Here is a 72,089-nt window from a genome sequence, read left to right as displayed (position 1 = left end):
ATACCTGTGGTGTCTGGCTGTCACTGTGTCTGTGTGTATACCTGTGGTCTCTGGCTGTGTCTGTGTGTATACCTGTGGTCTCTGGCTGTCACTGTGTCTGTGTGTATACCTGTGGTGTCTGGCTGTCACTGTGTCTGTGTGAATACCTGTGGTGTCTGGTTGTCACTGTGTGTGTGTGTATACCTGTGGTGTCTGGCTGTCACTGTGTGTGTGTGTGTGTGTGTATACCTGTGGTGTCTGGCTGTCACTGTGTGTGTGTGTGTTTGTATACCTGTGGTGTCTGGCTGTCACTGTGTGTGTGTGTGTATACCTGTGGTGTCTGGCTGTCACTGTGTGTGTGTATACCTGTGGTGTCTGGCTGTCACTGTGTGTGTGTGTGTGTAAACCTGTGGTGTCTGGCTGTCACTGTGTGTGTATACCTGTGGTGTCTGGCTGTCACTGTGTGTGTGTGTAAACCTGTGGTGTCTGGCTGTCACTGTGTGTGTATACCTGTGGTGTCTGGCTGTCACTGTGTGTGTGTATACCTGTGGTGTCTGGCTGTCACTGTGTCTGTGTGTATACCTGTGGTCTCTGGCTGTCACTGTGTCTGTGTGTATACCTGTGGTCTCTGGCTGTCACTGTGTCTGTGTGTATACCTGTGGTCTCTGGCTGTCACTGTGTCTGTGTGTATACCTGTGGTCTCTGGCTGTCACTGTGTCTGTGTGTATACCTGTGGTCTCTGGCTGTCACTGTGTCTGTGTGAATACCTGTGGTGTCTGGCTGTCACTGTGTGTGTGTGTATACCTGTGGTGTCTGGCTGTCACTGTGTGTGTGTGTGTATATACCTGTGGTGTCTGGCTGTCACTGTGTGTGTGTATACCTGTGGTGTCTGGCTGTCACTGTGTGTGTGTGTGTATATACCTGTGGTGTCTGGCTGTCACTGTGTGTGTGTGTGTGTGTATACCTGTGGTGTCTGGCTGTCACTGTGTGTGTGTGTGTATACCTGTGGTGTCTGGCTGTCACTGTGTCTGTGTGTGTATACCTGTGGTGTCTGGCTGTCACTGTGTCTGTGTGTGTTTGTGTGTGTATACCTGTGGTGTCTGGCTGTCACTGTGTGTGTGTGTGTGTATACCTGTGGTGTCTGGCTGTCACTGTGTGTGTGTGTGTATACCTGTGGTGTCTGGCTGTCACTGTGTGTGTGTGTATACCTGTGGTGTCTGGCTGTCACTGTGTGTGTGTGTGTATACCTGTGGTGTCTGGCTGTCACTGTGTGTGTATACCTGTGGTGTCTGGCTGTCACTGTGTGTGTGTGTGTATACCTGTGGTGTCTGGCTGTCACTGTGTGTGTGTATACCTGTGGTGTCTGGCTGTCACTGTGTGTGTGTATACCTGTGGTGTCTGGCTGTCACTGTGTGTGTGTATACCTGTGGTGTCTGGCTGTCACTGTGTCTGTGTGTATACCTGTGGTCTCTGGCTGTGTCTGTGTGTATACCTGTGGTCTCTGGCTGTCACTGTGTCTGTGTGTATACCTGTGGTGTCTGGCTGTCACTGTGTCTGTGTGAATACCTGTGGTGTCTGGTTGTCACTGTGTGTGTGTGTATACCTGTGGTGTCTGGCTGTCACTGTGTGTGTGTGTGTGTGTATACCTGTGGTGTCTGGCTGTCACTGTGTGTGTGTGTGTTTGTATACCTGTGGTGTCTGGCTGTCACTGTGTGTGTGTGTGTATACCTGTGGTGTCTGGCTGTCACTGTGTGTGTATACCTGTGGTGTCTGGCTGTCACTGTGTGTGTGTGTGTATACCTGTGGTGTCTGGCTGTCACTGTGTGTGTGTATACCTGTGGTGTCTGGCTGTCACTGTGTGTGTGTATACCTGTGGTGTCTGGCTGTCACTGTGTGTGTGTATACCTGTGGTGTCTGGCTGTCACTGTGTCTGTGTGTATACCTGTGGTCTCTGGCTGTGTCTGTGTGTATACCTGTGGTCTCTGGCTGTCACTGTGTCTGTGTGTATACCTGTGGTGTCTGGCTGTCACTGTGTCTGTGTGAATACCTGTGGTGTCTGGTTGTCACTGTGTGTGTGTGTATACCTGTGGTGTCTGGCTGTCACTGTGTGTGTGTGTGTGTGTATACCTGTGGTGTCTGGCTGTCACTGTGTGTGTGTGTGTTTGTATACCTGTGGTGTCTGGCTGTCACTGTGTGTGTGTGTGTATACCTGTGGTGTCTGGCTGTCACTGTGTGTGTGTATACCTGTGGTGTCTGGCTGTCACTGTGTGTGTGTGTGTGTAAACCTGTGGTGTCTGGCTGTCACTGTGTGTGTATACCTGTGGTGTCTGGCTGTCACTGTGTGTGTGTGTATACCTGTGGTGTCTGGCTGTCACTGTGTGTGTGTGTATACCTGTGGTATCTGGCTGTCACTGTGTGTGTGTGTGTGTATACCTGTGGTGTCTGGCTGTCACTGTGTGTGTGTATACCTGTGGTGTCTGGCTGTCACTGTGTGTGTGTGTGTGCACGTACCTGTGGTGTCTGGCTGTCAGTGTGTGTGTATACCTGTGGTGTCTGGCTGTCACTGTCTGTGTGTGTGTGTATACCTGTGGTGTCTGGCTGTCACTGTCTGTGTGTGTGTGTATACCTGTGGTGTCTGGCTGTCACTGTCTGTGTGTGTGTGTATACCTGTGGTGTCTGGCTGTCACTGTGTGTGTGTGTGTATACCTGTGGTGTCTGGCTGTCACTGTGTGTGTGTGTATACCTGTGGTGTCTGGCTGTCACTGTGTGTGTGTGTATACCTGTGGTGTCTGGCTGTCACTGTGTGTGTGTGTGTGTGTATACCTGTGGTGTCTGGCTGTCACTGTGTGTGTGTGTGTGTGTGTGTATACCTGTGGTGTCTGGCTGTCACTGTGTGTGTGTGTGTGTGTGTATACCTGTGGTGTCTGGCTGTCACTGTCTGTGTGTGTATACCTGTGGTGTCTGGCTGTCACTGTCTGTGTGCATACCTGTGGTGTCCTGCTGCCATTTTGTGTGTGTGTGTGTGTGTGTGTACCTGTGGTGTCCAGCTGTCACTGTATATGTGCGTACGTGCGGTGTCCGGCTGACATTGTGTGCTTACGTGCGGTGTCCGGCTGCCACTGTCCGAGTGTGCGTATGTGCGGTGTCCGGCTGTGTGTGTACAGTCCGGTACTAGTGTGCTTACATGGTGCGCCGTGCTAGTACCAGTAATTGTGACCTGTAGACGATGACAGTGTTACCATAGTAGCGGTGTAGGATACGATCTGGTGGACTAGGTGTAAAAGTAGCAGAGATTGATATGGAGCAGTCTGCTGGACCCCCGTATTTGGAAGATGGGGGTCTGTATGTCCGCTCAGTGGAGATAGAAGCGGACGATTGTAGCCACTTGTTGTGCAACCTCTTCTCTTCCCCTAGTGTGTGTGGTCCGATGCCTCCATTATGGTGATATGTGGGTCCGATCCCCCTCGATCTGACTTTTTATGACATTTTGTTGATTAGTCATGATAGTAAATAAATAGCAGACGATGGGTTTGTGCGGTGTATTGGTTAGCTGCCATATACCGTGCTACGCCCCGCCGTGATGAGGCGGTTTGTTATATACACAAGTGTGGCAGAACTCTGTATCACTCATCTCTAACCTGCCGCTTTCCAGTTGGCAAACTGAGAATTGAAGTTTCCTAATGGCTGGAAAGCTACAGGATGACATTTACTGCACACTGGCATAACGGACATAACTGGATAAGGAGACTTAAAGGGGTTGTCCTCAGGAACGCACCGCTCCCCAGCCTCTGATTTCCTGTTTCCTGGGGGTGATGTGCTCCTAATTGACTGTTTGCACCAGCGGTATCGTTATCCTGGTGACCCGCACTGTGTGCTCTCCAATACATCATTAACTTTAAAGCTGACCGGATCCAGTAATCCAGCATTTACAAGTTCTACTGGAAAGAGCATGTAAGCGCTGCGCTCCTTGCCTAGTAGACTGACCACTGCTGATAGACTGCAGCCGTGACTGGTCAGTTAGACAATGAGCAGTGAACATTGCAATTAAAAATCCATCTGTTCTTGAAACTAAAGACTTTTAATTAAATTGCAGAAGTTGCTTGTTTTTACGAACACTTTTCAATTTTACCCATTTTATATGATGACATACAGGTGCATCTCACTAAATTAGAATAACATCAAAAAGTTAATTTATTTCAGTTCTTCAATACAAACAGTGAAACTCATATATTATATAGAGTCATTACAAACAGAGTGATCTATTTCAAGTGTTTATTTCTGTTAATGTTGATGATTATGGCTTACAGCCAATGAAAACACAAAAGTCATTATCTCAGTAAATTAGAATACTTTATAACAGCTTGAAAATTTTTTTTTAAATCCGAGATGTTTGTAATGACTCTCTATAATATTTGAGTTTCACTTTTTGTATTGAAGAATTGAAATAGAATATCATCAAAAAGTTAATTTAATTTAGTGAGATGCACCTGTACATACACATTAGATTGAGGTTGGCCGAGCTCATACATTTCAGTGGGATCGGTCAGCTATGTATTTGGAAGATGTTGATTTGTTGTTAAGGAGCATGAAACCGTATGTTAAACATCAAGATGGCCGATCTTTTGTTCTCAAGGGGTTCGAGACGCTTCCAGGGTCGTCAGGCAAAGGCTTTCTCCCCTACCTCAATTTGGGACTCAGTCCCTCTTTGTAGAACAGAATGTACATATATGTGCTGATGTGATGTGTAGCTTGCAGTTATCTAGGTGTAGCGCCACATTTGGATTCAGGACACACTGTGACTTTAGAAGCCTCATCAGCAACTATGAATGTTATATGTGCAGTACAGTATTGTGCTTCACGTAATTCACACACTGTAGATATAAAAAGTCTACACACCCCTGTTAAAATACCATATTTTTGTCATGTAAAAAAAATCATACCAAGAAGAATCATTTCAGAACTTTTTCCACCTTTAGGGCACAGTCAGACAACCATATAAATCGGACCGCAATGCACGGATTAGCCAGTGGGTATCCTGACCCAAGTGTGACCGCTTCATGTATTTCTATAAAGCTGTTACACTCAGGTCGGGAGACCCGCCAGTCTGTTGCGGTTCGATTTATATGGTCGTCTGACTGCTCCCTTTATGTTACCATAATATGTACAATTCTATTGAGAAAGAAACTGAAATCTTTTCAAGTGAAAAAAAGAAAAAATAAAGAACTAAAATAAAAAAAAAAAAAGAACTAAGTGGTTGAATACATCTGCACACCCTAAAACTAATACTTTGTTGAAGTCCCCCTTGGTCTTTTTGGGTAGGAGTCCATTAGCATTTCACATCTAGAATTTTCAATCTATCCCCACTATTCCCTGCAGTATCGCTCCATATCTGTCAGATTACGAGGGCATCTCCCCTTCAGGTAAACCCACAGATTTTCTATAGGATTCAGGTCTGGGCTATGGCTGGGCCTTTCCAAAACTTTGATGTTCTTCTGGTGAAGCCATTCTTTTGTTGATTTGGAGGTATGCTTAGTGATATTCTCATGCTGAAAGGTGATATTCCTCTTCATCTTCAGGTTTTTAGCAGAGGCCTGAAGGTTTTGTTGCAAAATAAACTGATATCGAGAACAGTTTATAATTCCCATAACACATTTTCCCATATGCTTTTAGCTGAATTGATGTAGGTTTTGGCAAAACTTAACCAGGCTTTGATGTCTTTCTGTGTTAGAAAAGGCTTCTGTCTTGCCACTCTATGCCACAGGCCAGCCATATGAAGAATATGGGAGATTGCTGTCACATGCAGTACGCAACCAGTACTTTCCAACAATTCCTGCAGCTCCTTTATTGTTGCTGTAGGCCTCTTGGCAGCCTTCCGAACCAATTTTCTTATTTTCTTGATCAGTTTTTGAGGGACATCCAGTTCTTGGTAAAGTCACTGTTGTACCAAAATTAAACCCCTTGTCAATGACGTATTCACAGTTTTCCATGTTAAATCTGATGCCTTGGAAATCTTTTTGTACTCTTCTCCTTACTGGTAACTTTCAACAAGATTCCTTTGCTGTGTTGTAAGCGGTTTCCAGACCATGGCTTTTGTTGTAAAATGCAACTAAGAAAATGTCAGGAAAATCTTACAAGAAGAGCTAAACTTTATATGGAGTTGTGAAGGAATGGCAGCTGTGTACTGACTACCAGGGCTGTGGAGTCGGTAAGCCAAACCTCCGACTCCTCAATTTCCATGATTCCGACTCCAACTCCACGACTCCCTCATACATGGCTCATGTTTAAGTGATAAATTTACTGCAGCACAGATTAATCTCAGCTAAAAGTCTAGGCCCTTAGATCAGGAATAGGACAGACATTTATAGGATTTTTCATTTCTTTCCCAAAAGCTTATGAAAAAATATTCCCCACAAACTGCATTGTACTACTGTACCCAATTTATTATATATTTTAGGAGTCGGTCCATTTTATACCAACTCCACCAAAATGGGCTCCGACTCCACAGCCCTGCTGACTACTATTTAAGCATGCATTTAAAAGCTCATTCACACGGCTGTATTTTTGGTCTGAGGCGCTTCTTTGCATATAAATTATACCAGCTGTTTTTTTTTTTTCCCAGTCAAGGAACAAAAGATTACGTCATTAGTGACCGCAGCATCCAGATGGTTGGAAGAGAGAGGGGTTCCCTTTCTCACCTAATGAAACTTTCCCTCGATGAGAGCGAGATGTTTTGATGGTTGTCATGGCAACCAGAGGTCAATAATGGCCTCCGGGTCTGCCATGTATGGTGGCTTGTTAGGCCCTGCCATAAGTATTGTCTAACAGGCCTTCTGTCCTTGTGACACTTGGTCCATATACAGATGCAAAGCCCAAAATGACCACAGGTCTCACGACACCAACTTACGATTATAGACACATATGAGGCTGTAAGTTTGGGTCCGGAGACTTTCGGTCATTCTGGGCATTGCGCCCATATACAGGCCGTGAAATACGTCAAACTGGACCCAGTTTGTATAAATACATAAATATTACAGGGTAGTAGATCAGCAGTAGACTGAGGGGGCATCATACGGTTTGTCTGGGCAGGGAGGTGGACTTTAGAGGCATCAATACTTCAAAGTTTTTCTATAGGGTCCCATGATTTCTATGTACACCCCTGGTTGTGGCCAGGGATGTGAAGTCGGTAAGCCAATTTTCCCGGCTCCGGAGACCCCTCGACTCCACAGCCCGGCCTCACTGCTGAGCATGTACATAAAGTGCAGCACAGATTCATCTCAACTAAAAGCCGAGATCCTTAGATCAGGAACAGTACAGACATTTATGGGACATTTCATAACTTCCCCAAATTCTTATGAAAACATTTACAGCACATACTTCATTGTACTAATGTACCCAATTTATTATATATTTTAGGAGTTGGTCCATTTTATACCAACAGCGACTCCACGACTCGGACATCACAGCCCTGGTCGTGGCACTACATTGCTGCTGATGATTGTCAGGTCATCACAGGTGGCCCAGGCCATTGCTAAAATAAGAATACTAATTCAATTAATATGCTTTTGCCTAATTAGGACAGTCTCTGCAGAGTGCCCAAATATGCAAACATATTTAGTACTTGTGAAAAGAAAAGACTTGCAGCTTCCATTTTACTGTATGTTTGTTTGGTCTGTCCGGCACCTAATCCAGCACAGCATTGTAGTTTCCATTAGAAGCATTCCTCTTTGCTTGATCCACACTTGTTTAATTTGTGTTTTATTTTTTTCTGCTTTGATATTAAAACTTTGGGGCCTATCCATCAAACAGTTTTTTGCCAAAATTCTGTCTTAAAAATGTCTTAAGTCTTTCTAAATTCGCAGCTATGCAAAAATTGTGAGTTATGGTGCTTAGCCCGAAGGAAATCCTAATTTACAACAGATGTACTGAAGTACATTTCTTGTGGTGGGACATGGCAGCTGAACAATGCGCCAAATTCATTAGGAGGCACTTGCCTTTTAATTTGGTGCATTTTACTTCTGCGCGCTCATCATCAAGACTGGCATACAAAATGCAAGTCTCTGTTAAAGGAGCCTATATCTGTTTTGGTTAGGATCTGCTTGTCCAGGAATGGCTTTTTTAGTTTAAAGGGCTATTCCAATCTTAGCAAGTTATCACCTATCCACAGGTTTTACTACACTTTTGCATCTTGCATACTATAGTAGGTTGTAATTGTTTCATTGGTTTCTGTGCCACTAGAGCAGTAGACAGATGATCACATGTATATTAGATAATGCTAGTAGTGGACTGTCAGAATTTCCGTGTTTTGTACGCTGCAATAATTGACTGTGACTCAGCTTAGCAGAATAGTGTGAAATGGTCTTTTACTGGAAAGCAAAGACTACAATTGAGATGAGGACAAAAAAAAGACAAAACTTGTAAAAATGTGTAAACATTCCCAAAGCTTTCTAATTTTGGGGAAGAATTTTATTTTACAAGGGGTGTGTGACTCACAAGATGCTCTGGGGTGTGTCTGTAGGCTGCTCTGCATTATTAAACTGAGCCACGCGCCCTTTGTAAGGACCATAACAATTAGCAGTAAGTATAAAAATCAAAACTGAATACTCGAGGAGCAGCAGGAATAAAATAAGCACAAAAACTGTCCACTTCTGCCCTTTAAGTGCCCATATTTCTATAAACCTTGGCATATAGATCTGTTTCTATATAACCGTGCCGCAGCTTGTAACAACACAAGGGAGGGTTTTTGGTGTCATTGCATTCTGCTGTAACCCCAATATACCACTTTTAGAAAAGTGGACCCCCAAACGTTTCCTGTAATGTAAACCAACAAAATCAGATGGTTGTCACTCTCCCCGAGTCCAGCTCCAGCTCTCCGCTATTTCAGTCTTGGTCTTCTGAAGTCTATCATTGGGCAACACAAGCTGCTCTGCTCAGTGATTGGCTGCAGTGGTGATGTGAGCAGTCATTGTGACTGGAACAGCGGTGAAGAATCAGTGCTGCTCCCAGGCATGGCGAGTACTAGATATCTGATTTTGATATTTTACATTACAGGCAGGGTCGGTTTTAGACAAAGTGGGGCCCTACATTCTCACATATTGCACCATCAATAAAAGGGCTTGACCTCTCCCCCCACATCCCCCCCCCCTCATCAGTTGGTTTCCTGCCCTTGATGGGAACATTGTGCTTAAATCCTTCTGTGAAGATGGAAGAAAAAGCTCTTACCCCGCACTGTCCTGGTGTCTGGAAAAGCAGGCTGTAAATAAGCCTGTGGAGCCGGCCTTCAGGTCTCTTGAAGCGCCGTCTACGGTGGGCTCCGTTGTATGTGCGGGCGGCAGAGACGGAGATGCGCTGCATGTCTCGGACTGTCGCATCGCCTCCCACCACTCTGTGGCATGTTAAAGGCACGCAGAAAGTGACGGTGCGCTCCGCTGACATCATGGGCGCAAGTCATTCTGGGATTTGGCGTGCCCCAGTGACGTTACAAGGGATGTGCCGGGCAAGATGGTAGCGCCTGATGTAAGCATCACCGACCGGGGTGTGAGGAAATGGCGTGTCCTGATTGGATCTAGGAGGAGGGTAGTGTTGGGAACTGGAGGAGGTGGTACTGGAAGGAGGCACTGTGGGTCCCACATAAATTGGGGACAGACCACAGAGGGAGCGCTTATGCTCCTGCTCTCCTTCCTGAGGTGCCATGGAGGAGGAGCAGCAGCAGCATGGACACAGCAAAGGGGGACATCTGTACAAGTGGCAGGAGTGGCAGCCGTCCTGTGTGTCCAAAGAGGATGCTTCATATCTCCCAGAACAGCCTCCGAATCTGGTACCCTTAAAGTGACAGTGGGTGTTGAGTGATGTTCGTGAATGTCACCATTTTAAAAAGCCCTGTTGTTTTGTTTTTTTTAATCACTAGGTAAGGTCTAATAAAGCTAGCGCTTAGCGCACATTCTCTGTTATTCTTCTATGTAAAACCCTGCTAGCAGTGGACTGTCAGAAAAGTCTCTGTCTAGTCTGCATTCAGGAGACAATTAGAAATTAAAAAAAGGGAAGAAAAAAATCCAGGGAACTCTCTTCTGATTCTGACGTTTAACCATTATCAAAAGGGGAATATCTCAGTGAATCTTCTTCCTCAGGCAGTGACATGGGGGAACAGACCAGGTTTCCTGATGGAAGATATGGATAGAATAGTCAAAGCCATTAGGTCAACAATGGGCATAAAAGAGAAGATGGCTAAATCCTTGGAAGACGTGATGTTCTGCGGTCTAGAGTGGAGAAAGAAATGTACCTTTCCGGTTAATAGTAAGATCCAGGCACTCATTAACAAAGAGTGGAAAAAACCTGAGAAAGCCGGTGCCTTGCCCTCGTCTTCAAAAAGGAGATATCCTTTTGAGGAGAAGGAATCAGAGGTATGGGACAAAGTCCCTAGGATTGAAGGGGAGGTATCAAAATCCTCAGAGGTCGGCCGTACCCTTTGAAGATTCTGAGGTACTAAGAGATCCTGTGGATAAAAAAGCGGATGGATATCTGAAACACACATGGGAAGCAGCAGCAGGGGGTCTGAAACCTGTACCGCCCTTTCCCTTATGATTTGGCTGCAACAGGAGGATCAGATGACAGATAAAACCCATGGGATAAGATTCTGGTCAACCTGCCTTTGCAGGGTTTCTGACAGACACATCGGAAGACTGTGAGGCTAGTAGCTAGGTCTGCTGGTTTGTTGAATGCAGCAAGACGGGCCTTGTGGCTCAAAGACTGTCCAGGAGACCTTTAGTCTAAAAATAGAGCATAGTTTATCCCGTGTTATGGCCAGTATTGGGTCAGGAAGAAATTGGATGAGATCTTAGAAAAGGCCAGGGACAAGAAGAAGGGCTTTCCTGGATTTTTCTCAGGTGATACAAGGAAGACTTCCTTTCGGAGGAAAAGATATAATAGGGGATGTCCTCCCGGGGGAGAGAAGGAAGTGGGAGTCCAAAAGTAGGAAAGCCTGGATTTCTGCTCTGAGGTCCCTCTTTAACATCCAAGAAATCCTCTCAATGATGCCAGGGTACAAGTGGGGGGGGGGGGGGGGGGGGGCAGCTTTCACTTTTCATCCAGGCCTGGGAGAACATCTCTTCCAGCAGCTGAATTCTGGACATAATAATGAAAGGTCTAAAAATAGAGTTTTATCATCTGGCGCATCAGACCTTTGTAGTGACACCCCCCAGGAGGTCATCGGTAGAACAACTAGCCTTAGAGATGGAGGTCTTGGGCTTGATAGGGAAACAGGTTCTGGAGCAAGAAAAGGGAAAGCGATTTTATTCCCCCCACCGCCCCCCTTCCTGGTTGATTAAAAAAAAAAACAGACCAGAACCATCATCAACCTGAAGAGTCTCTCAAGCGGTGGATAAAGAATCAGACCTTCAAAATGGAATCTGTGAGCTGTCTCACAATTGTTTCATGATGGTCGTCGACTTACAGGATGCTTATTATCACATCCCGATTCATCTACAACCCCTGGCAAAAATTATGGAATCACCGGGCTTGGAGGATGTTCATTCAGTTGTTTAATGTTGTTGAAAAAAAGCAGATCACAGACATGGCACAAAACTAAAGTCATTTCAAATGGCAACTTTATGGCTTTAAGAAACACTAAAAGAAATCAAGAAAAAAAATGTGGTACTCAGTAAGGGTAATTTTTTTCAGACCAAGCAGAGGGAAAAATTATGGAATCACTCAATTCTGAGGAAAAAATTATGGAATCACCCTGTAAATTTTCATTTCCAAAACTAACACCTGCATCAAATGAGATCTGCTCGTTAGTCTGCATCTAAAAAGGAGTGATCACACCTTGCAGAGCTGTTGCACCAAGTGGACTGACATGAATCCTGGCTCCAACACGAGAGATGTCAATTGAAACAAAGGAGAGGATTATCAAGCTCTTAAAAGAAGGTAAATCATCACAGAATGTTGCAAAAGATGTTGGTTGTTCACAGTCAGCTGTATCTAAAATCTGGACCAAATACAAACAACATGGGAAGGTTGTGAAAGGCAAACATACTGGTAGACCAAGGAAGACCTCAAATCGTCAAGACCGGAAACTTAAAGCAATATGTCTCCAAAACAGGAAATGCACAACAAAACAAATGAGGAACCAATGGGAGGAAACTGGAGTCAATGTCTGTGACCGAACTGTAAGAAACCGCCTAAAGGAAATGGGATTTACATACAGAAAAGCTAAACATAAGCCATCATTAACACCTAAACAGAAAAAAACAAGGTTACAATGGGCTAAGGAAAAGCAATCGTGGACTGTGGATGACTGGATGAAAGTCATATTCAGTGATGAATCGCGAATCTGCATTAGGCAAGGTGATGATGCTGGAACTTTTGTTTGGTGCCGTTCCAATGACTGCATGAAGAGAACATGCAAATTTCCACAGTCATTGATGATATGGGGCCGCATGTCAGGTAAAGGCACTGGGGAGATGGCTGTCATTACATCTTCAATAAATGCCCAAGTTTACATTGATATTTTGGACAGTTTTCTTAATCCCATCAATTGAAAGGATGTTTGGATGATGACATCATTTTTCAAGATGATAATGCATCCTGCCATAGAGCAAAAACTGTGAAAACATTCCTTGAAAGAAGACACATAAGGTCAATGTCATGGCCTGCAAATAGTCCGGATCTCAATCCAATTGAAAATCTTTGGTGGAAGTTGAAGAAAATGGTCCATGACAAGGCTCCAACCTGCAAAGCTGATCTGGCAACAGCAATCCAAGAAAGTTGGAGCCAGATTGATGAAGAGTACTGTTTGTCACTCATTAAGTCCATGCCTCAGAGACTGCAAGCTACTATTAAAGCCAGAGGTGGTGCAACAAAATACTAGTGATGTATTGGAGTGTTCATTTGTGTGTTTGTTTTTCATGATTCCATAATTTTTTCCCTCTGCTTGGTCTGAAAAAATCCGGTTTGCGTTTAGTTGGACCATCATTTATTTTTCAACAGGACAATGACCCCAAACACACCTCCAGGCTGTGTAAGGGCTATTTGACCAAGAAGGAGAGTGATGGGGTGCTACGCCAGATGACCTGGCCTCCACAATCACCAGATCTGAACCTAATCGAGATGGTTTGGGGTGAGCTGGACCGCAGAGTGAAGGCAAAAGGGCCAACAAGTGCTAAGCATCTCTGGGAACTCCTTCAAGATTGTTGGAAAACCATTTCCAGTGACTACCTCTTGAAGCTCATCAAGAGAATGCCAAGAGTGTGCAAAGCAGTCATCAAAGCAAAAGGTGGCTACTTTGAAGAACCTAGAATATAAGACATATTTTCAGTTGTTTCACACTTTTTTGTTAAGTATATAATTCCACATGTGTTAATTCATAGTTTTGATGCCTTCAGTGTGAATGTACAATTTTCATAGTCATGAAAATACAAAAAAAAAATCTTTAAATGAGGTGTGTCCAAACTTTTGGTCTGTACTGTACATACAGGCACATGTACATACATACAGAGTACAAGACCTGTGGTGACATCACGGTCACATGACTGTGATGTCACAGAAGGTCCTTAAGCTGTCTCCTCATCGGAAATTAGATTGATATTATCATTCTCATTTTTGCTGGGGGCCCCTGGGGAGTGGGTGCCCTAGGCAAATGCCTAGTAGTTTGTCTACCCCCTAATGCCAGCCCTGATTACAGGAAATGTTTGGGGTATGCTTTTTTAAAACTGGGAAAACTTCTTTAATTCCATGGTACTGCTCTGTCCTAGCAGCAGAATAATGGGTCTAATGTCAGTGCGGGATCAAACACATGATGGAAGCCAGAGGCATTTAACTTTTAAAGTAGTGTACATGGACAACTGAATTATGGGCCCTAAATGGTGTGAAAACTGTGCGAACTTTCCCAAAAGATGGGAGACTTCCTGGTCATGCTTGGTTCTGTCTCATCGGAATGCAATGTATTTTATACTGGTTCATTGATATTCTGCAGACAGTGCCAGCTCTTCAGTTCATTAATTCAGGCAATCACCGTTGTGTACATAAGCCCTTGCATCAGTGACATTTTTCATCTAGTTGTGTCTGACTGTCATATGCTGTTATGGGGAGCTATATTTGACTTTTATGAGAACACCTTGTATCACTTCTATAAACTGATCCTGTCCATTGAATCTTTTGAAAAGTTACTACTGTTTGTACAGTATGTTCTCCCAGCAACAGTAGTAGGATAAACTCTGAAAGGTGACACAAGGATCTCAGCTGGTTTACTTTAGACATGCTTTTTCAGATATATGGGGCAATAGATGACAGACCCTCACTTGGCAGTTAGAGTTGGGAGCTGCTACAACGTGATCTGAATAATCCATTGCATCCATGCTTTACCAGGGCCATAAATATAACTGGGATAAATGCTTAAAGGGGTTTTCCCATGAACGAAAGTTCATTTGTAATTAATAGATCTTGGAATAATAATAAGTTCCACAATTGAATGTATTTAAATAAAATGTTCCTGTGCTGAGATAATCTTATGAATGTGCCCCTGCTGTGTACTGTGTAATGGCTGTGTCTGACCGTGTATAGAACATACCACATCTCCTGGTCAGGGGAAGAAGCAAAAGACTATACAGACATTACAGCAGGAGATCACAGCTGATTCTTTTTGTGAGGAGAAAGAAAGAAAGAAACTACTGTGATCTCCTGCTGTAATGTCTGTATTTTCTTTCTCCCCTGCCCAGGAGATGTGATATGTTCTGTACACGGTCAGACACAGGCATTGATTTAAATTAACTTTTGTTCGTGGGAAAACCCCTTTAACTCCTTACTGGCCTGGGGCGTATTAGTACGCCCCAGGCCATCACCCCCGGTTCAGTGAGGGCTCCGGCGCTGAGCCTGCACTGAACCGGGCACATGTCAGCTGATTCTTACAGCTGACATGTGCCCACAACAGCCGCGGGTGGAATCGTGATCCACCTGCGGCTGTTAACCAGTTAAATGCCGCTGTCAATCTCTGACAGCGGTATTTAGCCACGCCGTTAGTGCGTCACTTACCCCGCCCATCGGTGACTCCGTCACGTGATCGCGGGTCACTGATGGGTGGGCATGGCAACTCGGGGTCTGCAGCAGACCCCAGTGGTTGTCATGTAAAGATTACTATGAGCGTCACCTAGTGGTCGGTGCTCATAGTACAGGACCATTTCTGCTACATAGAGGTGATTTGCTCATCGCCTCTATATAGCAGAGGCGATCGGACAGTTGCTGCTTCTAGTCTCCTATGGAGACTAAAGAAACAAGCAAAAAGTGTAAAAAAAAAAAAATTAATGAAAAAATATTAAAATTCTTTTAAAAAATATAAAAGTTTAAATCAAACTTTGCCCCATTCAAAATAAAATAATAAAAAATAAACTCCACATCCACATATTTGGTATCGCCACGTTCAGAATCGCCCGATCTATCAATATAACAAAAGAATTAATCTGATCGGTAAACGGCGTAACGAGAAAAAAATTCTAAACGCCAGAATTACTTTTTTTGGTCGCCGCAACATTGCAATAAAATGCAATAACGGGCGATCAAAACATCGGATCTACGTCAGCTCAGCGCGCAAAAAATAAGCCCTCATCCGGCCCCAGATCACAAAAATTGGAGACGCTACGCTTTTTTTTTTTATAGCAAACTTTGGATTTTTTTTCACCACTTAAATAAAAAATAACCTATACATGTTTGGTGTCTACGAATTCGTAATGACCTGGAGAGTAATTATGGCAGACCAGTTTTAGCATCCAGTGAACGTGGAAAGAAAAAAAAAAAAAACAACTGTGGAATTGCATTTTTTTTTTGCAATTTCACCACACTTGGAATTTTTTTCCCGTTTTCCCGTACACGATATGGTAAAACTAGTAATGGCGTTTAAAAGTACAACTCGTCTCGCAAAAAATAAGCCCTCACATGGCCATATTGACCAAAAAATAAAAAGGCTATGGCCCTGGGAAGAAGGGGAGCAAAAAACGGAAAATCCCAAGGTCGTTAAGGGGTTAAATCCCACAAGTGGGCTTTTTTGCCTAAATTTTACTACCTTCATAACTAGCATAGATAGACCACCCCAGGTAAAAATAAACTGCTCTGATCTTTCTACAGAGTCACGTGGTGCAGGAGTGTCCACTTTGTCATCTGTAGAATCCTGTACACAGAGAAGACAGGGCAACAAAAACATACAGAGAAAGATCAGAACAGTTTATTTTTTCTTGGGGCGGTCTCCCCGATGCTGTGGACTCCTCCCCGTCTTCTGCCGTGATCTCTGCCCTACCACCCAAGAGTAATCCAGATCAAAATAATTGTGACCAGCGCTTAATTTTTAAATATTCTTTAATTGGTGGTCCAGGTGTCAATTCCATATTCTCACACTCTGCTCAGTCTGTTGGATAGACCGAGCAGTTTCCTACGTTTATAATGAAAATATATCCGTAAAAATTGGATGCCAATCGGATGTTCCGGGTGGGATCCGTTTTATTTTACACACTCGTATGTGAGTGAGTGACGGGTGAGTCTCATGCTTTTTTTTTTTTTTTCTTCCTCACAGACAGGTGGAACAAGAAAAAAAATCATTAATCTGAACAGCCCCATTGAATAACATGGGTCAGTGTGCTCTCCATGTGATATCCAATTAAAAATCGGACAGCACACATCCAATTTACACGCTTGTCTGCATAAGCCCTAAGACTATGTTCCAAGCATGGGTTTTTTATGCTGTGTATTTTTAAAATAATGCAACTAACCTATTTTACTTAATGGGTGCAGAAAATCTGCAACATCAAAAGCTCATTGTGGGAATGTAGCCTACTTAAAGGGGTATTCCCATCTCCAAGATCCTATCCCAATATGTAGTAGGTGTAATAATATTAGCAAATACCTCCAATTAGAAATGTAGTATAGTATTTTTGATTCGCTATCTCTTACCTCATGTGCAGGCATTGCAGGACCTTAGGTATCCATGGTTACAGCCACTGATAGTCACAGTTAGTTAGCTAGTTGCTAGTGGTCGTAACCATGGATACCTAAGGTCCTGCGATGCCTGCACATGAGGAGAGACACATAGTGAATCAAAAATACTATACTTCATTTCTAATTGGAGGTATTTGCTAATATTATTATTACTACACCTACTACATATTGGGATAGGATCTTTGAGATGGGAATACCCCTTTAAGGCTGGGGTCACATTAGCGTATAGCATCCGATGCAAGAGCATAACATGTGAAATGCTAATGACACTCGGCTCAAACTCTGCTGCGAGCGGGAGCCGATCCTTTCGCCCCCCCTGAGAATCGGATCACAGGTTAGGAGGAGAGATTAATCATTATGATTGAGAACCCGTTTGGTTCGAAACGCGTAAAGTCCGCGTTACATATGGTGCTTTTTTAATGGAACTAATAAAATGGACGTTTTAACTTTACATCTCTTGTGATGGATACGGAGAAGGTGCTGGAGGTTTTATCTACTTCTTACTGTATGGATCTTCCGGTTTCTGAACCGGACCTGGATGGCAGGTATGGATGAGGGCCCACGATCAGGAATATCAGCGTTTTGGACACAACACACCTGCGCTGTGTCCAAAATGTTGCTTTCTACAGTACAAGCACAGTGGATGGGATTTATAGAAACCCCATGCCCCCTGTGCTTGTTTTTGATGTTGCATAAACTGAGCTGCGGTGCGGGTTTATGAGCCGTAGCATGCCAATTTCTGTAGCAGAGACGCTAGTCTCCTCTGCAGATTTTGACCTATTGAATGGCATCACATGCGGTGGATCTGCATGTACTAACAAAACAAGAACGCAGCGTTTTGACAAAAGCCTGCAGTGGCTCTGGATCGTGTGCACATACCCTAAAGGTGCATGTGTTTTGTTTTTTTTACAGCAGATTTTCCGCATCTAATATTCTATGAGCAAGATCTGCACGTAAAACTTATTGACCTGTTACATAGACGCACCGCAGGTCAGTTTATGCTGCATGCTAAAAAGGTGCAGTGGGCAGGAGATTTCTAGAAATCCCACCCAATTTTCTACAACTGTGAGACATTGGTCTGGGGCTCTGCGGATGGTGCTTACAAGCCATTCCAGAAAATTCTGCATTCTACAAAGTCAAATAGCGCCCTAATGGAAGTTCTTTGCCTCATTTTGGCTATAGGCATGCTCAAGAGAAATTGCACAGCAAATTATGGGATCCCTTTTCTCTTATCTTTTGTGAAAAATTTAGGGTGAAAGTAAAGGGCTCGTGCAGAAGTGATGTATTGCTGGAATTGGGGTCTCTGCCCCTGCATTATGCCGTTCTTAGATGGTGTAACAAAAACTGTGTCCATAAATTTGGCAGGTAAAATGGTCCTGTACCCCCCCTCCCCTCCATTCCTGTTCTAGGGCTTCTTGGCTATGTCATGGAGTGCAGTGACCGACCACATGTCGGTGATGTGGGGGCAGACTTCTCTTCTTGCTCTGTCTGGATGGACTTGACTGCTGCAGACGGTCATGGATTGATCACTTCTACAGCGATCACATGTGCATCCAGCTAGAATAGGATAGGAGCTAGAGAAAAAAGCAGCGGACGGGAGTTGGGGATGACAGTTGTCCAGTGTGAAGTTATTCTCACCTATCCATGATCAGTGGGGATCTACCCCATCGCTCTGCAGAACGAAGTGGCAGCAGTGCGCATGCTCGGCCTCCGCTCACTTGCGATGTGACCGCCCAGCGATGCACTTTATCTGCTGCCTCAGAGAATGAATGGAACCAGTGGAGCATGTGCACTGCGGCTCCATTCTACCAGGAATAAAAGCACCCCGTTATGGTGACGGTCCCCGGCAGTTGGACCCCAGTTGATTAGAACTGAGCATGCCCCTAATAAACGGGTCCTATGGGAGCTCGGGATCTCTCCTGATCCGTAGGCTCGGTATGACGTCATTGAGCAGTGTGACGTATGACACGCCCGGCCCCACTAATGGGAAGAGCAGCCAGGGATGCGGGCCTCCACCCCTGCAGCCATGGCTACCAATATGGCCACTGGACGGGGTCTGGCACATCTCGTTGCTCCTCTACCACCAGCCCTGTGGCTACATGACGTCTCCTCGCCGGACATCCCCTTTAATAGCCTCCTTTATCTCTGAACACCTCTGAGCTGCCTTTTATTACTGATGTCTCAGAACAATCCCTTTAAGGCCGGGTTCTGTCACAGTGGAAAAAATAGCGCAGCAAAATGGTAAGGCGAACGGTGCCCCGAGCCTGAGCGCACAGTGCTACACGGGTGAGCCGCGGCCCTGCTCCGTATCAGACGGGAGGCCGGGACACTTGCTCGCTTACTGCGTAGTTTACTAGCCGCACTGCATGTCGGGTATTCCGGAAGTGACTGGCGCTGGGCATTGTTCTGGGCCGCCAGACTGCACGCAGTGCGTGCTGTTTCCATGGTGTCTGCTTGTGTGGCCCGTCTGATTGGCTGCCTTATGACTGTGTGGCCACACCCGCAGCTGTGGCGTCATTTAGCTTCGCAGTTCGCACATAGCCAAACCACGTGTTTTCCGGGTCGTGTGCGTGACGTCATTCTCTGCTCATTGGTTTGCGGCGGAGGAAAGGCGGGGAGTCAGAGCGGAAGTGTAGGAGTCTGTATTGTGGGCTCTGAGTGGCTGGCTGCAGTAGAGGGAGGGACTTCCGGCTGACTGTCCGGGCTCTCCCAGGGGCTTCTCTGCGCCTGCCGCCGAAAGACAGGTGAGGGGTACGGGCAACATGGCGACGTCCGGGGGCGGGAGTGTGCCGCTGTGGTGTCTGGTGCCGTGCTCCGGCTCAGCAGTGTTCTGTGTGACCGGGGCCGGTATGTGGCTGAGGTGCGCAGCCTCTCCTTACCATTGTCAGCGCACATCAGCAGCCTCTCCGGGATGTGTGCTGTGTACGGCATTACATCAGCTGTCACTGTCAGCCAGGGGCGCCCGGGGACGTGCTACATGCCAGTGGGCAGCCCCCCTCCAGGTGCCAGCAGACTGCACTCCTGACACTAAGGCTCGGGGTACCAGCTCCTTGCAGGGGGTTTGGGGGCTGAGATGGAATATGTGGTTAGTCGTGGCCGCCCAATTCCAAGGCTCGGGGACCATCGCTGTGGATTATTGTCACAGGGCATATATTACATATTCATTCTGTCCAGTAACTTCACTTTAGTATGTGGTGTAAAGAGGTGAAGACCCCTGGCTTAGAAATAAATGGGGGCTGTGTAGAGAAATGTTCCTCCAGTGATTGCAGTCTGCTCTGTCCGCCTGTCCTGATGATGGATCTGACACCAGACAGTAAGGTCAGGTGACCATATTACCAGGGTAAGTGCCAGCCTGACCTGACAGCTTCTGGGGATCTGTGACAGTCAGGGTCACTAGATGCTGCTGTAATCTCCTCTGACACTGGTTAGTGGTGTCCAGCCTGCCCAGGGCGCTGTAAGGGTATGTGCACACGGTCAGGAAACACTGTGGATTGGACGCAGCACAGCGTTCCACATTACAAGCAAAGTGGATGGGATTTCAAGAAATCCCATGCCCACTGTGCATCTCCGTGCACCTGCGGATCACCTGCGGACACGGACATGCGGTGCGTCTTTCCAGACCGCAGCATGTCAGTTTCTCTATTCTCCGCAAGAGAAATTAGATCAGTGCAATGTGTATGATGCAGTGAATCTGCATGGTTCAATGAACACATGAGGATTCACCTGCGTGCAGCGCGTCGGGCGCAGCATAAAGTATACTGTGTTCAAAGCGCTGACAGTACGGAGTGATGGGTGGCAGTGACGTAAAGAGGGGTTCTGGAGCGAATTCATTGCATAAGGAAAAGTTTTGTAATGTGGTTTGTGGATCACCTTCTCTCTGCAATATTTCTGCTTGAAATCACTGAATAAAAATAATATACAGTCTGTCCTGCCCATTATATTACAGCACACAATGTAAGTAATAATCTAATACTATGGAGAGTAATGTGTACATATCCCCAATGTAAAATTAGAAATACCTAAAATAAGAGAATTACACAACACTTCATCACGCTAGAGCCCATTGGTAAATGCAAAATCTACTACTGCAATGTCACATCGTAGTGTGACACTGGATTGTGTGCCGTAAAATGTGATCACCATACAACTATGGCAGTGCCGTAACTATAAACTTCGGGGCCCCGGGGCAAAACTTCATAGTGGGGCCCCTCAACATTTCAATCACTAGAGGTTGTGCGGAGCGTGGTGAAGCTGCTACGCATTGTTGTATGCAGCACACAGGCTTCACCACGTTCCGCAAGACCTTTAATAGATTTTGTTGTTTATGATGCAAGTTTTAGAAGTTAAATATTCAGTGAATATGTTTGGAAAATTAATAAGGTGAATTATTCCAAATATTGCACAATTTTCAAATAACTGTTTATGTTTATTAAATAGCAGGGCTTCTCACAGTTTGTCACAGAGATATTTGTGTCTGCTGAGACTGTCTCCTCTCAATGGTGCTGAGAGTTTGTTAGTCAGTGTGCACTGTGCCTGCCTTGCCAACTCTCTGATCTCCAGACTAACATATTGTTACAAATCTTGTGCTATGAGACTCTCCAGGCCAGTGCAGGTTTCCATTCATTGACAGCTGGAAGAGCTCCTGGAAATTATTGAAATTATAGTCTCTCCTGTCCTCCGGGTGAGATTGTCTGACAGGAATATAGGAGCTGGGTATTTTATGAGAAATTAAAGTATTAAAATACAATTTTTTATAATCAGTTTGGGGCCCCTTGGGTGGTTGGGGCCCCGGGGCAGTGCCCCGGTTGTAGTTACGGCCCTGAACTATGGTATTGTGACATCACAGGAGAGAACGGTACTTGAATGTATACAAACCGTGACATTAATGCCAAGAATAGGCTATAAATACAACTGTGACATCACAACTGAGCGCCACCACACAATTTTGTGACATTACAGTATAATAAACAGTAAAATGCACACCCTGTATTGTTATCAGACATAGTATTGTTGTATTATTACCATAGGCTAAAATATCAACCATCCTACAGTACATTGCAGTATTTTCAGGAGTTGCTCTTCTTCACTGACCTCTACAGGTGCCAGGGAATGCGTGGAAATGACAAAATGTTGTATAATCGCCTGCTGTCACTTCATTGGTCCAGCACAGTCTGCTCCGTTACGTCATCAGTCTCCTGTCATTGGACCACTGAAACCTGTGATTGGCTGCAGTGGTCAAATGACTAAAGCAGTGTGTTATCGGATGCTGCTTGTTTGGCATACAGGTAAACATGCATCTGTGTCATGGGACTGTAAACAGGGTCCAGACACGGCCGGTTTCCGTGATGGCTTACAGTGCACTGGCAAATATTGCTGCAAGTTCATGTCAAAATCAGTATTAACTGGCACATCTGGACCCAGGCGAAGACTAAACAGGTACAGGAACTGTAGGGCTGATTGCATTTACTGGATCACTACTTTTAATTGGTTTTGCCATGGCTGAGCCTTAGATTGATTTCTATTACAGCCTCATGAATTAAATTGGACAAACCTTTTTTTTCTGGGACTTAATATTGATGACCTATCCTTAACATAAGTCTTTAAAGGAGTTCTCTGAGAATAGATTAAATAACTAAAGGAAATGTCAGTATAAATAAATTCCCAAGTACATTTAATTAACAAATAATCGTTTTATTTAGAATTAAAATGACTGCCACTTTGTTTCACTGAGATAAATCTGTCCTAGAATGTTAGGACAGGAGCATGTGCAGTAGGAAGCTGTGCCTCCTTCATATGAAGGAAGATGGACTCCACTAATATTACTGGAGATATCAGGGGTGCTGGGTAAGGGGCTGCTCACACTGCTGTGTGCTCTGTGACCTAATACTGGAGATACCAGGGGTGCTGGGGTAAGGGACTGCTCACACTGCTGTGTGCTCTCTGACCTGATTCTGGAGATACCAGGGGTGCTAAGGTAAGAAGAGGTTGCTTACACTGCTGTGCCCTGTCTTTCTGAATAACAATATAAGTATCTCCAGGTCCAAGCAGTGGAGCTTCCTGATGCTAAGGCTATGTGCATACGATGCAGAAATGCTCAGGATTTTTTCCTGAGCGTTTCTGCATCTCCCTGGCAGAAAAAAACGCATGCGGATTGTACATGCGTTTTCCTGCCAGGGACATGCGGATGTGAAGTGGTCCCACTGACATTTCTGCATGCGGGTTGACAAGCGCTTCCCAAGCAATTAGCATCACTTGGAAAGTGCTTGTGACAACTAGGTCACACTATATAAATCCATGCAAACAGCATGGATTTATATAGTGTGACCCGAGAGAGTGGTAAAAATAAAAAAGTAAATGTATACTTACCCTCCGATGGCCCCCGGTGTCCCGCTCACTCCGTTCTCCCTTGCCGGCAACAATGAATTGAAAGACCTGCCGACGTCAGCGGCACGTGACCCGTCACATGACTCTGACGGCAGCGCAGGTCCTTCAACTCACTGCAAAGTGTCGGGAACCAAGCAGGAGCGGTGCGCAGGCCGACAGAAGGTAAGTATACATTTATTTTTTATTTTATTCTTGTTTTTACAGCTTTTTTATGGTACCTGGGTGTGGAGGAGAGTCTCATCCATCCGCACATTAGAACGCACCAATAACGCAAGTACAAAATGCAGTCTTGCGGTATTGGCGCGTTCTAATGCAAGTCAATGGCGGCGAAAACACCACGTTTCCGCAAAATTAATGGACATGCTGCGGATTTTTGAGCGCAGCATAAACGCTGCGGAAAAATCCGCAGCATGGGCACAGCACATGCGGATTTCCATTGGGGAACATTGCTGCCCTTCTACCATGCGTTTTTAATGCGTTTCCGCAGCTGCGGAAACGCATCGCATTAAAAGCGCATCGTGTGCACACAGCCTTATTCTCACAGGCATCTCTCCTGACATTCCAGGACATGTTTCTCTCAGTGTAACAATTTGACGGCCATTTTAATTCTATACGGATTACCTCCCTAGGCAAAACAATTGTGATTTGCGAATTGTATTTAGGAATTTATTTATGATTAGTCCTGAGCGCAAGTGCTCGTTACTCAATTTTGCTTAGGGTGCTCGTGTATGTACAGAGTATTGCGGCTGCGGGGACATGAGCACCTGCATGTTTTGTGGATGTTAGACAGTCACTAAGCATGCAGGGATTGCCTATGTTTATCAGGCAATCCCCGCATGCTTTGTGGCTGTCTATGAGCTGCGAAACATGCAGTCGCGGGGACTCTATCATGTCATTAGAGCTCCTGTGGTACTTGTATACTCGAGCACCCTCTGCAAACTTGATTAACGAGCACTTGCGCTCATCACAAATAATGACATTACCTTGTTTTGTTTTGTTTTTCTATTCCCGGAGTACCCCTTTAAGGGAATCTGTAAGCATTTTTTCTTATGCAGGATAAAGTAGGGGCAGATACAATGATTCCATCTGTGTTTTGCAGTTTCAATAAAATTGGTGTTTTATCAGCAGGAGATCATCACTGCAGGACTAGCTGCCTCGTGCCTGCTAGTCCAACCAGCCCACGGCACTGATTGGCAGCTTTCTGTCAGTATACAATATACACAGAAAGCTGCCAATCAGCAGTGTGGGTGGGGTTATACACAGCTCAGCGTTCAGAGAACTGCTACATCTACAGCAGATTATATCACAACTGCTGCACCCAGGAAACTGAGTGACCCATCGCTAGAATCGGGGTCTCTTCCCTTACATCATGCTACTCTCAGATTACATGGCAAACCCTGCTGACAGATTCCCTTTAAATATCTGATGATTGTGGGGGTGTGGGGGAGGCTCCCATCCACATTCATTGATAGTCACGGATACCCCCTGTAAGCAGTTTGCCTATATATTTGACAGTGGAGGGGATCTAAAACTGCTGTCTGATTCTTCAAGTAATGGGAAAATGTTAAAACCTGCTAGTGATGAAAGGTGAAGCAAAATAAGGTCTAGAAGAGAAGTCCTGATGCAGGAGAAATAAACATCTGTTGCAACATCGATCATCTGACTGATTGCAGGCTGGTAACTGATACTTGTCTGTGGTAGATGGCGCAGTACCCTACATGTCTACATTGTATTCATTCTATCACATTGTCTGGCCCAGTACTGTGCCCTACTGCAGCTGAAGTTACAGATGACAGCTTTTTACAGGGTGCAGATAAGTTTCTCTTGCTTATTTTCAGCATCAACCACTATAGACAGATTGTCATCCGTCCATGTGTCCTTGGAGCCCACGTTTCCTCATGCACATACATGGGAGCAGTACCCGGTACTGTTCACTGCAGTAAAGCTCCAGGTAAACTTTAGTAGATCGCCCATACTTCTTCAACATTTTCAGATGTAAACTGTAATTGCTTTGAATGCTGTCCGTTCAATAGCCAACGCGTAACGTGCCAGTGTCCTGTTCTAGAGGGACTCGCTGCGCATTGAACTGTTACCTCTGCACATCTGCTGTTAGATTGCCCAGGCTTCTTGGTCACCCCTATAATTGTGAAAAGAATATAGGATAAAGCAAATCCACAATCAGAAATAAAGAATGTAAATCTAAATTGGTGTAAAAAATGCACCCAATACTCATTGTGGGAACTTGGCCTTAGGGGATTTTCCCACAGTTGACGTTCATCGCCCACCTCATCACTGGAACGGGAGTCCAGATTCACCGTTCCTCCTCTTTGAGGTTGTGTGTGAATGGAGTTGCCTGCTCACACACCCATGCTCTGCTGCTTTTATTACATTTGGGAATGACAGCAGCAAAGCATGATGCTCGCCTATCTGTTAGTTACCCTATATTTTGCTTGGAAAGGACAGCACTCCTTTTCTCTCCTAAGGAATATCCACCACTGTGGGTCCTGCATATTTTCTAATTTTGCACTTTGAAGCACGGAGGCACTCTTCTGCTCATTTGAATTAGAGAGTAATGTGGATCTTTTGATTCTCATGTGCATTATTCCCCCCTAACCAGTACATAATCTCCTGATAACCTCTTGAAACCGAGAAAAGAAACGCGTCGGGAGGATTTTTGGGCTATTTAATTTGAGGGGCATACTTGGGTACTGCCCTTGTCAGGGCGGGAGCGCTTAAAGGGAGGATAGACCCCAACAGTGGCTCCTGCATATCCAGATGAATTTGTCCAAGATGGTCTCCTTTACAGATGAATTGGGTGAGAGCTACACCTTTTTCCACTCTTGTTTGCACTATGACACTTTTTACTGTTTGTCCTATTAGGCTGTGGTACTCTTCTGCTAAACTAACTTCATTCTAAATAAGTCTGATCATCGTGTGGACTAGGAGAGTCTATACCTAGCAAACTAGTACTTGTAGGTCCAATTCACGCTCAGTGGGGTTCTTATTAAAACCCACTTGTTGACCTAAATTTTGGTTTTGAATATATTTTTAATATTGTATCCGGGGCTATTGCAATTTTTTTAGCCTATGATAATTAAGTTATATTTTAATGAATCTTTCAATGCTATAACATATACTACTCGGAAAGCTAGAACCTGCAGTAATCAAGCAGGTGATTGAGCTATCTTGCCTATCTGTTAGTCCCATAGACAATCATACCGGCCTTGTGACGTAAAGGAGCCATGGGTATTGGGACCCTCGTTCTAGTGATCAGTGGAGGTCTTGTGATTTCAGGCATTGCCAAAAACTAGTTATCATGGCAATTAATACATCCTTATGCAGCCACTGTTGTTGTATCCACTCTCGGGGCATTACTGCACTATGGTTGGTGGGTGCAGTATTCACACTGGTCACTTGTCCTACATGTATCCTGATAAGACAATATTTCTATTCATTATTAGTTGTCATTTATTATTTTACTTAGGTATGTATTTTCGCTGTGTGAGTATTCATGTTCATTTCTGATGTATTCTTTTCCTACTCTGTGCGGTGTGTGCACCCTCTGGAGTAATCGGGGCAGAGGCCAGGTTATTTATTTCAGGGTCGTATGTATTATTGGTTTTAATTGTTCTGATCTACATACATTTTCATACTTCACTATTAATGGTTGTGTTTTTATTGTTTTTGACTGGCGGATGTGGCCTCTGATTTGTAGCACATGGTATTGAATCTCTGTTGCCCACAACATAAGAATACCCCTATTCAGCTATAACTACCCCATGACTGTGCTTGCAAAAATAGTTGGAGACTTATACTAATTAGCTGCGTGGATAATGTACATTCATTCTTAATTACTGTGCTTATACCACACAGACCAGCTTCATGGAAGGAAGCCCTGCTTTCCTTACCGTTTGTAACCGAGGACTTGATTCATTATGTTTTGTCATTATTCTTAACCAGAGAAAATGAATACTGTACAAGTCTGATTAAAAATCTGTAAAAATGTTATTGACCCGGCACTTCAGTGAATATAAATAGATATTTTTAGGAAGAACTGTTGGCCATCTTGACATATTATTCACTATAATGTGCTATTCTGGGACATTTAATATGCAGATTGACTGCTCTTCTTATAACCTTGCTCTTTCCCCCGGCGCTGGCTTTTTCCCACGTGTCAGTGTACTGTGGCTTGACCATCTGAGAACATGCAGATTTCAATTTATACTTAAGTTTAAAGGAGAAGTAGCAGAACTGTGCATTGCGCCATTCCTCTAAGAAAGGCTGCTCCAGAAGAATACAAGCATTTCCTAGAAGTGACAGATCAGGGGAGCTGGCAGCTTTTTCTGCTTCCCAGGTTGTGAGGACATCTAGCGAGTTGTCTCCCAATCTCTCCTTGCTTTGATGTGCTGTGGATGAGCTGCCACAAGCTGAGAATTATGATGAGGTACATGACGTTACGGGTTTCTATTTTCGTGAATTGCATTCCTCTTTGTAGGTGTGTGGTGTAAAAGTTTCCCAGGGCAGGGCAGAGGCCGTGCTTCCTAGTCTCATGGCCTATTTTATGAGGTGTAACTTAATTTTGGTTCTTTTTTAGCCACGACTACATCATCCATTTATTATGAAGGCACAGTGACTGTGTATGTAGCTGAGGTATAAGCTGCCTTTGCCTGGTGGATTGGTGGCTTGGTTATTAGGCGATGAGTGTGATCATGACAGGCCTAGAGCTGTTCTTGATGCATTCCCTTGATCACCATTCCAGTAGGTAAGTACAGATTTGTTATTTTATACCGCACACCATGACCATTAATTGTCCAGCAGTGGATGACATATATTTTAAGCCCTTCACCCCCAGCCTGTTTTCACTTTCCTGACCAGGGCAAATTTTCCAATTCTGACCAGTGTCCCTCTATGTGGTAATAACTCTCAAACGCTTCGGCATATCCCAGTGATTCTTAGATTTTTTTTTTTTCTTTTTTTTGTCACACATTGTAATTTATGGTAGTTGTAAATTTAGGTCAATATTTATTTGTGAAAATATTAGAAATTTGTTGAAAATTTCACAATTTTCTAACATAATTTTTATTCCCTTTAAAGTTAACCTGTCACGTTCTAGCTACTATCTACACTGCCCCCATAGCGGCGTTAGTGATACAATGTGCATCACTAACAAGCTTCTTTCATTAAAATCGGTGGTAGTATAATGATTTTATAACCTTATATATACTTTGTCCTACCTGCTCGTATTCAGTCAGGGGCGGGCGCAGCATTCAGTCACTGTTGGCACTGCCCATGTATTTTAATATTGTTCCCGGCAAGCACTATTATTGTGGGGTGCATTTGCACATGTCCGGCCACTGGTACCGTGCCTGCGCAGTGAGGCTGAGTGATTACTAGCTTCACTGCGCACTCGCTATGTTCCCACGCGTGCGCAGTGAAGCTGCGAACTACACGGCCTCCCTACTCCTGCTCGGGAATGTAGCGCATGCGCAGTGGAGCTGGTAATCCCACAACCACACTGCGCACGCGCGGGACCAGCAGGCGGACATGTGCAAATGCGCCCCACAATATCAGCCCTTGCCGGGAGCAATATTAAAATACATGGGCAGTGACTGAATGTGAGAATCACCCCTATGACTGAACGAGCAGGTAGGACAAAGTATATTAAAGGTTATAAAATCATTATAGCTGCACCAATTTTAATGAAAAAAGCTTGTTAGTGATGCACATTGCATCACTAATAACACTATGGGGGCAGTGTAGATAGTAGCTGGGACAATGTGACAGATTCCCTTTAAACCAGAGTTGTATCACAAAATAGATATATAACATTTCCCACATGTCTACTTTCACATCAGCATCATTTTTGAAACTTAACTTTTTTTTGTTGTTAGAAGGTTAAAAGTTGATAAGCAATTTCTAATTTTTCCAACAAGATTTACAAAACCATTTATATTTTTAGGGACCACATCACATTTGAAGTGACTTTGAGGGACCTATGTAAAAGAAAATACCCAAAAGTGACACCATTCTAAAAACTGCACCCCTCAAAGTTCTCAAAACCACATTCAGGAAGTTTATTAACACTTTAGGTTCTTCACAGGAGTGAAAGCAATGTGAAAGGAAAAATGGAAATAACTTAATTTTTACACACAATTGTTGATTTAGCATCAAATTTTTAATTTTCAGAAGGGTAACAGGAGAAAATACACCAAAATTTGCTGTGCGAATTGTCCTCAGTACGCCGATACCCTATATATGGTGGAAAACTACAGTTTGGGCACACGCAGGGCTTGGAAGGGAAGGTGTGACATTTGACTTTTAAAGTGCCAAATTGGCTGGAATAGCTAGCGGACACCATGTCACGATTGGAGAACCCCTGATGTGCCTAAACAGTGGAATTCTCACCCTCCCCACCCACAAGTGACCCTATTTTGGAAACTAGACCCCTCAAAGAATGCATATAGAGATGTGGTGAGCAGTTTGAACCCACAGTTGCTTCACAGAAATGTATAACGTTGAGCTGTGAAAATAAGACCTTTTTCCCTCAAATGTTGCTTTAGCCCCAAATTTTTAATTTTCACAGGGGTTGCATGAGAAAATGGACCTCAAAATTTGTTGTGCAATTTCTCCTGAGTATGCAGATAACCCATGTGTAGTGGGAAACTACTGTTTTGGCCCGCGGCAGGTTTCGGAAGGGAAGGAGCACTTTTGAGAGTAGACTTTGATAGAATGGTCTGTGGGCGCCATGTTGCTTTTGCAGAGCCCCTGATGTGACTAAACAGTGGAAACCCACTACAAATGACCCCATTTTGGAAACTACATGAAAGGAATTTATCTAAAGGTGTGGTGAGCACCTTGAACCCGCAGATGCTTCACAGAATTTTATAACGTTGAACTGTGAAAAAATACAATTTTCCCTCAAAAATGTTTCTTTAGCCCCTAATTTTTCATTTTCATAAGGGGAAACATGAGAAAATAAATGGTGCAATTTCTCCTGTGTACGTCAATACCAAAACGGCACCACAATTTATTACACAATTTCTGCTGAACTTGGTAATACCCCATATGTGGCTGTATAGCACTGCTTAGCCACACAGCGAGACGCTGGAGGGACAGAGCGCTATTTGACTCTTGGACCACAGATTTTCCTAGAATAGTTTGTGGTTCCATATACAGTGCCCCTAAGTTCCAGAACAGCAGAATCCTCTTTTAAGTGACCCCATCTTTAAAATTGTACCCCTCTGGGAATTTATCTACAGGTGTAGTGACTATTTTGACTCAATGGGTGTTTTCCAGAAACAAACCGCAATAGATGTTGCTGAGTGACAATTGCTAATCTGTCATTGTAGTTCCCATACATTGTGCCCAGCTCATGCTTCTGGAGACGTGCACCCTGTAAATTAGGCAGGCTCTCATTGCTACAGGACTGACAAAGATGTGGATGCTAAATGTGGTTTTAGGCACACTGTGGGGCTCGTACATTTGTACTTGGGAGTGCAGAGTTCGCTGGATTTCTTTTGGGGGGCAAGGAGCCATTTCGCTTTTCCAGAGCCTTTGTGTCATCATTAGTAACATGGAAGCCCCCTATATTTCCGATAACAACAGATGACGGACCTGAGTGAGGACTTTCTTTTTTTCGTGGATTGAGTTGAAGCTTTTATTAGGAGCATTTTACATAACATTTGGGATCACATTTATCCTGCGCTCTACACTGAGCACTTACATCGTAGTCTCCATCTAAATCTCCGAGTGACGTGATTCAGATGAAGCTCCTAATGGATCCATTCACTATAATGAGGCAGCAGAATTACTCTGGATCTGTCTGGCCTCTGCTTGGCGGTATCCTTCTCTTCAGAGGTGCACAAACCTGTGTCCGACTGCACTTTTATACACTCCTAAAAAGACGGACACCGCCAGACGTGTCCACTGGGGCCTAAATCTGCCTCATTATAGGGAATCTTCCGCCGAGGGTTCTATTTGAATCACTTATTTCAGAGATTTACACGGAAACCCCGGTGTAAGCGCTCAGTGCAGAGTGTAGGATAAATGTGAGCGGTGGATGTCGTGAATGGATTAAATCTGTTTGCTGTTTTACACCATTGTAAGCTGCTAGTAAGGAAAAAAAATTCTGGGAGTAGGTAACCCTTTAAATGGTCCTGTACTCCCCAGAATACTTGTGTGTAATCGCATTGATGTTTGAGTTGTCGTGCTGATTAGACATTTACAGGTGACAATTGAAATCAATAATACTTAACTTTACATGCAACATGTTTTCCATTCTTGGGGAACTTCTATAGGTATTCCATATTCATTGTAATGAGACAGCTGTTGATTGGTTTGGGGAGCCCATATCCAGGTTACTACAGAGTACTGATCGGAAACTTGGCTCAAAACCAGTGAAATCAACTAGTTAGCAAATTTCCTGTAAATGTAGCGAAGGTGCCGTGGCAGCACGGTGACTCGGTGGTTATCACTGCAGCCTTGCAGCGCTGGGGTCCTGGGCTCAAATCTCACCAAGGACAACATCTGCAAGGAGTTTGTGTGTTCTCCCCGTGTTTGCATGGGTTTCCTCCGGGTTCTCCGGTTTCCTCCCACACTCCAAAGATATACTGATAGGGAATCTAGATTGTGAGTACCAATGGGGACAGTGCCCACATTGTCTGTAAAGCGCTGTGGAATTAATGGCACTATATAAGAAAGATTAATAAATAAAAAAAAAATTAACTAATAGGAAAGCCGTGTGTATGTGTGTGTTTGTATATATATGTATAGGTGCTGTACCTTCTCCAAGTGCCTAACCTTTCTTTCATTGTAATTTTCAGGTTTTCTGACACAAACCAATTGTCACCCCAAGGTATCTCCTGAATAGTTTGGAATGTGCCATCATCTTATGGAGGATTAATTAGTTCACTTAAAGAAGTTTTTGCACTTAAAGACTTTAAACTGGGCACGAGAGACACAAAATAGGAAAAGAGAAAATGTCATCTAACAGAAGCCAAAATCCTCATGGACTTAAACAGATTGGCTTGGACCAGATCTGGGATGACCTGCGGGCCGGGATCCAACAAGTTTACACTCGACAGAGTATGGCAAAATCTAGATACATGGAACTGTACACGTATCCTTAACCTGAATTTATCGTTCGTGGGTTTGTTTTGTTTTTTGAAGATGTTGGCGGTCACATTTTTATACAGACTTGTAAATGATGCTGCTCTCTAAGTAATTTTATTTCAAAAGAAAATATTGATGCTAAAAAAGTCATATGGTAAGGTGACCTCGCTTGAAAAGGCTTCATTGTATAATTATGTACAGCGAAGTGTGAGATGATCCGGTGTGCACATGTGTATGGGAGCTGTTCTTTGCTTATAATTGAGTCTTTTTTTTTTTTGCTGATTCTTTAGGGTATGTTCACACATTGTGTTTTTGCCACCACAATTAGTATTTTACAGTACCAGCAAAGTGCATGTGACTTCTGAAATCTCATGCACATGCTGCTTATTTTTTCCTTTCAGATTTGAAGCAGTTTCACATCTACAGCATGACAATTCTTTCTGCGTTTTTCACCCATTCAAATGAAAGGGGGTAAAAAAGACTCCGCCAAAACTCCATATGCAGCAGATTTTTCTGGTGCACATTATTGGAAGGTTCTAATTAGTAGACCCGAGAGTATCCATTTTTAATAGCTCTCCCGATAGAACGGCTTAGTAAATGCTTGTATTCCAAATGACATAATTCTGAAGCTTTTTTTTCTTATTTAATTGTGCTGATCTTTTGTAATTTTTTCTAGATGCTTATGAATAAATTGACAGCTGGGTGTTAATATCTTCCCCTGTGACGGGGCATGTTCTACTTCTGACATGGGCAGCACTGGTTGGACAGCAGCTGTCCGTTTGCTGGTACCCCGACAGGCAGCAGACCCCCAGCTACCAGTTGATTCATAGAGTATAATGGCACCGCACCGATCACGGTAACAGCTGTAGTTTTGTGCTACAATAATTTACTGATACAGATATGTCAGGAAACCTGTAAAAAATAAGAGGTTGTAAAGAGGTCTTGTGTAATAACTTATGGATAGGATTGTTCTTTTTACAAAATCACCCGTCTCGTTCAGTGCCACTTTCCAGTTCAATACTTTTTCTCTGAACTATGAAATCCATAAAATAGCTTTGTCACTTCATCCTTGCACATTCATGTTGAAGATTGTTACCATGCTTGGCTCGGTCATTTTAACCTTGACCTCCTGTATAAACTACTTAACACCATGCTGCAGATGTCATGCAATTAAAGCAACACTACAGCATTTGTTTTTTTATTCTACCACTGGATTGGAGCTTTAAATGTAATTCCCCTGTCTGATACTCACCTGCCGCTGCCTTCATCCTTTTCCAGCCTCGGTCTCTGTCGAAAAGTGACCTGCTCGCAGCTCCAGTGTTTCATGGAGCGCGCCGGACGTCACTTCACAATAAATCTGAGAGACGCGTTCTGGCTCTCATAGAGTTACATTGAGCTCTTGTGACGGAACTTATAACCAGGCAGAAGTTATGGGCACAAGACGGTGCCGTGGGATCGCAGCGGCGTCAGTAAAAGGTGAAGGTGAGTATTAAGAACGGAGGCAGGGGCTTACGTTTTAAAGCTCCACTCCAGAGCTAAATAAAAGACACTGCATTGGTGCTTTTAATGTCTCTTGGGATGCCAATAAAAGATTATTGATAGGTAGATGGCCATCTTCCAGCTAGTATGAGAGCATACACAGGTCTGTGTGGTTTACATTTTTTTTTCCTAGAGGGACAATGTGGGTCAAATCATCATCCAGGTGTGTCATGTCATACAACTGCATTAGAAAATGGTGTTGCTTAAAGAAGCACTCCTCCCATCAAAGTTTCTATCCTCTTAATATATTGCAGTCATCATATTATACAGCACTGTGTACTTACAATTGCTCATTTTGGCTTTCTACCCAGCTAATTCTTCTCTTATCCATTAGGTCTATAACATCACATGATTAATAACTGACTATCTGAATCCTTCTAAGCTCCGTAGAAACAGGAGGTCAGGTTTCCCTGTACCGTGTGAAATGAGATTTTTAGAAATCTGTTCTTTTGCTGCTACTGTAGAAGGCTAAATTTCTTTTCTGCATAAAAAAATCACATAAAAACCAAAAACAACCCTTGTGAACAAGCCCTTACACAGTTAGAAAATTATTTGTCATGTGACACATCCTCTCCTTTGCCACCTAGTCTGAGAGCAGCATAATGCAGAGAAAGAGACCCTGATTCTAGCGATATGCTGCTTGCTGTAGTTTTGATATCACTGTTTTATTAGCAGGAGATTATCACTAGAGGACTAGTAAACCTGCTGCCATTTAGTCCTACATATTCATGAGCTCTGTATAACCTCGTCCCCACCACTGATTGGCAGCTTTCCGTCTACGCACAGTTTACACATTATGCAACACGGCAACTTTGGCTTCAAAATATGTCGCACGACAAAGGCTTTCTTGGTGCCACTGCAGGTTCGACTTCTGACCCCCATTCACTTGTGTTGCGCTGCGAGCCTTCGTCATGTGACAGCTCTCACTGCCAGTCGCCATGTAGGCCTACCCTAAGGCTGTCAGTCAGTGGTGTGAGCGGGGTTACACAAAGCTCAGCATTCAGAGGACTTGGAGATCTGCAGCAGAGAAAACTGATGTTATCAAAAGTACAGCAGGCATCTCCGTAAGTGACACATCATGGAATTGGGGTCTCTGCCCTTAAATCATACTGTTCTCAGATGGGGAAGCAAAAATCTGGCGACAGATTCCCTGTAAGCATTCCTGTTTGCTTTTGAAATGAATAGGTTGAGAAAACCTTTAGAACTTTGCTGTAAAATCCAGAATATGAGTAGATGGCCTGTACAGCGCTCTCGACCCAAACATGGCTGCTGATAGAAAGGACTAGGACCATGATCTTCTATCAGCGGCCTGTATTAAAATAAAACACCACTCACTTCACTGCGCTTGTGCTAATGTCTTCTGACTGGGGTTATTCCATGGAGCTGGCTGATGGACAGGTCTGGTTATGCACAGAGACAGTCACTGACCAAATCTAGATTTATGTGAATGTAACCTAAATTAAAAATGAAGAGGAGTTGAGAAATGCTTAAGTCTTTCTCTTTTGAAGGTGTGTTTGCTGTCAGTGAATGAGGCAGCAGATCCATACAGATCCAGCCATGGTATAGTGGCTGGACGTGTTCTCTGTTCCCGGTCAGTGGTTGTGGTGTCACCAGTCACACACTGTTGCGTGGACAGGGCACGGATGGGTGTGGTTGGAGGGTTGTACTGTTTGACTTGACGTAGATTTCCACATCAGGTAGTTGTTAAAATGCTTACATGCTGCTTCATGTCCTTACTGTGCCGCCTGCCTCTCCTGTTCATACGGCAGCCATAGAGCTTGTGCACCACCTGCCTGGTGTATCAGGAGACCGTTCTGTTTATACAAAATACAGGTTGTGAATGGCACAGTTATTGGTAGAAAGTGTAAATCCACCATTTATGTCTTGTATAATAACTGTACAGGGCTGTGGAGTCGGTAAGCCAAACCAAAATAACACTGACTCCGACTCCCTCATACATGGCTCATGTGTAAGTGATAAATTTACTGTAGCACAGATTCATCTCAGCTAAAAGTCTAGACCCTTAGATCAGGAATAGGACAGACATTTATAGGACATTTCATAACTTTCCCAAATTCTTATGAAAAAATATTCCCACAAACTGCATTGAACTACTGTACCCAATTTATTATATATTGTTGGAGTTGGTCCATTTTCTTCTGACTCCACAGCCCTGAAATGTAAGACGCACCTCTTGCCCTGGGTTTTAACTTCTTTCACCTCAAGTGATCAGCTGTTTTAGTGATGCAAGCTGCATAATGCTATTATTAATTTTTTTTCTTTATATTTTTTTCCATCTGCTTAAAATGGAATGTTCTTCATTATTTTTTTTCTGCCCGTTCCTTTTTACAATTTAGTGACTCGGTAGTAAAAAAAAAAAAAATAACATTTCCTCTTACGTGCTGTCTGTAAATAAAATGTAGAGCACCTGTATGCCACCCATGTGGTGGTGTTTTGTTTTTTTACAGATTTATGCACTTGAAAGGATGAGTTCTTACAAAACACACCAGGCTAGGACGTGTCTCCCTTTTAATTTTTTTTTTCCGTGAACATCAGTCAGAAAAATAAGAGATGTAAGCAGCACTATAGAATATTGTCTGTGTGCTGAACCTGGGTAGGAATAAAGCCTTCCATTGGTACTGTTATATTCCAGCCTTATCATTTAATAAAGTGACTCCCCATTGTGTCTGAGGTGGGTTGTGAGCAGGGAATCTCCACATATCATACTTGTGCCTTACAGCAATGGTTGGCATATAGACAGGGGTTTTCTTTATGAATCTGCCCCTTAGTATTGTACTGCTCATCTAACATGTGTTATCAGCATACAGTATAGACTCCAGTGTAACAGAGGAACTTGTATTTTGGAGATATTGGCCACAAGCTGATACCACGTGTACCATATCATGACAGCGAATACTATGGAGCATGATGCCTGGCTGAGCATTGCTTACCCTGGCAGACTCGCGTATTTGTATGGGATTGCAGAAGCTGGACCTCAGGCAATCAGTAGCTCGTCCTGGTGGCCACATTTTTTCAAGGGAGTTGTGATTGATGATGAGACACTTTAAATGAACCTGACCCCTTATTCCCCTGTGAAATAAATATTTGTCGTTTACAACTTTTTTAGCAAATATTAGCGGTTTGAATGAAAATTTGGCCATCGGCATAGAGTGCCAAGTTTTTTTGTTCTCCAAAACAGGCGAAATTTCCTGTTGTATCTTCCAGTAATGCCAGCACTACATTTAACATACCTGTTATTCTTCTGAAAATACAGTATCCTTTATGTAATTTTTTTTGCCTTGTCAATACAAGATTGTTTTTGCTTTATCTATTCCTTAACCTCTGCTGTCAGACATGTATATAACTACTGTACCAGTGTACACCAGTCTAACCAGGCACGTGGTGCTGGAGTACCACCATCAAAATCCAAAAAAGGCCAGACCCCAGGAGGAGCCCAGTTTGTGGGACTTGAACTTTACAAAAGGCTAAAAGAGTTTTTGAAAAGTTATTTGACAAACCTCTTAAAGGTAAGCGCTAACATGTTACATTCAATATTCCCACATGTAAAAACTACAAATGTTTATATTTTTTAGTAGGTAAAGTCATAGGTGCCAATTCAGCAAGTCTGGCGTAACACAAGCTCGCGCTATGCCAGGCTTGACAGAGTACATGGCGCCAAATTAATTACGAGATGTAATGAATTTGGTGACTACTAGGTGGCATGTGCTGTGCCAGAAACGTTACTCCAGTACCATTTTTGTAATAGAAAACCCTGGCAGATTTGATGGGGGCAACACCACGTCCTGCCCTGGCTCCTCCACTGCTCCGTTCAATTCGGTGCAGCGGATCATGCCAAAAGTTGAACATTTTTGCAGAACTCCGCATTGTGCAAATATTTTGTGACTTTTCAAAGCTTTTCTGCAATTTTTATAAATCGACCCCCAGTGTGTACTGACCTGTACATTCTTTCCTGCCTTTCTTTTCAGGATGGTGAAGATTTAATGGATGAGAGTGTTCTGAAGTTTTACACACAGCAATGGGAAGATTATCGGTTTTCTAGCAAAGTTTTGAATGGGATCTGTGCATATCTCAACCGGCATTGGGTTCGACGTGAATGCGATGAAGGACGTAAAGGAATATATGAAATTTACTCGGTAAGAGTGTGAGTTTGTAAATATTGTTTTACAGAAAACCCAGTTTCCCGTGTAGTATACTGAATGCATCTACTGTCAGTACAGCACTGGCTCTTCATTGGTACTAGTAGTATCTGATTTTATTTTTAATTTTTTACCCCTCAGCTTGCCTTGGTCACCTGGAGAGATTGCCTCTTCCGGCCCTTGAATAAACAGGTAACTACAGTATGCTTTTTTTTGTTTGTTTTTAATTAATGCTTTAATAAATTGTTTACATTCTTTGTGCACCATTGAGCATTAGGGTTTTTTATGGAAATGTTTAATTTTAAAACTTAGGGCGGTTGTCCATTTCTCAGACAACTCATTCTCTATCATTGTTGCCCTCTGATGCATTGTTATGTTTGGTACAAGATAGCAGACGATCGCAGCTTCAAGTCCCCTAAGGTGACTACTAAATACTGGGAAAAAAATAATAAATATGAAAAAAAATACAAGTTCAACTTAACGTGTGTGTGTGTGTGTGTGTATATATATATCATTATTTCATGTATGGCTGGTAACCTTGATGACGAGCTGTATACTACAGAATTAAAAATCCCTCTGTTTTTGAGAACAGGATTTTTTAATAAAGGATACATTGCGACATTGCTTGTTTTTACAAGCACTTTAGCAATTTTAGCCTCTTAATAAGAGAAGGCAACCCCTTATAATGAACAGTCAAATATGTCTTCTGATAATAAAGTTGTGTTTGAATTTAGGTGACAAATGCAGTACTGAAACTAATTGAAAAGGAGCGGAATGGAGAAACTATCAACACCCGGCTCATAAGTGGAGTTGTACAGTCTTATGGTAAGTGCATTCTTGAGGGTTATTCACAGAACAGATTTGTTGCACTTTTCTACTGACAAACTTAATTCACAGTGCAATTCCCTAGCTATCTCTTCAAAAACAGGAACTGATGGAAAGCAGGAATATAATTTTACTAGAATCAAATTATAGCTTTAAAATTTTGGTTGACTTGTGTCATTTGAGTTTTAAAAAGGGGTCATTAAGTTTTGGGAAGAGTTGAGAGTCACATTTATGGAGCCATGTACTGTTTGTTCTTGACTATACATTGCACTTTTTAGCAAGAAAAAAATCTTGCTTAAAAGTGTGTGCATCTTTTTTTCTGGAGGCAGCTCAGTGTGATCGAGGATAACGCTGACTCCGCAAACGTCCCAAGCACTCCTCCTGCTGACACTGATCAATCTGATCGGTGCAGGGCAGGAGAGGAAGCTACAAGGACCTGCACTGATGCAGCACGTCCTGACTAGCTGGAAGACCTCTCAGATCATGTGATCAGTCACCTGCCTGCAGGAACTTCAGCCCGTGGTAATATACAGTGTGTAGGTATGTTATGATGATGTAGCTGAGCAGAGTGTTTTGTAGTGGAACTTTATGGGGTGTTTTGATGTAGCAGGGCTGTGTGTGTATGTAACAGAGCAGAGTATGCATGTACGGTGCACTGTAGAGTGTGAAGTGTGTGCTGTGAAGAGATAGATAGATATAGATATATATCTATATCTATATATATCTATATCTATCTAATATAGTACAGACCAAAAGTTTGGACACACCTTCTCATATAAAGATTTTTCTGTATTTTCATGACTTTGAAAAATGTACATTCACACTGAAGGCATCAAAACTATGAATTAACACATGTGGAATTATATACTTAACAAAAAAAGTGTGAAACAACTGAAAATATGTCTTATATTCTAAGTTCTTCAAAGTAGCCATCTTTTGCTTTGATGACTGCTTTGCACACTCTTGGCATTCTCTTGATGAGCTTCAAGAGGTAGTCACCGGAAATGGTCTTCCAACAATCTTGAAGGAGTACCCAGAGATGCTTAGCACTTGTTGGCCCTTGTGCCTTCACTCTGCGGTCCAGCTCACCCCAAAACATCTCGATTGGGTTCAGGTCTGGTGACTGTGGAGGCCAGGTCATCTGGCGTAGCCCCCCATCACTCTCGTTCTTGGTCAAATAGCCCTTGCACAGCCTGGAGGTGTGTTTGGGGTCATTGTCCTGTCGAAAAATAAATGATGGTCCAACTAAACGCAAACCGGATGGAATAGCATGCCGCTGCAAGGTGCTGTGGTAGCCATTCTGGTTCAGCATGCCTTCAATTTTGAATAAATCCCCAACAGTGTCACCAGCAAAGCACCCCCACACCATCACACCTCCTCCTCCATGCTTCACGGTGGGAATCAGGCATGTAGAGTTCATCCGTTCACCTTTTCTGCGTCGCACAAAGACATGGTGGTTGGAACCAAAGATCTCAAATTTGGACTCATCAGACCAAAGCACAGATTTCCACTGGTCTAATGTCCATTCCTTGTGTTCTTTAGCCCAAACAAGTCTCTTCTGCTTGTTGCCTGTCCTTTGCAGTGGTTTCCTAGCTGCTATTTTACCATGAAGGCCTGCTGCACAAAGTCTCCTCTTAACAGTTGTTGTAGAGATGTGTCTGCTGCTAGAACTCTGTGTGGCATTGACCTGGTCTCTAATCTGAGCTGCTGTTAACCTGCGATTTCTGAGGCTGGTGACTTGGATAAACTTATCCTCAGAAGCAGAGGTGATTCTTGGTCTTCCTTTCCTGGGGCGGTCCTCATGTGAGACAGTTTCTTTGTAGCGCTTGATGGTTTTTGCAACTGCCCAATTTTTCGGACTGACTTACCTTCATTTCTGTAAGTAATAATGGCCACTCGTTTTTCTTTACTTAGCTGTTTTTTATTTGCCATAATACAAATTCTAACAGTCTATTCAGTAGGACTATCAGCTGTGTATCCACCAGACTTCTGCACAACACAACTGATGGTCCGAACCCCATTTATAAGGCAAGAAATCCCACTTATTAAACCTGACAGGGCACACCTGTGAAGTGAAAACCATTTCCGGTGACTACCTCTTGAAGCTCATCAAGAGAATGCCAAGAGTGTGCAAAGCAGTCATCAAAGCAAAAGGTGGCTACTTTGAAGAACCTAGAATATAAGACATAGTTTCAGTTGTTTCACACTTTTTTGTGCAGTATATAATTCCACATGTGTTAATTCATAGTTTTGATGCCTTCAGTGTGAATGTACAATTTTCATAGTCATGAAAATACAGAAAAATATTTAAATGAGAAGGTGTGTCCAAACTTTTGGCCTGTACTGTAGACACACACACACACACACACACACACACACACACACACACACACACACACACACACACACACACACACTGCTACCTCCATAATCTATCCTAGTGGAGTAAATGAGTGATATTGACACCACCTCATCATTACACTGCCAAAGAAGATTTATTTAGTACAAAGTATTTCTCCTATTTTTTTTCTGTCTAAACCTGGGGGTGCGTCTTATAGTTAATAAAATACAATAAATTAAGTCATACTGGCTAATTTCATAGACTGTTATCTGCAAATAAAGAATGGCTTTTATTCTTAAAGAGGAGATTTTTCTGCTTTACATTTTGCTAGCACTTCACATGCCTAAGAATATGTGGGGGTCCGGGTCCTGAGACCACTGCCTATTGCTCAGAAAAACCGAGGAGGGCTGGAGCGCGCACAAGATGGGGACGTCTGTGACTTTCTGTTGTATCCATACTGCTCTGTGCTCCTGCCTCCCGTGCTGCACACTATCTTTGGAGAGGTTGTTGGCAGATTTAAGATCTGTACCCCCCCCCCCCCCCCACATATCTGCAAATAAAATTCATGTACAAAAATTTTGGAACAGAATGCTGTAATTTTATTGTAAGAAACTGCTAGGGCTTGAGGGTCTGTCAGACTGATCTGTGCATGCGATACTTACAATTTTACCTGCTTAGAAAATGAACTTCCATGTTGATCCCAGCACAGTAGTTATTGGTGAATGTGACCATTGTGCCTGAACTGTACGCGGTACAAAGCTTTCTTGGAGCCATGGCCTGACACTGTCCGTTATATATTTGCAGTTGAGCTGGGCTTGAATGAAGATGATGCTTTTGCCAAAGGCCCAACATTGACCGTGTACAAAGAGTCTTTTGAGTCTCAGTTTTTGGCCGATACAGAGCGGTTCTACACAAGAGAGAGCACAGAGTTTTTACAGCAGAACCCAGTCACAGAATACATGAAGAAGGTGAGTTCAGTGCTGCCAGTGTTTGCATGGCAGCATGCACTATATGCACTTCAGACATGGTCAGTTGCCCAAGCCAGAGGTGTGGGTTTCATAATACAGCTTACAAGCTCCGCTCTGAGCTGTCAGGATCGCTGTATATGTCCTTGGCCTCCCTGTGCTCCTCTGAATCTGCAGAGGCAACACTACCTAGCAGCATGACCGAGCACACAGATCAAGCCAACAGCTCTGTCACGCCGTCACCTGAGCTGTCAATTGTCAGGAGCACAGCGCCCCCTAGCAAGCAGGGAGCCGTGAGACAGTAGAGCACTGCGCTCCTGAAGATTGAAAGGAAGACAACTCCATTAAATGTCCGCACTCCCAAAATCTCTTAACATGTGATTCTCTCATATGCTATTTAATGTAATGTGATAATTGGCTTTTCCTTTTTGGTAAGAGAGTTTTGACAACTATTCATACATTTATCTGCACTTATCAATGGTATTTAGTTTTACTAAATAGAAGAAATTTTCATTGAAATAAAACCGCTGAGTATGACTGACCGATGGGTACTTCTATGTATTTTTCTTACTGACCCATAGGCCGAGGCCCGGCTTCTGGAGGAGCAGAGGCGGGTACAGGTGTACCTTCATGAGAGCACACAGGATGAGCTAGCACGAAAATGTGAACAAGTTCTGATTGAGAAACATCTGGAGATTTTCCACACGGAGTTCCAGAATTTACTAGATGCAGATAAGAATGAAGGTGATTACATTCCTATGGACTATGTAATAAAACGTCATGCTCACCAGTGCGGGTCTCTACGTACTATTTCTGACAGTATCTCCTGGTACACCCAATAGTTTTGAGAACTGCTGCTTCTTACTAGCTGGTGAACTCGTTTTCTGACGCCCAGCAAGTATTGCCTTTAGTCAATTGCTTTGGCAACTTGTAGCCTAAATTGCAGTGATTTCTCTAACACCAAATTTTAGAACAATTACTAGAATTTGACAGCCTACATTAGCAATTACTTAGTTGTTCACTTGTTGAGTTGCCAAATCTAGCACCGCTGACAAAAAAAATAAGTATTTGACACGCCAAGATATTTTTTAGCTTTATAAGGTATAAAGGGCAGATAATGACTGATCTGACCCCACTGAACCATTAACTGTATAGAAAGAGAAGAACAAGTCATTGGATTCCACATTAATCCTCACTTCTTTTGACCACTTATTTTCTTTTTCCTCCTATATTGTAGCTTTATATAACAATGTATAAGTAGTTAATACACTATTCTGGGGTATATTACTGATAATTTATTTTGCAGATTTGGGGCGAATGTACAATCTTGTATCAAGAATTCAAGATGGCTTGGGAGAACTGAAAAAGCTTTTAGAAACCCATATCCACAATCAGGGACTTGCGGCCATAGAGAAATGTGGCGAAGCGGCACAAAATGCAAGTATTTCCCTCTGAGCTGTCATCTCATTGCAGTCTACTAAAGGCATGCTGTGCTCCACAAACTGAAATCCCAATGCACTAAAGGAGCCTTCCAGACAAATCGCCCTGTGGATAACCTCTTTTCTGAAAGTTAAAATCTTAAAGGACCTGTTTGTTTCTATTCCTTGAACGCTTGTTTGGAGTTGCTTAACCCCTTACCGCACTAGGATGTGTATTAACATCCTGGGAAGGCATCTGCATGTGTGGAGGGACTCGAGCTGATCTCTACACATCTGGCAGAAAATTGCTATATTATTGAAAAGTCTTTTCTCTATATACTGCAATACTACAATATCACAGTAGATAGATCGGTCAAATGATCGCAGATGCATGTACCCTAAGGACTGAAAAACGTAAAAAAAATTATATATTTTTATTCAAAACACTAGCCACTTTTCCCTCGGTAGAGAGGGGGAAAAAATATACATATTTGGTATCACTTTGTTTGCAAAAGTCCGGTCTCTAAAAGATGGAATTTGTTAACCTGATCAGAAAAAAAATTAGCATGCCAGAGTTGCGTTTTTTGGGTCACCTCACCTCCCTTTACCCCCGAGGGTGGTTTGCACGTTAATGACCGGGCCAATTTTTACAATTCTGACCACTGTCACTTTATGAGGTAATTACTCTGGAACGCTTCAACGGATCCCCCTGATTCTGAGAGTGTTTTTTCGTGACACATTCTACTTCATGATTGTGGTAAAATTTCTTCAATATCACTTGCTTTTATTTGTGAAAAAAATGGAAATTTGGCGAAAATTTAGCAATTTTCAAAATTTGAATTTTTATGCCCTTAAATCAGAGAGATATGTCACACAAAATAGTTAATAAATAACATTTCCCACATGTCTACTTTACATCAGCACAATTTTGGAACCAAAATTTTTTTTTGTTAGGGAGCTATAAGGGTTAAAAGTTGACCAGCGATTTCTCATTTTTCCAACAAAATTTACAAAACCATTTTTTTTGGGACCACATCATATTTGAAGTCACTTTGAGAGGTCTTTATGACAGAAAATACCCAAAAGTGACACCATTCTAAAAACTGCACCCCTCAAGGTGCTGAAAACCACATTCAAGAACTTTATTAACCCTTCAGGTGCTTCACAGGAATTTTTGGAATGTGGAAGAAAAAAAATGAACATTTAGCTTTTTTCACAAAAATGTTACTTTAGACCCAATTTTTTTTATTTTCGCAGGGGTAACAGGAAAAAATGGACCCCATAATTTGTTGTGCAATTTCCCCTGGGCACGCAGATACCCCATATGTGGGGAAAAAACACTGTTTGGGCGCACGGCAGGGCTCGGAAGGGAAGGAGCGCCATTTGACTTTTTGATTGTAAAATTTGCTTGAATAATTAGCGGACGCCATGTTGCGTTTGGAGAGCCCCTGATGTGCCTAAACAGTGGAAACCCCCCACAAGTGACCCCATTTTGGAAACTAGACCCCCCAAGGCACCTATCTAGATGCATAGTGAGAACTTGGAACCCCTAGGTGCTTCACAAATTGATTTGTAAAAATGAAAAAGTATTTTTTTTTCCACTTTTTCATTTTTACGAATTAATTTGTGAAGCACCTGAGGGTTCCAAGTGCTCACTATGCATCTAGATTGGTGCCTTGGGGGGTCTAGTTTCCAAAATGGGGTCACTTGTGGAGGAGCTCCACTGTTTAGGCACATCAGGGGCTCTCCAAACGCGACCAAGTGTCTGCTAACAAATTGAATGGAAAATCGGCTCAAATTGTTAGCGGACACCATGTTGCGTTTGGAGAGCCCCTGTGTGCCTAAACATTGGAGCTCCCCTACAAGTGACCCCATTTTGGAAACTAGACCCCTCAAGGATTTTATTAAGGGGTATAGTGAACATTTTGAACCCAGAGGTACGACCCAGAATTTGATAACATTAGGTCATCATATTGAATAAGTTGTCATTACTCTTGAGCGCAAGTGCTCGCTACTTGAGTTTGCATCGGGTACTCAGGTATGCACCATGTATCACGGGTGCTCAAGTGAAATGCTCGAGTCCCCGCCCGCATGTTTCACGGTTATTAGACCCCCCAAAAAAAACATGCGGGGATCGCTCGTGCATGGCAGGCAATCCCCGCAAGGTTTTTTTGGCCTCGAAGCATATGGGGCGGAGACTCGAGCACCCGCGATACTCAGTGCATACCCGAGCACCTGATGCAAACTCAAGTAGCGAGCACTTGCGCTCAACACTAGTCGCCATATCGTCATCTTTTGAGAAAAAAAAAAAACCCTAACATTAGCACAACCCCAGCCCTAGCGTTTATTTTTTACGCCGTTCCTCATGCGGTATAAGTGATTACTTTATTCTTCGGGTCGGTGCGATTACAGCGATACCAGAATCATATCGGGTTTTTATGATTGACAGCTGTCACTCACTAAAAGACACATATTTTGTAAAATCTAGTTTTTGCATCGCCGTATTTTGGCCGACAGTCATGTGAAGGCTTGTTTTTTGTGGGATGAGTTGACTTTTTTATTGGTGCCATTTTCAGGCACGTGACATTTTTTGATCGCTTTCTATTCCTATTTTTGGGAGGCAGAATAAACAAAAACCAACAATTCAGGAATTGTGTTTTTTTACATTTTTTTTTATTCTGTTCCGCGTGTGGTAAAAGTGATAAGGCAGCTTTATTCTTCGGGTCAGTACGTTTACAGCGGTACCACATTTATATCGTTTTTTATGTTTTGGCGCTTTTACACAGTAAAAGCTATTTTATAGAAAAAATTATTCTTTTGCATCGCTTTGTTCTGAGAGCTGTAACTTTTTGATTTTTCGGATGATGGAGCTGTATGGCGGATTATTTTTTGTGGGACGAGATGACTTTTTCAGCGGTACCATTTTTATTTATATTCGTCTTTTTGATCGCGTGTTATTCCATTTTTTGTTTGGCGGTATGATGATAAAGCATTGTTTTTTTGCTTTGTTTTTTTTTTTTTTACCGTATTCACTGAAGGGGTTAACTAGTGGAACAGTTTTATAGGCCAGGTCGTTACGGCCGCGGCGATACCAAATATGTGTACTTTTTTTGTGTTTTTTTTCAGAATAATATTTATTGATGAGTACATTATATTTTTAGTGGATTATTATTTATTTTTTTTTTCACTTTTTGGGAGTTTTTTTTACTTTGTCCCACTATGGGACTTTCACTTTTTTTATTCTGATCGCCTGCACAGCATAGGGATGGAGCACCATCCCTGTGCTATGCAGGCAGTCAGCGCTGGACAGGGAGAAGATAGTTTGGAGATGCACTGCGCATGTCCAAACAATCTTCCTGCTGTCTGGTGACCCGGATGTTGTCATGACGACATCGGGTCGTCATGGCAACACCCGGGAAGCCGCGGGAGACAGCGCTGGAGGCCGGAAGAGGAGGTAAGTATACCGATCACCTCCCCTTGCCACCGCAATGCTGCGATCGACTTCGATCGCAGCATTGCGGGGGTTAATGTGCTGGGAGCGGTGCGGGACTGCTCCCTGCACATAGTACCGGGTGTCAGCTGTGACAATCAGCTGACACCCGGCGGCGATCGCGATGACGTACTAATACGGGTCAGGCTCTTAAAGCCCAGGGCACTGACGCGTATTAGTACGTCATGGGCTATAAAGGGGTTAAAGTAAAGATGCTTTCATTTTTATTTTTTTATGTGCATGAAATTGGTATAAATAAAATTGTCTGCACACCTCACAAAAAACAATCCCTCACTCGGCCCCGTCAACAGAAAAATGGTGACACAAAAGAAAATCATATTTTTTCATCCCTTAAATAGAATAAAATCAATGGATGTTTGGTATCGCCGTAATCAGACTGATCTGGACACGTGTTTCCAGGTCATTTTTATCACACAATGAAAACTGTAAAAGCAAGAATTAATGGCGGAATTTCATTTTTCATCGTCCCTTTCCTTAATCCTGTCATTTAGACCATTAGTACACAAGCTTATCTTGCCGGAAGGCTATATTAAATCTGAACATTTTTTTCCCCCCACCTTTATTCAGGATCCGAAAATGTATGTACAGACTGTTTTGGATGTCCATAAGAAATACAATGCACTAGTTATGTCGGCTTTTAACAATGATGCTGGATTTGTGGCGGCACTAGATAAGGTAGGTGTATATATACTAGATGTATCTGCACTGTTGAGCTCATATACAGCTTTGGATTGTTCCTCACATGATTCTTCTTTTTCTAATAATTTTAGGCTTGTGGCCGATTTATAAATAACAATGCGGTTACAAAAATGGCCCAGTCTTCCAGCAAATCTCCAGAGCTGCTTGCCCGTTACTGTGATTCACTACTGAAGAAAAGGTGAGTACATGTAGTAATGCCATGTGCGCTTCTATGGGAGCGTTCACTGCCCTATTGCTTTTTCACCGCCTGTTCTTCATACAATATTCTGTCTCTTATCACAGCTCTAAGAACCCAGAAGAGGCAGAATTGGAAGACACTCTCAATCAAGTTGTAAGTCTCTTTTCTATGTGCACACTGCAGCTACATGCACACATTAGATGTTGTGTAGTGTCCGCACACGTTCAGTATTTGAGGTTTTTACCTCTGATTTTGGCTTACAAATACTGAAGTGAAACAATCAGAGGAAAAGTATAATAGAAACATATCACCACTTCTGTATAGATCATCCACTCCTGGTTTTGGCTTACAAATACTGATGTAAAAAAACTCTCCAAATACTGAACGTGTGAACATTGCCTTACCCAGATTTTGGCCAACAGCGAACAATCATGAGTCCACCCAGACACGTTCCCCAAGAGTAGAAAGCCGCTGCTGGATGACTGGCAGCCGCTTGTCTTCTGCTGACACAAACTGCCAGAGCCCTATCTATGGATGCCCCCATACACTTTGTGGTCTGATATCAGTGGGTCCAGCCACCTCTTAATGTGTACTGGAGCAAATATATGAAGGGAGGGGGGTCCCACTGCAAATGCAATGTTTTTTAGGCCAACAAGCTTCCATGTTTGTAAACTTGTATTGTCTTCGTTAATTGTTTTTGTCTAGTTTTGTGCATTTTTGCTTTCTAAAATCTGAAGCTGCATGAAGACTTAAAGCTCTTCCCTTTTTACAGATGGTGGTTTTCAAATATATTGAAGATAAGGACGTGTTTCAGAAATTCTATGCAAAGATGCTTGCAAAACGACTTGTTCATCAAAACAGTGCAAGTGATGATGCAGAAGCGAGCATGATATCCAAGCTTAAGGTAAGCAATGGCGCTCACTATTTGAGTAGTGGCTCTCTATCACTGCCAAGGCAATAGTGCCAGAAATGTAGTGTTGGCCTAATGGTCCTCCTATGGAAATGGGAAGCCTGATGGCTCTGTTAGAGGCTAATAGTATCTTGTTCACAATACATGTCATTGTCAAAGACTTATAAAATGTCACAGTAACACTTTAAAGGGGTTGTCCACTTCTTGGACAACCTCTTCTTAAATGCTGTGCTCCCCCATGTTCCGGGTCTCCCGGCGCTGATGTGACATTGTTGTGCAGTGGGCTGGAGTTCTCTCACATCCCTCGGGTATCCATGTTTGACCAAATGAAACGTAGACCATAAGCAATTGCTGATTGGCTGCAGCGCTTGCACAGAAATCTCACGAGATTGCTGGAAGACCCGGTGCGGGAGGGGAGTATACATTATTTTTATTTTACACTGGTGACTACAGTATTAGTAAGCAACCATTTTAGTACAAGAACATGTGTGTGCACATTGGGAATACAATCCCATAAACAGTTATCTCTCACTTCCCAGCCATACGGAGTATATAGATGGCAATCACTGGTTTACTATGGCGATCATAAGATCACAAAGCACCCACTGGTGTTTACAGAATAGGGGCATCCTTGCCATCAGTTCCTGTGTCACTAGACAAGCAGTTGCTTTTTACCCTTTTTGCCTCAGAAGTACATTGTAGTTTGCGAATTGTCCTAAATTTAGGTAGAATTGCCTATAGGTTGTAGTCAGAATTCTCCTTCACATAGATGAACCTTATTACTGGCATGCATAAGTTAGGAGACTTGTAGTTGTCATGTCACACCATAGCTGTTTGTAGGGCCATACTGTGCTATGTCGTGTATAAACCTGGCCAAAAAAAACATATTGGCTGCAGAATTAGCTAACTTAGAATCCGTAAGTGAGCAAAGTGCAAAACAGCCCATGGTCTGCTAATGCTTCACACCCTCTTTACCCCTACCTCAAAAGTTCTGAAGTGATTAAAATCAGAGCGTGTTCAGGAGAGGGAGTAAAATGTGCCCCACACGTCATTTTGTCATAAATATGGGTGTACAATGCTGGACTTTCGTTTTCTGTGTAATATCTCTTCCCTTACCTCCTCGTCCCAATGTTACAGTTTATATTTAAGCATCCCATTTAGCATGTAAATTATTTCCTCTGACAGTCGGAGTATACTTGTCAAAACGTAGTTTAAAGAGTAACTGTTTTAATTTTTCAGAACGCAATGGTACAAGTGAAGATAAATTGGCCTCTGTGTATTTCAGTTTCACATCCCTGGTCTAGTCCCATCGGCACCCTGAGGTCATGTTGTGTGGTCCTGATGCTTGGCCTGGCCATTTCTCCTCCAGATAACCGCCATACAGTCTGCCGGCTATAGTCACCTGTTCAGAAGTTACCAACATTTAGGTGATAAAAATGTTTTGTAAATTTTTCTTGAAAAAAATGAAAACTTGCTGCTACATTTTTAAATCTTCGAAAATGCTAACAAAATAAAAGAACATTTACATCAGTATCATCTGTACAAGCAGACATGAGGGAAATAATATTTATTAACGATTTTGTGTGGTCTGACTATCTGGATTAACCACTTGGTAACCGGCCCAATTTTTTTAAATTTGACATGTAACGCCATTTAGTAATAACTCTGGAACGCTTCAACATATCCCATTGATTTTAAGATTTTTTTTTTGTGACACGTTATACTTTATGATAATGGTAAGTTTAGGTTGATTATGTTTTTCGTTTATATAAAAAAAAAACAAAAAACAGAAATTTGACAAAAATGTAAAAATAGCAATTTTCAAGGTTTGGTTATCCTTTTAATCCCGATAGTCACGCCACACAAACATTAATAAATACCATTTCCCTCATGTCTGCTTTACATCAGCACCATTTGTAAAATGTTCTTTTATTTTGTTAGCATTTTAGAAGGTTTAAAAATGTAGCAGTAATTTTTCATTTTTTCAAGGAAATTTACAAAACTTATATTTTAGGGACCTATTCAGTTTTGAAGTGACTTTGGGGGTCCTATATATTAAAAACCGCACTCCCCAACGTATTCAAAACTGCTGTCAGATCATTAACACTTCACGTGCCTTTCAGGAATTAATGGAAAGTGGCAGGACACGAATGAAAGTTTATTTTTGCCACCTAAATTTTGATAACTTCTGAACAGACCACTGTAGCCGGCAGACTCTAAAGACGTTATTTTTACCATGAGCTGCCAAGGCAAACATCAGGACCACTCAATTAAGATCAAAGGGTGCCAATGGGGTTAAAGAGGAAGCCCCAACACTCTAACTATTTAGATTCTGTGGTCACTATTGACAGCAGCATTTAAGGGGTTAAATGGCCACAGTCGGTGCCAACACTGATCGTGGCTGATGTCAGCTGTAGTGTACAGGTGACAGCTACAGGATTGTCACCTGGCAGGGGACGCTAATCTCTTATATCTCAGGTCAGTAAATAGGCGTATTGGTGGTTACTAAGGGGTTAAAGGGATAATCACTCAGTTTTGACAAATTTTCTAAAAATTGTCATTTTCAATTTCTAATATTTTTGTAAACTCCAAAACATTTTGACGTTAATTAACCACTAACCTAAAGTACAATGTTTCACGAAAAAAATCCAGTCATTTATTATATGTTAAAACATTCCAGAGGTATTACCACATAGAGTGCCAGTGATCAGATTTGAAAAATTTGGGCTCATCACTAAAGGGTAAAAAAAAATCCTCTTCTTGCTCCACCTGAACCGATCTTTCATACTGAATTCTCAGGTAACATCTGTCTTCAGTGCACACAGAATTCCTCATTGCTGATTTTCCTGTGTACTATTAATTTATTACATTAAACTGTAACTATTGATTTAATCGGTAAGATCCAGCTGGGGACAGTAGGAATAGATGTGACTAGTCTGACCCTGGCTGACTTCTGCCCGCTGCAGGTGATTGGCCGGTCTCTCCTGTGCCAATCTACTAGAACGATACAGGAGAAGCCGGTCAAGGGGGGCGTCGGACTGCTCACGTCTATTCCTAGGGGCTCCAGCCGGAACTTTAATCTGTTTTCTCTTAAATGCCCAGTGTGCTTCAGTATAACAGACATGGCTGTAGTTGTGCCGAAGGCTCTAAATCCTGCTGTCTATGGTTTGGGCAGCTTGAATAGACTGACATGTTCCCTTTAATCTCACTGCTAATATTGCTGCCTTTTGTTCACATCCTTTTGTTACTTCTACAGCAAGCATGTGGTTTTGAATACACCTCAAAATTACAGCGAATGTTTCAAGACATTGGCGTCAGCAAAGACCTGAATGAGCAGTTTAAGAAGCACCTGACTAATTCCGAACCACTTGACTGTAAGTACACCCACTTCACTGCTCTACGAGGCTTTGGGAGCCGATAGATTTTTCCCCTGTTGTGTATACAGATTTTCTATATCCGCTGTATGACCTGCCTGTAAATACTTTATTCCTAAAATCTGTAGGGAGTTTTGGGCTAACGTGACCAGACACAGCCTGCTAGTTTTTATCTGTAAGCAGTAAATCTACACGTGTGGTAATAGTGTGACGCTTACTGCTCTTACTGTTATGTTTTAACGGTCGTGACCTGATTGTGGAAAGGAAAAAAACACATCAAAAGCACCCACATAATAACGTACGCCTGATCTGACTAGTGAGCCTTTTAGTTCATGTGTACAATTAAATTGGAAATTCCCATGTTTCTCTAACTGCAGTGTAAACCCTGCCTTTGACTTCCTACAAACTGGCAAGAATTTGTCATGTACGTTCCTTGTCCCTCCAGTTTGTAGGAGTTGGTCATATCGTAGACAGCAAAAAATATATATTTTTAGATTTTACAGGCAGTTTGAAGTTCTGTAAGATATAGCTGCGTATATACACACACACACACACACACACACACACACACACACACACACACACACACACACACACCCCCCCTCTCCCCACCACCATGCATTTCTTTACATCATCTTTTCCCTCATAGCAGAGCTTTCATGATCTGGTTTGATGTCGCCATGTTCTCATTGTTGTACTCCTATACATAATGTTTTATCATCCAGTGCATGGCCGGGGTGTAAGACTTTTCTCCCCTTCTTTCTTCAGTGGATTTCAGCATCCAGGTTCTCAGCTCTGGATCGTGGCCTTTTCAGCAGTTCTGCACGTTTGCTTTACCTTCTGAGGTACGGTACTTCTCTATACCATCCACTATGTCGTGTGACTGGTAATATGATTGGCGAAGGGGTCTGTTCAAACTCAAATTTTGATATTTGTTTTAACATGAAGAAATTTATTAACGTCTTTTAACATGGGCATTTAATGAAAAAATTGGCACAAAATCTTCATATTGCTGCATAATTTACAATGCGCTTTGTTTCAATGTAAGCTAAAAGCCTTGCTGAATATTTTATGGCCTGTCAAACTGTTTGCCATTATTCAGTGTGACTATATTCTGGACGTAGCCATTACATTAACCATATGTAGTTTGTGGCTAACCGTTTTTGCGTATCCAGAATTAAAGTTAATCCCATTATTTGATTTGTATAGGATTGGGTATCTGAATGTTCTCTTGTGGCATTTACACTACAAAATAATCATAAACGAGCGTTGTTAAAAATGCTTGTTTCACAATAATCTCTCAATGTAAGTAGGCTGCCGTTCATCGGGTGACATGATCTTTTGTTTCGGATTCGCACTGCTGAGAACCATGGCAGCTCATGCGCACCAAGCGGCCTAGTATAGATTGCCCAGTGCGCATCGTTTACTTTTTATGCCTGTTTACACAGGCAGACCAAACATCCAATGATCGGTAAAAATCAACGGATAGGTAAAAATTTACCGATTTGGCAGTCGCACCGTGCCACTATTTGGTCCATGTAAGAGGACCTTTAGGGTTATGAAATGCTACTTTTTACCCATTAAAGTCAGTGGCCGTTTGTGATGCAGGGACTCGCTAGCTCCTACAAAGCAACAGCTATTCTGTATGGTGATCGTCCATAACCACAGAAGTATTCTTGAGCAATTCTAACTAAAATCTGAAAAGAGCCAAAAAGAACCAAGCGATTTATCCCCTTCACAACATATGACGTAAACACCCGGCATGGGTGTGCGCTGTTCCACGCTTCCATCAGCGTGGCTGTGACGTGATCCCGGGGTGCTGATGGGTTGCCATGACAGCCAGGGGTCTGCTGATGACTTCCGTTCTTGTTGTTACGATCCTCCTGTGAAAGCCTGTGGCCGGCATTCACAGAAGAGCGTAATTTTCTCTATACAGGCAATGCTTGAAGCAGACGATCACAGCTTCAAGTCCCCTAAGGGGACTATTTAAATACAGTAAAAAGTGAATATTAAAAAAAAAAAAAAAAAAAAAAAAAATTAAAACTAGTTCAAGTCACCCCCCTTTTGGAACATAAAACAATAAAAAATACACAGATTTGGTATCACTGTGTTCATAAAAGTCCAGTCTATCAATATATAAAAATATTTAATCCGATCGGTAAACAGCGAAAATAAAATCAAAACGCCAAAATTAAGGGTTTTTTGGCACCCACAGCATTGCAATAAGAGGTTAACAAAACATGGTATCATTAAAAATAGTGCAAAAAATAAGCCCTCACAGCCCCATATCCTGAAAAATTAAAACGTTATGGGTCTCTGAAAATGGCGACAAAAGTGAATTTTTTTTTTTTTTTTTTTACAAACTTCTGAGTTAATTTTCACCACTTAAATAAAAAAAACTATACATGTTTGGTATTTGCGTATGCATACTGACCCAGATAATCATACTGCCAGGTCAGTTTTACCATATAGTGAACATGGTAAATAAAAAAAAATAAAAAATAAAATTGTGAAATTGCAATTTCATCGCACTTGGAATTTGTTTCCCGTTTTCCAGTCCACCATGTGGTACAATGAATGGTGTCATTAAAAAGTACAACTCGTCCCGCAAAAAAACAAGCCCTCATACCGCCATACTGACAGAAAAATAAGTTATGGCTCTTGGAAGGAGGGGAGCAAAAAATAAAAACGAAAAATGGAAAATCACAAGGTCATGAAGGGGTTAAATTTGTTTACTCTGTTTAGGAGTTGCTGCATTATTTTGTCTCCTGTAGAGGTAACAGGAGCCATAGCTATAGTTAGGTGAGAATATGGCTTCCGTTAGTGGTTGTCCCCCAGCAGCTGTAACCAGGGCTGTGGAGTCGGTACGCCAAACCTCCGACTCCTCCATTTCCATGACTCCGACTCCCTCATACATGGCTCATGTGTAAGTGATAAATTTACTGCAGCACAGATTCATCTCAGCTAAAAGTCTAGACCCTTAGATCAGGAATAGGACAGACATTTATAGGACATTTCATAACTTTCCCAAATTCTTATGAAAAAATATTCCCCACAAACTGCATTGGACTACTGTACCCAATTTATTATATATTTTAGGAGTCGCTACATTTTACACTGACTCCACGACCCTGACTCCACAGCCCTTGCTGTAACAAGTCTCCAGGGTGTTTGCTGTCACAATATTGTTATAGTCCTTTGCGACTTGTTAATAATTTTTCTTTTAATGAAATGTTCGTTTTCTTACAGCTGGAAAGAAGTTATCAGAGGTTTACAGCTTTTTACGCCAGTCGGCACAGTGGGAGAAAACTGACTTGGTTATACCAGTTGTCCAAAGGAGAGTTGGTTACCAACTGTTTTAAAAACCGCTATACATTACAGGTGAGCGTACACATTGCGGAGGGGGATGCCGCTGACTGGCGGTGCAAATATCACACTGCAAATCTACGGCCATTTACTGTACAATGCATGTCAATGGAGTTTTGGAAAAGCCCTCAAAGATGTGCATAATTGAGCTTCATATTTATAACATGCTCTTAATGTTACAGAAACGCAGAGTTTCACCTTTTTCAATGTAAAGGTGAAATCTGTGGCACTCATCGCAGTCTGCTAATAACACATGGTGGTTTTGCTGCAGTTTTGCATTCAGCTTTGCAACTACATTTGTCTTTGTTAGGATATCTGAGTATTTTGTAGCAGAACTTTCTGCTCTAAAAACACATCTCTTGACAGGAAAATCACAGCGTTCAGGCTGTGTGCCCACGATGCGTTTTTTAAGCGTTTCCGCAGCGGCAAAAACTCTGCAGAAACGCTTAAAAAACGCATGGTAGAAGGTCTGCCATGTTCCCCCAATGATAATCCGCATGTGCTGTGCACATGCTGCGGAAATTTCCGATGCTTGTTATCATTGCGGAAAGAAACGCAGCACTACCAATTATTTTGCGGAAGTGCTGCGTTTTCGCCGCCATTGACTTGCATTAGATCGCATGGATTACGCATCACTGTATATGTAGATGCGTATTCCATGTGTTCTAATGTGCGGATGGTACCCGGGTCTAGAGGACAGGAGACTCTCCTCCGGACCCGGGTACCATAGAAAACTGTAAAAAAAAGAATAAAATAAAAAATAAATATATACTTACATTCTTTCGGTGCGCTCCTCCTTGCTTGGCAGCAGTTCGTGATGGAATGAAGGACCTGCGCTGACGTCAGAGTCATGTGACGGGTCACGCGACGCTGACGTCGGCAGGTCCTTCACTCTACCGCTGCCGGCAGCCTGGACGGAGGGAATCAAGACTGCGGGGACCATTGGAGGGTAAGTATACATTTATTTTTTTATTTTTTGACATTCTCTCGGGTCACAGTATATAAATCCATGCTGTTTGCATGGATTTATATAGTGTGACCAAGTTGTCAAGCACTTTCCAAGTGATGCTATCGCCTGGAAAAGCGCTTGATAACCTGCATGTGGAAATGCATGTGAAGAACACTTCACATACGCTTGTCCCTGGCAGGAAAAACGCATGTACAATCCGCATGTACAATCCGCATGCGTTTTTTCTGCCAGGGAGATGCAGAAACGCTCAGGAAAAAATCCTGAGCATTTCTGCATTGTGGGCATATAGCCTCAATGTGTTTCTTATGCATTCATTTGGATGAAAAACACTGGTTGACTTGACATGCTACCGAAATAGAGCAGCACATGTACATGAGATTTTAGAAAGCTCATTCATTTATTCATTCATTCTGATAGCACTGTAAAATGCTGCATTGTTGCTGGCAAAAAAGGCACTGAATAAACACTAACTATTCAATGTGTCTACAAGCCCTTAAAGGGAATCAGTCAGCAGGTTTTGCTGTTTAATCGAAGAGTAGCATAATATAGGACAAGCGAGCCTCATTCCAACGAGGTATCACTTAGTTTACTGAGTGCAGCAGTTGTGACAGAGTTCTTAGATGTAGCAGAGCTCAGAAAGCTTCCCCTACCCACATCACAGCTTTTGAGTACATTGTCTATTGATAGTGACCTGCTTTTCAAAAGAGGGGGCATGGTGTGACAACTGCTCTCCTGCGCTCCAGTCCTGGCAGTGATAATGTCCTGGTGATAAAACCTTCATTATAAGTAAACAGTACACAGCCTAGTAAGTGACACATAGGGGCTGAAACACCAGTTTCAACTATCTCCTGCTGTCATCAGATAACCTAGCAAAAACCTGCTGAAAGATTCCCTTTTAAACTCGACCTTAGTGATTCAGTATTTGTTCTTTGCTTGGATTTTAGGCCTCCACGTTCCAGATGGCGATCCTCCTCCAGTATAATACAGAAGATGCCTACACAGTACAGCAGCTAACAGACAGCACACAGATAAAAATGGTACAATTTTCATAAATGTTGGGCTTTTTGTACAGTTTGGGAAGTTCATGTGTACTTTACTAACAATTACAGGGAAGACCTCTTAGTGTCTCCAGCTGTTCACATTCATCTTGAACATCCACCCTTTGTACTGATTTTTCTTTTTTCTTTTCCTCTTCTTGATTGGGAACCCCCCACTCGCCCAGGGAATACAGTGGAATTGTGACAGTGTGCCCACTGTACACTGTCACCGTTCAGCAGTCAAATAGTGACTGCGGACTTTTATTAGGATGGACAACCCTTTTAAGCTCTTAGCACACAGCCAATCATAAGACAAAAAAAAGCTCTGAGGCTGCACTACTGAGAGGTATTCATGACTTATTTTGTCTTAAATAAAAGTCTTTATCTGTGTAGGTGCGGTCGCTGTGCTTCTATTGCAGCATTAAATCCTGTGAATAGACAAAAATGTAATAATATGCAGACGACCTGCAAAGTATACAGTCGTCCTGCAATCGGCCAGGTTTGGCGCTCTGGGCGTTGTGAAACTTCCAAGATGCCCTCTCTGCCACCAGACAGCTTGTAGCTGTCAGGCAATTCTGGGAGTTGTAGTTTGACAACAGCCGGAGTGCTTTGGCTTGTCTCTTGCCCAGTAACAGAACTTAGACCTGGATGTAGATATCTAAGACTCCATGGAAGTTTGAAGTCTATTCATTATGAATTTTATCTTGTCCCTACAAAACATAACACTTAAAGATGTCCCTTTTACAGGACATTTTGGTGCAAGTTCTACAAATATTATTGAAGTCAAAGTTATTGGTGAGTCAACATTAAAGTTTTAAAATACATTTTTTTAGCAAATATGTAAGTGGAGAAAAATCACTGTATTGTTACATGAAGTTGAGTATTAAGTGTAGATTGGTGGATCTGTGATATATCTTTTATTATTCTGCTTTTTTAAGCACTTTTCGTTTAGCTTGGTTTCCATTTAAAATGAGGAGAAATAATTTCTGCACTATTAAATATAGTAAGCAGAAAAGAAACCTAAGACCATAGGGAACACGTTACACAAAGGTGGAGCCATCTGCCCACATTGTGCGGCCAAGCGGCTTTTATGCCAACCAGATCAGTCGCCATCTTTGAATCTGATTATAATTTTTAATAGCGTAGAGACAAATTTTGTATTTTGTATTCAGTTCTGTATGGATAGTGAATTTTTGCTCTTTAATACAAAATTTGATCACATTTTCTCAAAACTATAGGTTTTAGAAGATGAAAACGCAAATGTGGATGAAGTGGAGCTGCGGCCGGACATATTAATAAAGCTCTATCTGGGCTATAAGAAGTACGTTCACATCGGGTACCACTGTCACATGCTGTTGAGCACTTTTTCATTTTTTTTTCTATTCCCAAAAACACATACTTTTATAAAGAAGGGGGAGGGGGGTTCAGTTCAGCGTATGGCACACGCTCGCATGTGCCTATATGTACAAATATGAACTTGGCCAAAAGCTAGGTTCACATGTATACAAATTGCTCTCTGCTGAGCACGACATTGCACAAACCACATTTTTGTACCTGTCTGAAAAGGGAAATACTGCCAGGACAGAGGCCGGACAGTGCCCACACGATGAGGCTGTCGGGTTTCCTGTCTGCGTCATGTTTTTTTGATGATTCCAATAGAAACCCTGACGACATGCTCTGCGTGCATCATTGTATTAGTGAGAACCTAGTCTTACATTGACAGCCCGGATAATGCACTATTCTGCACCTCTGTTATTCCTCCTTAAAATGTATGAACAACTGATGGGTCCTTAGTCTGTCGCCTCCAGTGCAGTGCGGACTGTTTGAGAACACAACCCTTTGCTATGGGGGATGGTAATCGCCGTCTGCAGTTTTTCCTCTTTTCTGCAGATGAGTTTGTAGAATGCTAATTTGTTTACATTTCTTTGTAGATTAAATTAGTTATTTATTTTCTTTGTTTCTGCAGTAAAAAGCTTAGAGTGAACATTAATGTCCCCATGAAAACAGAGCAGAAACAGGAGCAGGAGACAACGCACAAAAACATCGAGGAAGATCGCAAGCTGCTTATCCAGGTAATGTCCTGTCCAGGGGCACACCCAGAAATAAGGGGGCCCCTGTGCAAGAGCAGAATATGGGCCCTCTTTTAGTCCAATAATAGCTCCTGTATGCATCTGTACCACGAGCTGCTTTAGAGGTGAAAGTGGTCACATACAGTACAGATCAAAAGTTTGGACACACCTTCTCATTTAAAGATTTTTCTGTATTTTCATGACTATGAAAATTGTACATTCACACTGAAGGCATCAAAACTATGAATTAACACATGTGGAATTATATACTTAACAAAAAAGTGTGAAACAACTGAAAATATGTCTTATATTCTAGGTTCTTCAAAGTAGCCACCTTTTGCTTTGATGACTGCTTTGCACACTCTTGGCATTCTCTTGATGAGCTTCAAGAGGTAGTCACCGGAAATGGTTTTCACTTCACAGGTGTGCCCTGTCAGGTTTAATAAGTGGGATTTCTTGGCCTATAAATGGGGTTGGGACCATCAGTTGTGTTGTGCAGAAGTCAGGTGGATACACAGCTGATAGTCCTACTGAATAGACTGTTAGAATTTGTATTATGGCAAGAAAAAAGCAGTAAAGTAAAGAAAAATGAGTGGCCATCATTACTTTAACAAATGAAGGTCAGTCAGTGCGAAAAATTGGGCAAACTTTGAAAGTGTCCTCAAGTGCAGTTGCAAAAACCATCAAGCGCCACAAAGAAACTGGCTCACTTGAGAACCGCCCCAGGAAAGGAAGACCAAGAGTCACCTCTGCTTCTGAGGATAAGTTTATCAGAGTCACCAGCCTCAGAAATCGCAGGTTAACAGCAGCTCAGATTAGAGACCAGGTCAATGCCACACAGAGTTCTAGCAGCAGACACATCTCTTCAACAACTGTTAAGAGGAGACTTTGTGCAGCAGGCCTTCATGGTAAAATAGCTGCTAGGAAACCACTGCTAAGGACAGGCAACAAGCAGAAGAGACTTGTTTGGGCTAAAGAACACAAGGAATGGACATTAGACCAGTGGAAATCTGTGCTTTGGTCTGATGAGTCCAAATTTGAGATCTTTGGTTCCAACCACCGTGTCTTTGTGTGACGCAGAAAAGGTGAACGGATGGACTTTACATGCCTGGTCTCCACCGTGAAGCATGGAGGAGGAGGTGTGATGGTGTGGGGGTGCTTTGCTGGTGACACTGTTGGGGATTTATTCAAAATTTAAGGCATACTGAACCAGCATGGCTACTACAGCATCTTGCAGCGGCATGCTATTCCATCTGGTTTGCGTTTAGTTGGACCATCATTTATTTTTCAACAGGACAATGACCCCAAACACACCTCCAGGCTGTGTAAGGGCTATTTGACCAAGAGGGAGAGTGATGGGGTGCTACGCCAGATGACCTGGCTTCCACAGTCACCAGACCTGAACCCAATCGAAATGGTTTGGGGTGAGCTGGACCGCAGAGTGAAGGCAAAAGGGCCAAGAAGTGCTAAGCATCTCTGGGAACTCCTTCAAGATTGTTGGAAGACCATTTCCGGTGACTACCTCTTGAAGCTCATCAAGAGAATGCCCAGAGTGTGCAAAGCAGTCATCAAAGCAAAAGGTGGCTACTTTGAAGAACCTAGAATATAAGACATATTTTCAGTTGTTTCACACTTTTTTGTTAAGTATATAATTCCACATGTGTTAATTCATAGTTTTGATGCCTTCAGTGTGAATGTACAATTTTCATAGTCATGAAAATACAGAAAAATCTTTAAATGAGAAGGTGTGTGTGTATATATGTGTGTATATATGTGTGTGTGTATATATCTATCTATCTATATCTCCTAATGCAAAGCACTTTCCTGACCAAGGCTTATAACTGGCTGTGTGTATTTGATGTTCCCATTACCCCTCACTCTCTGCTGTTATATACTGTTGTGCTTCTATGTCACATAAGAACTGTGAAGGGCACAGAATGAGTATCTGTGCTATTATGGCTCATTATGTTAAAATAAAAAGTTGGGATAAAGCATCGAATGAGCCACAACAATACACATGTTCATGCTTACTCCTTCACTGCACTTATGTGACATAAGCACAACAGTATAGTGTAGCAAGTAGAGGGGATCATTTAGTCTTTTTACTGACACTTTTCCTGCAAAAATGACTATCAATCTGATCAGCTCCTATTGCTCTAACATCCTGCCTGCTGACCAGATACTATTTTCCACATGACCAGTTCCCTTTAAAGGGGTATTCCCATCTCCCAAGATCCTATCCCAATATGTAGTAGGTGTAATAATAATATTAGCGAACACCTGCAATTACAACTGTTGTATAGTTCTTCTGATTAACTATGTTGCTTACCCCATGTGCAGGGCATTGCAGTAGCTTAGGTATCTATGGTTCCGACCACTAACAACTGTCACTATATGATTGGTTGTAACCATGGATACTTCTGCAATGCCCTGCACTTGGGGTAAGCGACATAGCTAATCAGAAGAACTATACTACATTTCTAATTGGAGGTATTTGCTAATATTATTACACCTACTACATAGGTGAGGGAGAGGATCTGAGAGATGGGCATACCCCTTTTTAATAAACAGTTGCCATTTTTTGTTTACTCCCCCTTCCTGCTCACCTTAATTGTCTGGCTTAACCCTGGTATTTTAGAAGGTTACTAATTTTTTCACATGCTTTGTTTTTCATGCAGGCTGCCATTGTAAGAATTATGAAGATGAGGAAGGTCCTAAAACACCAGCAGCTTCTTGGAGAAGTTTTGACCCAGTTGTCCTCAAGATTCAAACCACGTGTTCCTGTTATCAAAGTGAGTTGGGTGGATTGAGCAGTTTTCCCTAGAAATACTGGGGGAGTTACACCATGTGTGGTTATGTGGAAGGAGAAATCATAATTGAGCTTTAGCTTACCTGTTCTCCTGGATGTCAGCGTTCTTCAGCTATCTGGAGAACAGCTTTCAGAAATACATAGGGCTATGTTATTACTACTGTTTGCATGTTTAAAATGCTATCTGATGTGTGATGTGCATTATACACACTGTATGAAGAAAGGTATTGGCGTGTGTCAATTGATAATCCTTGAATTCAGGTTTTTCATTCATTACCATTGCCACAGGTGTATAAATCCAGCCCCTAACCATGCAGTCTGTCATTTTACACCATTTGTGAAAGAACAGGTCATTCTAAAACACGGAATTTCTGTTCCTGTGATAGGATTTCACTGTTGTAACTATTCAATTCATGACTCTTCTTCCATTCTAAAACATCCACGATCATCTGTAAGTGATATTGAAAAGTGGAAGAGATAAGGAAGCACATCTCTGACATGAAGTGGCAGACCATGGAAAGTTAAAGAGCAGGGGGTCATCAAGTGCTGAGAAACTCGGTGCATAAAAGTTGCTAATGTTCTGCTGATTCTGGCATTAACATGAGCAAAACTGCCGTCAACCGCTTCATACCATAGGTTTCCATGGGCGAGCAGGTGTATGCAAGCCTTACATCACCAAGCACAATGTTAAGAGGTGGATGGAGTGGTATAAAGCACTCTGCCACTAGACTTTGGAGCAGTGGAAACATGTTCTGTGGAGTGACGACTTGTGCTTCTCTCGCTGGCAGTCTGATGGACGAGCCTGGATTTGGTTAATGCCTGTAGGACGTTGCCTGTCTGATTGCCTTCGGCCAATTATAAAGGTGGATGCATAAAATGTATTATGATGCGTGTGCCTCTTTGTAAACATTACGTACGTTAATATCTGTTTAATATTGGCGTAAGAATTATAGATTAGTGCAGCAAACTAACACCTTTAAGAATCCATAGGAAAAAATATAATTGACATGCAATTCGCTATATATGTCAGGCTTTTAGCAATGGCAATCCAGCAGTGTTATTCTATGGGGAATGCACACTCATTTACTAAAATAAGTTCTGTGCATTGTAGCCTCATGATGTGGCTTTTAACCCCTTCATGACCTTTTGACGTACTTGCATGTCAAAAGTAGTGTCCCGGTCTTTCCCCACACATGACTGATTTCATTAACCATCATGTGCCTTGAACACCCTTCACCTGCGGCTGTTAAATCCCGCTGTCAGTCTTTCACAGCAGCATTTAACACGTGCGGACAGGGATGTGCGTCATACCACAATCCCATCGCCGCGCGCCCTTGATGTGATAGTGGGGTGCTGATGGGTTGTCATGACAGCTGGGGGTCTGCTGAAGCGTCCATAGCAGATTGTGATTGTCCCCATACATAGCAGTAATGAGGCACAAGTTCCTATCACCCCTCTTTTGCCCTATTTAAAAAAACAATTTTTGGTTACCAAAAATGTGTACTTTTTTTTTTTTTTATCGCTGCGTTAGGAAATGTCCGATCTATCAAAATGTAAAGTAAATTAATCTGATCAGTAAACTGACAAAAAAAAAACCCTCCAGAATTACAGGTCAGTTTTACCATATCGTTAACATGTTAAATAATCCCATTATTTTTTTTGCAATGCACTTGGATTTTTTTTCCTGCTTTCCAGTGCATCACATGATAAAATGAATGATGTCATTTAAAGTGCAACTCGTCCCACAAAAAACAAACCCTCGTATGATTATGTGGACGGAAAAGTGAAAAAAAGTCATGGCTCTTGGAAGAAGGGGAGGGAAAATCGCAAGGTTGTGAAGGGGTTAACCATGGTTGGATTGGGACTGAAATTTAGCCATAGCATTTGAAAGCGTGCAGACCCATACTGCTCCTCACACCTACCTCCCAAGATGGGGGCCTCTGTTACCTGACCTTGGAGGAAATCCAGATTTACTGCACAAGCAATTACCCTAATGTAGTGGTATTCTGGGTAACCATACCGCCTCACTATGACCACACAGTGAGTGAGTAATACTGCCAAACATGACTGTCCAAAGACAAATATTCCCATCTATATTGCAAGAAGTAATACTGCCCCTCACTCTCCAATGCTCCTTATAATATTAGTGGTCACCTGGGACTCCTTGTAATAATAAAGGTGCCCCATGGCTCTGCTGTTTGGACGCTCAAGGGTGGTATTGTATCACATTAATTATAATGTATTAGGTCCTCCTTATAATAATTGTGCTCCACTATATTATTATAGTGTATAACTAAGGGTGTCCCCTCGGGCCTCCTTATAATAGTGCCCACTAGGGACTCATTGCTAGTATAATTATTATTACACCCCCTGGCCTCAATATAACATTTAGACCACTTTCAGATGTCCTTGGTGCACATACATATAGTTACATGAGTTGAAAACTGACCTAGGTCCATCAAGTTCCCCTTTCTCCACCAATTATACATTTTCTGTTCGTTTTGCAGCACATACCCATTATTGTCAGTGCGGCTGTTCACTTGTCAGTTTTTTTTTCCACGGACCGTGTGTCCTTGCAAAACTCATGGAGAAATGTCCATTGTTTTCCAGTATCATAGATGAAAAGTGCAAATACAAGTCTATGGCTCCATGGAAAACATGTACAGCACATGGATGGCATCAATGTACAATCCATGTGCTGACTGCATTTAACATGGCAAAGTATAGGAGAAGCGTTGTAATTTATCCATCTGTGAAGAACACTGATGACGCACGGACCCAACACACTGATGACGCACGGACCCAACACACTGATGACGTACGGACCCAGCACACTGATGACGCACGGACCCAGCACACTGATGACGCACGGACCCAGCACACTGATGACGCACGGACCCAGCACACTGATGACGCACGGACCCAGCACACTGATGACGCACGGACCCAGCACACTGATGACGCACGGACCCAGCACACTGATGACGCACGGACCCAGCACACTGATGACGCACGGACCCAGCACACTGATGACGCACGGACCCAGCACACTGATGACGCACGGACCCAGCACACTGATGACGCACGGACCCAGCACACTGATGACGCACGGACCCAGCACACTGACGACACTCATAGCATTTCTCCATGGATGTATGAATGAGGCCTAATCGTGCCCTGCGTGCCTTCTTATAGCAATAATACTCCCCCCTACCCCCGGCCTCCTTATGATTAGTGCACCCATTGTTCTCCTAATTTTAGTGTGTTGTAAACAATAAAAAATAAACGAATGCTCCCACATCGAGCGTTGATGGGCTACTCCACCTTGTAGTCTCTGGCCCATCTGAAGTGATGTTATCACGTCACCGGAGTCTCCAGCATGGTGGCGACCTGTTGCAGCCCATAGCTCACTCATCTGCTACAGTTGTTCACAGTAGATGTGATCTGAGGACAAGGATGTAGTTAAAGGGGTATTCCCATCTCCAAGATCCTATCCCTGTATGTGGAGGTGTAATAATAGTGAATACCTCCAATTAGAAAGAAATGTAGAATAGTTCTTCTAATTAGGTATGTCTCTTACCCCATATGCTGGGCAATGCAGTAAGTAGCTTGGGTATCCATGGTTACGCCCACTCATATATTGACAGCTGTTAGTGGTCGCAGCCATGGATACCTAAGCTACAGCAATGCCCTCCACATGGGGTAAGCAGTATAGCTTATCAGCAGAACTATACTACATTTCTTATTGGAGGGATTTGATATTATTACACCTACTACATATTGGGATAGGATATTAGAGATGGTTATACCCCTTTAAGTCTTGTGGGCCAATGCAGCCCTTATCTGCCATTTGCTAGATTGCCTGCCAGGCCCTGTGCCTTCTACTTAGAATTCGTCCAAACTTTGCCCTGAAACTAGAAAATAATTGTAAAACACCCTGGCTGCCTCACTGAATGAAATGATCAAGATACAAGGTGGTCCACAAAGTGTGATCATCTGTACAAACTACCATGAGACAGTGCCACCTTGTGGAGATTCAGGTATGTTGCAGTGCATTTATTTGTGGTTTCAAAGTTGCACAGAAATATACAGAATAATGTAATTATCTTAACTTGTTAATTTTAGCTTCTGACTATATATTTCTTTTCATTTTCCCCAGAAATGCATTGACATCCTAATAGAGAAGGAATATCTAGAGCGCGTGGATGGAGAAAAGGACACATACAGTTATCTGGCTTGAATGAAAAGAAAATTTTATACATATATTTAGAAATTGCCTGATTGGTTAAATGTCATTGTGTGACACTCTGCAGATAGTTGTGTGATGGAAAGAATGGTGACACAGGAACTTCATAGGAGCCGATATGCTGCCACCTGGTCCAACACTTTTTAATCACACAGGAAACAAAAAGGATGCCCTAACGCCAGCCTCGGGACTGACACCGTTTCAAGCATGTAAATATGAATATATGGACACCAGTGCGCTTTAATTTAAGAACTGAGGGTAGCCTGTACCCAAACAGAACAGATGTTTGCATGCTACCACTCCTACCTTTTTAAATCAGTACATCCTGGCTGTACGAGCAACAATGTCAATGGAACTAAGCTCTAGTTATATTGGCAGCACAATGAGTATGAATGGACCTAATGTAATCTGCTATGAAAACCATTTGTATAGTGTGTTTAATTTTTTTATGTGTGTATGAATAAAACCGATGAAATACACACAATCTTTGTCAGTTTTGGTTGAACTGACAAGACTGGGGGTCACTGTTTTGAAGTTGTCTAATAAGGTGTGAGGATTTTCCCTTTTGCTTATTCAGAGACCACCTTCAACAGTTCATTAGCCAAGCCAGTCCCCTTCTCCAACATGACAGAGACAGGCTTAGATAATGAACAGAGCAAAACAGCCAGTGCCCATACACAACCCAGGGATGGGGAAATAAAGCTGCTGGGGGCTAAGGACACTGGGGACAGGAGAGTTCAGCTTTGTGACTCCAACGCTGATGTACATGGACGTCATTTTGTGCTAAGGGGTTAAAGTGCGGAGGGGGCTCGAGCGGAGATCATTCCATACACTGTAGATGCCGGCTGTGTTACATAGCTGGCATGTGTGAGCGCCGATCACTGTGGTGACCATTTAAATGCCACTGTCAAGTGATTGACACTGCACGCATTGGCTCCCAGCAGCCCCTCACGATTGTGTCGATTGGATCACACCAATGGGTTACCATATCAAAAGTAGAAAAAAAGAAAATCTAAAACTTTGAAACACACCCTTTCCCCCCACATTTACAAATAAATATACAGATTTGATTCTAAAAGATTTATCAGGTTTTGCACTCATATTACTGCAAAGATAGAAATTTCACCCGTTTGTAATAATAACGTATCGAATGGTCACATCTCAGAGTTTGTAACTCAGCAGGTGGCCGGGCGGAGAGGTCTCCCGATCTCACTGTGTGACTTCTCCCTTTGGGGGCACGTCAAAGACATTTGTTTACAGCTGCCTTTGCCAGCAACACTGGAGTGGCTCCGGGACCGCATTACCACCGCTCTAATGACCATCAACGAGGACATGCTGCTGCGTGTTGGGGTCGAAGTGGATTACCACATAGATGTATGTCGTGGAGGAAAGGAGGACAAATATAGGACATTTCTAAACATTATGTACTAAACTTGGAGAGTTTGTGTTCGTTGTGCCATTCACTGTTGTGCTTGTAATACATTTTGAAACCCGATGAATCTTTTATAATCACCCTGTATTTTGTATTGTTGGGTTTGAAAATGACTGCCTATCAAAATCTAAAATGAATGGACCCATACGATAAAAATGATAGAGAGAAAAAAATCAAATGCTAGAATTGTGGCTTTTTGGTCACCTCCCTAGAGTGGCATAAAAAAAACAATCAAAATGTCATATGTACTCAGAATTGGCATCAATAAAATAATCCACTCAGGGCACAAAAAACAAGCACCACATTGTAGCAACATGACCAAAACCGTACCGTATTTTTCAATTTATAAGACGCACTTTCCCCCCTTCCAAAATTTGGGAGGAAAATGTGGGTGCCTCTTTTAATCCGAATGTAGCTTACCAAGGAAGGGAGGCAGCTGCGGTGGAGCGGGGTCACGGGAGGCAGGGTCGCTGCTGCAGGCGGCCAGCAGCAGGAGTGGGGCGATGCTGCGGGCCCTAAGTTGGGAGGAGGGGGGTGCCTTGGCGGTGCGAGGCTGGGGCCCTTGGCTTCTATAAAATGTCGAGCGTGAGCGGAGTCCCCTTCCCATTGATTTTCCTGTGGTGGGCTTTGGGACAATGGCTGTCCATGTGCAGATTGAGATCGTGGCTTTTTATGAAAGCCTAGGGGCTGCAGCCTCACACTGCCGAGACACCCCTCCTCCCAGCACGGGACACGCAGCATCGCCCCACTCCTGCCACAGAGTGCCTCCTGTGACCCCGCTCCACCGCTGCCGCCCCACCCCTACCCCCGGACTAGAAGATGCACCACCATTTTATTTAAAACCCTTTTTTTTTTTTTTTTTTTTTTTTTTCCTATTTTCCTTTCCAAAATTTGGGGTGCATCTTATAGTCCACAAAATACGGTATTTAACCAAAAAAAGAAACTCTTTTCTCACCACTTACTGCAATACCAAACCAGACTTTCCAGTAATGGCTTCACCTAGAGAATGATGTTTCCAGGTTATTTTTATCACATAATGAATGCCGTAAAAACAAAACTCAAAGCCATGGCGGAATGACATTTTATTTTTTACCATTTCATCCAACTTGCAATTTTTTTTCCCTGTTTCTCAGTATATTGTATAGTAAAATGAATGGGGTCAAAACTACAACTCCTCATACAGCTATGTGAACAGAAAAATGAGAAGATTATGGCGCTTGTACGAAGGGGGCAAAAATGCAAACATAAAAACGAATCTTGGCTGCGGATGCGATGGGTTAAAGAAACATTGAAAAAAAAGTTATTACAGTAAAATAAAAAATGAAAGCCGTAATATTGCAGGTGGAATAATTGAAGGTCAGACTTGGGAAGCCGTGTATAGGATAAGTACCAGCAGAGATAACGGCATATAATAGTCCTGAAGATGATAATGCCAGTTATGAAACACAAATCATTGTTTATTTGTTGCAAATTCTTGTGTTGCAAAAAAAAAGAAAAACCTCAAGCAAATAAAATGTTACTGGCGTTTGTTTATCCAGGTGAAGTAGAACAATTGTGAAATTGTTACTATTGTGGAAATTTTATAATGAGAAAAATCCCAGCTATTAATGTTTTTGCTTCCTTTCAAGAACGTCATGAATTATTTTGGGGAATTGACGTCACTAATGATAAACCATATTCCAGATCAGTAGTTGACAATCAGCATGAAACTTTTTTTTTTTTTTTCCCCCTTTAATTTTTTAATTGTGAGATCTGACCGGTTTGCAAACGGACATCGAGCTTCTATTCCTTTCCTGAAGAAAGGCTTTATGTGGCGTTTACCAGGACTAAATAACTATTCAAATCAAGTGCAGTCGCTCAGTGATGGGAAATGGGTAGATGCCATGTACTGTTTGGCCATGCCAAAGGGGCAATGGGTGCCTGTGCAGTAATTTTTTGCTGTCAAACTCCCACTGGATGTATTAGTAACCAAGAGGAAGTGATCGGCCACCCGCAGCTCTGTCTTCCTCTTGATTACATATACATCTGAAGGCCGTGACAGCGATGCCAGCGCTGATTGGGCTCGTGACTCGCGTGTCAACAACCACATGTGAGCCCCAGGAACGTGAGTGCCAACACAGCTGGGATGGCGCAGACACGAGAGGTGAAAGTGTTTTTATTTTCACAAGGGAAAACCCCTTTAAGACCGATTCCACCTGAAAAAGCATTTAGAAAAAAAAAGTCAAACATGAACATATGCACTGCAATGTCAAAATGACCCTGCTTTACACATGTTCAGTCTCTCGAAGTTCTTTTAACCACTTAAGCTTTGAAATCTGAAGTGGGTAAAAGTGATCTGACCATTCTTCAGGCGGTTTCCAGGCAGAAATTTCCACACTTTTACATATAAAATTAAAAAAAAAAAAAAAAAAAAAAAAAGAGGCTTCAGAAAAGGCTCATGTTTTCCTGAATCGTCTTCTGTTTCATAAACTGCAGGTATTCTGGAGTGTATAAGATGTCCTGTGCACATACCATAAACTTGTTTTCTCCTCTTAGGTGTTTAGTGATGGGTTTTCATTTCCCTTTTCTACATGTAAGTCCCATTTCATTCAGCTGATTTATTAATACTGTCCGAACCAGAGACACAATATAATTAGATGGGGTACGCTGCAGGTTTTCCCAATGTAGTTCAATGGCGTGTGCGGTGTCAAATGTGTATTTTTGCCATAGGCCATGTGTACACGGTGCGTTTTTGCTGCATGGATTTGTTAAAACCTGAAGCAAAAGCTGATGCCAGCAAAGTGATTGAGGAACCTGGAGTGTCATGTACACGTTGCATTTTTTTGATTTGCAGATTTTATGCAGAAAATAATCTACAGCGTGTCAATTCTCTGTGTGTGTTTGACCCATTGACTTTAATGAAGTAAAAAAATGCTACAAAAACACAAATGATTGCAGATTTGCTGCTTTTTCACTTGTTTTTGGTTAAAAAAAAAAAAACTTCTGAGGACGGACGGACATGGGTCATTGGTTAAACAGTAACTCTGAAAACCCAAATCATCTTAATTTGTGTCTGAAAATGCAATAAAACCGCACGTTTTTGAGGCTGCGTTTTCCTGCCAAGAGATGCAGAAATACTCAACATGTGCACATACCCTTAATCTAATAACTTTGTACCACTTACCTCGTCATTCTTGGTGTAGGCACACAACACCTTTTTGAGGCAGATGAAGGCACTGTGTATTCCAGGAGGAAAACACTTCAGGAAACTGGGATTGTGTTGTTTCCTTAACATTATTTCAATGTTTTTGTTTCCGTTTTAAAGTGCTTTTTTTTTTTTTTTTGTAAGTGCATTCAACAATGCAGTAACATATAGTTTTTTGTTGCGCTAACAACTTGGTGTCTTTGGAAACCTGCAGTAGTTAATAGAAACTCAAAAGCCTTAACATATGCACAGCAAGTCCTTTCTACATAGAAATGCACATTCATTCTTTTGAGAGCTTCTTAAAAGTAGTTTTTGCAGAATGTGTGTAAAATACAGATTTATGGGGGGGGCTCAATTTGAGTCGTAAATACCGCTTCCCTGTTTTTACAATTGTGGAGCAGGTCAGTAAGGTCTATGAGCTCCACTGCTTTACGCAAGACTAATGTTCATTTAATAAACCTAAAAAATTTTGAGTATTCTGATGACCATAGCCTTTCGCCAACCTATGGGTACCTTGGGCTTAGAAAGCACTTATGGGTATGTGCAGACCATTTTTTTTTTAACAGAACTGCTGGTAAAAAAAGAAAAAAAAAAACTGGCTAAAAAAATTGCTT

At 42.5% G+C, this 72,089-nt stretch overlaps 1 protein-coding gene across 1 annotated transcript; it reads left to right on the top strand.

Moving 5' to 3' along the window:
* The first annotated feature begins 19,540 nt into the window (after positions 1-19,540).
* Positions 19,541-67,343, top strand: CUL1 (cullin 1). The gene is made up of 22 exons (XM_073678176.1): positions 19,541-19,694; positions 32,157-32,452; positions 37,337-37,511; positions 37,971-38,138; positions 38,283-38,333; positions 38,876-38,966; positions 42,112-42,275; positions 42,854-43,016; positions 43,579-43,709; positions 47,769-47,876; positions 47,972-48,078; positions 48,183-48,231; positions 48,851-48,982; positions 52,245-52,362; positions 53,131-53,207; positions 55,612-55,743; positions 57,643-57,735; positions 58,483-58,530; positions 58,974-59,056; positions 59,702-59,807; positions 62,483-62,596; positions 66,773-67,343. The coding sequence occupies exons 2-22, from the start codon at positions 32,313-32,315 to the stop codon at positions 66,851-66,853; spliced, it is 2,331 nt and encodes a 776-aa protein (XP_073534277.1). The 5' UTR covers positions 19,541-19,694; positions 32,157-32,312; the 3' UTR covers positions 66,854-67,343.
* The last annotated feature ends 4,746 nt before the right edge of the window (positions 67,344-72,089 follow it).

The sequence above is a fragment of the Phyllobates terribilis genome, unplaced genomic scaffold (assembly GCF_046119375.1).
Source record: "Phyllobates terribilis strain yellow unplaced genomic scaffold, ASM4611937v1 Scaffold_4__5_contigs__length_816908805, whole genome shotgun sequence".
Lineage (NCBI taxonomy): Eukaryota > Metazoa > Chordata > Amphibia > Anura > Dendrobatidae > Phyllobates > Phyllobates terribilis.
This window is presented reverse-complemented; position numbering and strand designations above follow the sequence as displayed.

Bases quoted from the DNA above. Each gene is read 5' to 3' on its own strand.
- CUL1 (XM_073678176.1), top strand. From the start codon at position 32,313: ATGTCATCTAACAGAAGCCAAAATCCTCATGGACTTAAACAGATTGGC. The intron at 42,276-42,853 runs GTGAGTTCAGTG...ACTGACCCATAG, and splicing joins TCACAGAATACATGAAGAAG to GCCGAGGCCCGGCTTCTGGA. The intron at 48,232-48,850 runs GTAAGTCTCTTT...CCCTTTTTACAG, and splicing joins AAGACACTCTCAATCAAGTT to ATGGTGGTTTTCAAATATAT.